Raw genomic sequence first — 60948 nt, 5'->3', positions numbered from 1 at the left:
GCAGGAGGCAGCCAATCAATAATTCTCTCTCATCATTGATGTTTCTCTCTCCCTCTCCCTTCCCCTCTGAAATCAATAAAAATATATTAAAAAAAAAAAAGAAGTGAGCCAAGGTGGGGCTTCTGTCAGCTCACTGCTGAGTCAGAGAAAGGGGGGCCTTGGGACAGGTTCACGGGTGAGCTCTGAATGAGCTACTGCTACTCATTACTTCCCTGGGGGCAAGTCTCATGGGGACCCTTAGAGTTTAGGAGATGCATACCCTTGGGGAAGGGAAAGGGAGAGCACCTGCTGGGTTCTTGGTTTTGGGGGTTTTAAAGGCTGGGAGTACAGATAGATCCTATATAATAAAAGGGTAATATGTAAATTGACCCTAACAGCGGAACGACCAGAAAAACCACTCCATCAGTCACTATGAGGCACACTGACCATCTCTCGGTCCCTTCCCCAGCCGTCAGACTCCCATCACCCCATGGCGAGCAAGGAACCAGGTGTGGGTGGCGGCAGGGGGCGGGGCCGGCTGCCGGCAGCTGGGGAAGATGGCCCTGATCACAGGCCAGGCCTAGGGACGATACCCATGCACGATTTTCATGCACTGGGCCTCTAGTATTGAAATAATAATTAATGTACAAAAATTTTGATATGTTATATTTTCCCTTTCATTTCAGTTCAAAATATTTTTAATGTCTCTTTGACCTATGGGTTATTTGAATTTTCAAATATTTACTAATTTCTTGATATTTTTCTATGATTGATTTCCAGCTTAAGCTTCACTTAAAATAAAAGGCTATAAAAGTGTTTGGGACAATGGGGAATTTGAAATGGACTATGTGAGGTGATATGATGGAATTATTCTCAGTGTGAAAATGATATGATGGTTATTCAGGAAAATGATACTGAAATGCACACTGAGCATTGAGGAGTGAAGTGTCATGATGTCTGCCACATATTTCCAAATGGTTCAGGGAGAGGAAACATGTACCTTTCAGATGAAGGTAGGGGTCAAGCCTCTATCGTAAGATCATTGTGAAGGGTAGAGGGAGTGATGAATGCAAAGGCTTCACACGGGGCTGGCAAGGCAAACTCTCACCAACACACCCTACTCAGTGCAGCACTTCCAGAGGCAGGTCCCAGGAGACAAAGACAGGGTGTCCTTAGTGGCCGGGTCTCCTCAGGCCCGTAACGAGGGCCACCATGAAGGAAAGGAGAGAATGACTGAGGGATGTCATCTCCTTCTAAAAGCAGCCCCTGCACCTCTCGGTCAGAGACAGCATGGGATAGGATTAAAAAGAATACTTACTGGTTGAATTCTGGACTCAGGTAAGGATTCCAACTAGCAATCTATAATAATAAAAGCGTAATATGCAAATCAACCCAACGGCCAAACAGCAGAACAACCATCTGGACGACCACACTATGATATGCACTGGCACCAGGCCAGCCAAGGTGGGTGCGATGTGATTGGTCGGTGGGCCCCCACGATCACCCCAAAGAGGGAGGCCCAGGCCACCGACCAGCAGGCTGCGGCAGGTGGGTGAGGCCTCCCTCTGCAGGGTGATTGATGGCGGACCCTTGGCTAGGTGGGCGGGGCCTACCTCTTTGGAGTGATCAATTTCAGAGCCCCACAATTGATTGCCTTGCAGAGGGAGACCCAGGCTACCTGGCTGGTGGCACTGTGGTGGGTGGGCAGGGCTTCCTTCTGTGGGGCGATCGATCACGGGACTCCCGGACTGCAAGAGGGCACAGGCCTGGCTAAGAGAGTCCCCCCACCCCCCGCCCACCACAAGTGGACAAATTTCGTGCACTGGGCCTCTAGTCTTATTATAACCAAAATAAAGGAATATTGCCCTGTGGTATTTAAATGACTCTCACAGACATTTTATTCTCACTCAGATGCTCCTTAATTTTCACTCACAGGGTCATTTTATTCCCACATATTTTAAAATTTTTAAATGTTTAACTTATTGTGAATGCCCTCCAATTGGAAGGCTGTATCCCAGGGTGGGATCCCTTTGATGTGCCTGAGCCCGAGGTGCCCTCCTTGCCCAAGCATTCACATCCTCCTGCCTCAGGGCCATCACAGGTTTGGGGTGAAGCTCTGCAGAGGGGGAGCCCCAGCTGGTCCAGTCTGGCCCCACATACGCGCAGCATCTTGAAACCTGGTGCCTGGAAGGAGGTTGTAAGAGCTCAGGAAAACAAGATTCAGGGGCTCACAGGTCAGTTCTGGTCCCTAAGAAATCTGATGTAAAATCCAACCTACTCAGATGATAACAGATACAAGACAGAGAAACGGGGAGGGGAAACCGGGATGATATAGTGTTCCCTTACCCAAACAAACCCAAATTTCCACAAACCAGGTTATTTATTTAAAAGGAAAAAAATTCCAGGCAACTGATGGGATACTAATCCATATCTGCAAAGCCCAAATAGGTTGTTAGATATATGTTTTATCAAACAACTGTTCAGCACAGAAGTGTTAAGCGAGTTAACCTGCAGTGCAAGTAAATTCAGGAAGATAATTTATGGCAGATTTGAGAGCATAAAGTTTGGAATTCTTTAATCATGCACAAGATTCCTGGCGGTCTAGCTCCAACCTCCTTCAAGGGCCAGCTCCGCCATTCCCTAACAAGAGCTCCTCGGAGTGCTGGGCAGCCCGTTGTCCGTCAGGGAACTGCTTTTCCCTGGTCCGAGATGAGTTATGTACAGAAATGGAACGTTATTTGTCCTTCTCGGACTGGCTTCTTTCACTTAGCACAATACTGTTCGGGTCCATCTATGCTGCACAAAAGGTAAGATTTCCTTCTTTTGTATGACCATGTAGTATCCCATGTACCATAGCGTCTTTACCCACTCATCTACTGATGGGCACTTGGGCTGCTTCCAGATCTTGGCTGTTGTAAACAATGCTGCAATGAACATAGGGGTGTACACAGTCTTCCCAATTAGTGCTTCAGGATTCGTAAGATGTACGCCCAGAAGTGGGATCGCTGGGTCAAAAAGCAGTTCCCTGCTTTTTAACTTTTTGAGGAAACTCCGTACTGTTTTCCACAGTGGCTGCAGGTGTCTGGTGGATGGAAATAGAGGTTGCTTGGGGCCATGGCTCGCGATGCAGTGAGCAGGTGATGTGTCATTGAATTGTACACTTGAATGCTGTAGGGTATTGCGAACCAATGTCATTCTAATAAATTCAATAAATAAATAAAAATAAACAGAAAGTTAGCATTTACATTCAATTAATAAAAAAAAGAAATAGAAAGTTAGCATTTACATTTTATGATTGAAAAAAATGAGTGGAATTTTGCAATCTGGAAAAGCAGAAAGCTGGTTGAGACAGGTCCAGATTTAATATACTAGGACAGTGATTTTCAACCTTTTCCACATCATGGCACACATAAACTAATTACTAAAATTCTGTGGCACAACAGAAAAATATATTTTTTGCTGATCAGACAAAAAAATAGGTATAATTTTTATATAACATGACTATTTTTCTAGTAATACATTGTTGTTGGATTTTATAAAAGTATTGGTCTCAGCAGATTGGAAATTGAAGAAAACAAAACAAAACAAAACATGTTCCTTTACCACAGGTGTCAGAGGCTTAAGAAGCACAGCCATAAACCACATGGGACCCCTGACCCACCTGGGACCCCTGACCCACCTGGGACCCTCTGGCCATTTTGTGGCTCCAAGCACGCTGTCCCCTTTCCCAGGGTTTCCTCCCATAGCACACCCGCCGATTACAGAGGTTGTCAACCAGTGGTGGTGCCGCAAGAATTTCCAAAACACCCAGCACCTGACTGTTTAGTCGGGGCACTGACCTCTTTTCCTTTAGATTGTCAAATAGATAAAATGACAGCAGCCAACACAATCGCCATCTGGTGTGAATGAATCAAACTTATACTTTTTTTTTTTTTGTCTGATGGGCAAAAAATATGTTTCTTTTTGTGCCACAGAATTTTAGTAATTAGTTTATGTGTGCCATGATGTGGAAAAGGTTGAAAATCACTGTCCTATTATAGTAAACCTGGACCTGTCTCAACCAGCTTTCTGCTTTTCCAGATCGCAAAATTCCACTCACTTTTTTCAATCATGAAATGTTCACAAGGGTCTCACTATAAATTTTATATAGATTTTTAAAGCATAAATATCATACTGTTACAGAATTTACCAGGCGACTGAAAAATATGCAGGAGTACCGGAGGCACAGGAAAAACCCATTTATTTTCAGACATTTCACATGTACCGGCACAGGACTCAGGGGAGACTGTTTCTCTCCAAATCCTGAGCAAAAACATGGAGGGAGCCTCCCCTTTTTATATCTTTCTAGCCCTTTGTCTCCCAAATAAGGAGTTTCCGGTCCCCTTTGCAAGAGCCCCATGTGCTGGGACCTTGAGACCACAACTAAAGGCCTGGCCTGGCCTGGCACCAGCACTGATAACTCTGTCTGGGGATAGCTTATGGCCTCTCTAAAATGGGAGTAACCAGGTCTTGCAGGAACAGACAATTAAAGGGGCAGTGGCTAGACTACAGGCTAATAAGAATGTGCAGTAGGTTACCGGTACAGATTCAGATTGCTAGCCCCCCAAAAATGTCTCATTTTCCCCATTAGTACAGTACTCAATCCCTCTTCATATGGCTATGTACATTTGCTAGTCAAATGTCATTTCTCTCAGATGATAATTTTCTGGATCAGTTGGATGCCAAACCTTAGTTTTTATGTTTAAGGCTGGCACCAAAATATAGGGACTGCCCTGGAAGGTGTAGTTTCATGGTTAGAGCTCGGCCCCAGGACTGGGTTCAATTCCTTGTCAAGGGAACGTACCTGGGTTGCAGGTTGAATCCCAGACTGCGGTGGGGGCCGGTGGGGGAAGACAACGAATCCATGTGTCTCTCTCACATCAATCTTTCTCTCTCTCCCTCCCTCCCTCTCTCTCTCTCCCTCTCTTCTTCCTCCCCCCTCTCTCCCTCACTCTCTCTAAAATATCAATGGAAAAATATCCTCCAGTGAGGATGAACAAATATTGATTTCACACCTTCCAGAAGTGTCCTACCAACTACTGCTAGCTTTTAGCCAAATTGGTATGGAATACGTTTCTGTTATATCAGACTGCAACCTCTAAATCAGACCTTCCATATAGAAGGGAAGGTTTGTCCAAACCTGGGGGCACACAGATACTTGATACCCAAGATGGAAATTTATAGGGCAACTCACAACACAACAGACGAAAGAACAAAGCAAAGGGCAAGGAGTCCAGCTAAGAAGGCTTTGGGGAGGAGGGGCAGGGAGAGAAAGGGCTGCGCACAGCAGATGGCTGTGCCGATGGTGAGGGCCAACAGCGATGATCGACGTTTTGGTAAAAGCCTGTGTGAGCTCTTTCAGATTCTTGGTTATTTCCATAGTTTTTGTTTAAAAGGAGACAACATTAGGCCAAAGCCCATACTATTTATTCTCACCAAAGCCAAAGAAAAAAACCAGCATCCCACAGAACTTGAATCCCTCCCTGTGTTCTAAAAATAAATAAATAAATAAAAATTCCAAAGTCATGCGATTCTCTTGACACACAGCTAAGCCCAGAATGGCCCCACGCTCCCAGCAGGAGCTGTGCTTCATATTCCATAGGTCGTGGAGAGTCATCGCATCCTCTGTTCTTTGTAGCAATTCTTGGTGCTAATAATATGAGGGAGGCGGTTCAGATAATACAGCCCCTCCCTCCACCCAACTCGATTCATAACCACAGCCCCCCTCCTTCAGTGACCCCCCTTCCCCTCCTCCCACCTCCTCTGTCTGGGATGGGAGGTGTGGGAGGAGACACACACACACACACACACACACACACACACGCACACACACACACACACACACACACACGCACACACACACACACACACACGCACACACACGCACAATTGGCCAAGGCCGATCTCCATGCGGACTAGGAACAGAAAGCAGCAGGATGTGACCCTAGGATCATTCGGGAAGCTGCATTCACTTTCACTTTCGTAGGGAATTCTCAAGTCCTAGCCCCGTGGCTGTGTTTCTAATCAAATGTAACAAATAGTCACCATTGATTTAACAGAATGTGCCAAGTGAGAATGCTGAGCACCTTCAAGACGCGATGTCATTTTTTTCCTTGCAAAAATCTCATATAAGTAGATACTATTTTTATTCCCTTTTTACAGGTCAAACTGGGAATAAAATTGAACTGGAGTCTGAATAGACCTGTTGTGGAAGCAGGATTCCTCGGTGACTATTTAACACGCGGGATTTTCCCTTCTTTGCTGAGCCCGCAGGTCCACCCCGTGCGGATCTGACCCAGGTGGTTACTGCTGCCAGCGTGTTTCACACACAGTTCCATGTGGCACCGACTTGAGCAGCTATAGTCCATGGCCAGTTCTCCCCCGCATGCTGCCTCTATCCACCCCTTTCCCAGGTGCCACCAAACATCCTCCCTGCATCCCTGCCAAGGTAAGTTCTAGGTTTCTGGGTGCTTAGAAAAAAGATTTCATTACAGCAGGTACCACTGACTAGCATTGCTCGGACCTGAAACTCGGTCTCAGCCTAGAAGTTCCTGGGCCACCATTCATTTATTCTCAGGTCATCAGCAGGAGGGTTCTCAACTGCTCTCAGGTAGGGCCCTGCAGGGGTCTGGTATGTCATGGACATGCCCACGTGGGCTGCTCTGCGCTTCCCTGCCCAGGATTTTGTGGGGTTTTCCATGAATACCAGGAAATGGGGTGATGTATATTTTGGACAATGCCCTCAGTGACACAAACAGGAAGACCCCTGGCTTACCACTGGCTCTGCCAGGCCGCTTGGCAGTGCCAGGAGCTGATAACCGCCACTCGAATGAGCAAAGACGTGGAAAAGCAAGAGGAGGAGAGGAGAAGAAAAAGACAGAGCTGGGGGGAGGGGGAAGAGGAGGAGGAGGAGAAGGAGGAGGAGGAGGAAGAGAGGAAGGAGGAGAAAGAGGAAGAGGACGAGGAGGAGGAGGAGAAGGAAGAGGGGAGGAGGAGAAGGAAAACGGGGAGGAGGGGGAGGAGGAAGAGAGGGAGGAGGAGGAGAAGGAGAAAGAGGGGGAGGAAGAGGGGGAAGAGGAGAAAGAGGAGGAAGAAGAGAGGGAGGAGGAAGAGGGGAAGGAGAAGAAGGAGGAGGAGGAGGAAGAGGGGGAAGAGGAGGAAGAGGGAGGGAGGAAGAGGGGGAGGAGGAGGAGAAGGAGGAAGAGGGGGAGGAGAAAGAGGAGGAGGAGGAGGAGGGGGAGGAGGAAGAGAAGACTAGGGGAGAAAGAGAAGTGTCACCCAGTCAGGGGAGGGAATAAGACCCTTCCCCCCGACAATTGCTGAGGTCTTCCCTTCCACACAGGAGGGGGAATGTTTCCAATAGTATAAACACAGATTTAAAAGATTCTTCCCCGTGTTTTTGTACAACAAGAAGAGCACTAAGGCACACAGTTTGCTTACCCAGGATTGACGGGGAATTTGAAATGACTCTAACCTCACGGGAATCCTGTGGTGAATGAAATGCACAGACATGCGCAGACAGGAGCACACTTAGGGGATGATGGGCTGCAGCAATAGGACCTAGGATATGATGCCACTGCACCTCTCTTTCCACCCTCAATGGGGGGACACTTAAGAATTCCCTTCAATTTGAAAATTATCTGTTTGCAGTGTACACAGACAAATAATTTACAACCCAAATCACATGTCAGGGCTCAGCTCACATGTGGTTCTCTCGCTGAGGCTCCCTGATCACCCCAACCAGACGCGATCTCTCCAAGCTCCGGACACCTCGGTCGCCTATTCATTTCTCTCTTACAGCTCTGAGCACAGGCGAGTTCCATAGCGTGGATTTGCCTTCTATTACCATGTCTTAGAAAACTCACTTCCTTACTGAATCGCAGTGTTTCTCATCCACAGAATAGGGTTGTTCATGTGGGAAGAACAGATTTTTTAAAGGGCCATTTTATGACTGTGGTAACTAAGATTTAGAGAAGTTAAATAGATTGTGTAGAGCTAAAAACCTAATAATCAAAATGTTTCTAAAAACGTTTGTCTTTATGCTTTCCATTGTATCAGACTTATCTCCTATAGCATTGAATCTGTGAGTTGTAGAAAAATGGTATTTCAATACACACCTGCTTCAAGGGTCTCTTTCTTTCCAGTATAAGAGGAAGTCACCCGCCTAGAGAACTGGTTCTGTTGGTCTTGAAAATTGTTTTGTAAGCAGTCCATCAGCATGATGTAAACAGACTGTTGCATTGGAAGAACTTTGCAGAAACAGCCAACTAAAAGGAAGATAATTTAACATATAATTGAACATTCCTGCTTCAAGGGCATCAGTAAACGCTTTAAAGCATATTCTGCTAGTAAAGCTTAGAAAATCATTCTTTTTAGATTCCTTCAAGTTACTTTATTTGTTGGCATTTCCGAGATGACCTGGCTTTCAGAGAGGATAACTGTAGCTTGGAAAACAATCCAGGTGGCCGTGGCCGTGCAGGGAGGCGAGGTCAACGAGCCACCATAAGTGTCACACTTGTCAGGGGAGTTTGGCAGGAGGTTCAGCCTGTTTCCCCAAAAGTAATAACATGCGTGTCAGCTGGAAGCCCAGCTCTGGACCTCAGCTGCTCAAACTTCCATAAACAGAGACCTCTGCTTTGTCATGTATTTCAGCAGAATTGACATGTTAAGAATGTTTTAGATATATTTTAAAAAGGGCAATAAAACTGGCATACTCCTAATTTTTTTACAGCTATCATTACATAGTGTTAGATGTTTCATCTTTACAACAGCAAGATGCTAGAGAGAGTGTTTGCATATGAAAAATACTCAGCAAACACACGACCAAATACAAAAAACTGATTTGATAACCGTCAGTACCAGTTAGTGGAAAATAAACCCTAAAATCTTATTCTGGTGATCACCTTTAAAAGCCCATAGTCAACATCATATTTAAGACTGAGTTCTTGAACTTTCCCGTAGAGGTCAAGAATGAGCCAAGGACGTCTTGCTTACACTGCTTCTAACATTGAACTGGAAGACAATACCAATGCAATAAAGTCAGATGATGAAAACAGACTCAATAGGAATAAATGATAACATCACAATTTGCAAATAACATGATTGTGCATGTAAAATATTGAAAAAATTACAACCTGTTGGCGATGTGATTGTGATGACTGAACAGGAACACCTGCCACGGCTCCTGCCACCCTCTTACAGACCCAAGGACCGTCGTCAGGAAGGCGTGGAGAGGCCTCCTTTGTGCGTTGCCACGGACACTCCCTGCCGACGTGGAACACAGGAGTGAGGAAGCTCATGTTCCAAGGCGACCTAAAGGGCGGCATGGAGAGGACCGTGAGCAGCATGCTGACTGTCTCCATTGCTGCTGCTGGACTGCATCCCAGGAGACGGGGTGCTGGCGACGGTAACACCCAGAAGCCTGGGACGCGCCATTGCAAGGCCTTCCTCCAGGGCTCCCACGTAGTTCTGATTTTACTTATCGTGGGGTAGATTTAAAATGTATTCATTAAAGTAATCTTTCTTAGCTTTTAGATAACATAGACATCTGTTATTTTATGTACCTTTGCTTTCCTTTTAATTCTAATCCCCATCTCCCAGTGTTATGTCTCTTTTTACTTTTCGATTAGTTTACATTCAATATTGTTTTGGGTTAGTTTCAGGTGTGCTGCAAAGTGTTCCCTCAATTTCAGGTACTCACCAGGCCCCATATGTACTTACCACAGTCTTAGTGACTGTACTCCCTACGCTATCATCTACTACCAATAGATTCTGTGCACACCCTTTGGGGTTGTGCTGATAAACTGAAAGGCAAGTGGTGTTTTAGGGTGCTTATACTGGTTATATATTTTCTCTGCATTAAGCATGCTTTTATATCACTCCTTTTGAATTTGTTCAACTAATTTGTTGAAAAAATTTTAACGAATTAGAATTGCTTGGGCTAAGGATATTCCAAATTTATATTTTGATTCAAAACCGGCTTTCCCCCCAATTGTTGATACTCATCAATGTTTTATGAGACTTCAAACTGTACAACACTGTTCAACACTGAAGAACAAAAGGTGTCAGTGTCTTTATTCTGTTCAGTGTCATATTGCAGAGAAATTATTCTTCGTCACTGCTCAGCGCAATCATCAATATGCTTAACGCTTAATCGTCATTTGTATTATTTCAGTTTATTTTTTTCCAGGTTCCTTGCATTACAGTGTCTCTGTTACTGGTTTCTAAGAGCTTGTTTATGACTAAAGATGTTAACCATTTCTCATGCCTTGCAAATGAAATACCATGTTTATTGTTATTATTTTACAGTGGTGCTTTGCTTTATGGTATACCGAAGTTGTGTATTAGATATAATCATGTTCTGTTAAAAAAGAAAAAATTACAGATTATTAGAATTATTAAGTGTCTTCAGTAAAGTCAATGAACACATGTCCTATATTCAAAAATTTATTCTATTTACATATAATAGTATCACACAATAGAAAGTAATTTTAAGGCAATATAACTTATAATAGCAACAAAAATCAAACAAGTAAATCTAACAATTAATGTGTACAACATCGATATTTAAAATTACAAAACTTTTTTGAGAGAATTAGATAAAACTTTCAAATAATGAGGAATACCATGTTCATGAGTAGGAAGGTTTAGTATTATGAAGGTGTTGATTTTCTCCAAATTAATTTATGGAGTCAATAAATCTTAATTGATGTCCCAGGAGTGTTTGTGTGTGTATGTGTGTGTGTGTCTCTCTCTATGTATGTGTACATGTGTGTGAACTGACATGCTGATTTTAAAATTTAATAGGAAACACAAAACAAAATTCACTGAAATTTTTTGAATATCCTTAGCCCAAGCAATTTCAACTCATTGAAGGGATTTAGAAGTATACATTGGCAGTTATAGGATAGTCATGGGGATATAAAGTACAGAATAGTGAATATAGTCAGTAATATTGTAATAAATATGTATGGTGCCAGTTGGCTATGAACTAGACTTATCAAGGGGATCACTTCCTAAGTTATATAAATGTGTAACCACCATGGTACACAGCTGAAACTAATACAATATTTAATGTCAACTGTAATTGAAAAAACGCCACAAAGAAAAGTTAAGATACTCTTGAACAACAACAAAGCTGGTAAACTTTCAGTACTAGATAGGAAGACCTATTATATAAAGCTATAGAAATCATAATAGTGAGATATTTTTATGACTACTAGACACCTGGTGCAAGAAATTAGTGCATGGGATGGGGGGTCCCTCAGCCCAGCCTGCACCCTCTTGCAACCCGGGACCCCTCGGGGGATGTCTGACTGCTGGTCTGACTGCGGGATCAGGCCTAAACCGGCAGTTGGACATCCCTCTCACAATCTGGGACCGCTGGCTCCTAACCGCTTGCCTGCCTGCCTGCCTGATCACACCTAACCACTCGCCTGCCTGCCTGCCTGATCGCCCCTAACCGCCTCTGCCTCAGTCCCCACCTTGGTGGCTTCATCTGGAAGGATGTCTGAAATGACGTCCGGAAGGTCATTCAGCTATCTGGTCTAATTAGCATATTATGCTTTTATTATTATAGATTGATTTTTAGAGAGAGAAGGAGAGAAACATCTATTGGCTGCCTCCTGCACGCCCCCTACTGGAGAGCGAGCTCACATCCAGGCAGCCAGGGACTGAACTGGAGACCGCTCGGTGCCTGGGGTGATGCTCACACACTGAGTAGCACTGGCCAGGGCATGGTAATGAGGTCTTTATGGAAAAGTAAACAAATGGAACATTGAAGAGAACAGAGAGTCCAGACCCACATACATGGTCACTTGATTTATGACATAAAAAATTACTCTTTGGATGGAATGAACATTTTCAATAAACAGTGCTGCCTCGATTGAATGTCTTTATGGGGAAAAAGTGCATCTTGATTCCCTTCTTCACACCAAATCAGTTCTAAATATATTGCACGAACAACTTCTAAATAGATTATAGATCTAAGTGTGAACAGAATTAAAAAAACTTTTAGAGGAAAACAGAAAATTATCATTATAACCTTATGGTTGGTTAAGATTTCTACAATGGCACACAAATAGTATTGCTCATCTATATATATAAAAGCCTAAGTGACCGTTACGACTGGACAACCGGACTACCGGACTACCAGCCAGTAGCTGTGATGCGCAGTGATCACCAGGGAGCAGAAGCTCAATGCAGGAGCTGCCTCCTGGTGATCAGTGTGCTCCCACAGCCAACCTCCCACTGTCCCTCCCGCTGGCCGGCCAGACCAAAGGACCTAACCAGTGCACAAATTCGTGCACTGGGCCTCTAGTAAAGGTAAATGATAAATTTTAATATGTGACAATCAAGATCTATTCATCAATAGTCACTACCTATAATAATAAAAGCGTAATATGCTAATTAGACTGGATGACCTTCTGGATGACCTTCCGGATAAAGCCAGGACTGTGAGGGAAGCCCGGGTCCTGGGTGCCTGCCAGCAGCTGGAGGGAAGCCCAAGTCCCAGGTGCCAGAGGGAAGCTGGTTCTGGCAGCCAGGGGAAGGAAGGTCTAGTCTTGCACGAATTTCGTGCATTGGGCCTCTAGTTAAGAGAATAAAAAGGCAAGACAAGTAGTGAAAAATATATTCTGGATTCTTTATATATATAAAAGGTTAATATGCAAAGTGTCCCCTCGGGAATTTGACCGGGAGACTGGGAGTGGGTGTTAAATCGCTTGCTATGATGTGCACTGACCACCAGGGGGTGGCATGGAACAAAGGAAGGCCCTGGCCGGCAGCTGGAAGGCTCCGATCAGCCCTGATCACCTGCCACGCCTAGGGAACATACCTGTGCATGAGTTTCATGCACTGGGCCTAATGTACATATATATTAATAAAAGAGTAATATGCTAATTAGACTGGGAGACCTTCCAGAGACCTTTCGGACAAAGCCATGGTGGCAGGGCTGAGGCAGAGGTGGTTAAGGGCAATCAGGCTAGCAGGGGAGAGCATTTAGGGGGATCAGGCCAGAAGGGGAGGGAAGTTGGGGGTGATCAGGCCAGCAGGGGAGGGCAGTCAGGGGTGATCAGGCAGGCAGGCAGAGGCAGTTAGGGGTGATCAGGCAGGCAGGCAGAGAGGTTAGGGCAATCAGGCAGTCAGGCAGAGGGGTTAGGGGCAATCAGGCAGGCAGGCAGAGGCAGTTAGGGGCAATCAGGCAGGCAGGCAGGTGAGCGGTTAGGAGCCAGTGGTCCCAGATTGTGAGAGGGATGTCCAACTGCTGGTTTAGGCCCCAGGAATCAGGCCTAAACCGGCAGTTGGACATCTCCCAAGGGGTCCCCGATTGGAGAGGGTGCAGGCTGGGCTGAGAGAACCCACACCCCGTGAATGAATTTCATGCACCGGGCCACTAGTATATATATAAAACACTGGTGGAGGTTTCCTAAGTGCTTCATCTGACCTTAGGATCCTGAAACAATCTGACTTCCCTGTCTCCTTGAATAGTCCCATTTTTGTTTTTCATCTTCCCAGTAGCACTGCCTTGGTCATTTAACTGTTTGTGTGCCAGCCCTCACTCCTGTGGGCAGCAATCTGCTTCCCAGCAAGATCTGTGTATAACTCCATCCCCTACCCTCCTAACTACCCAGCCCTGCTCATGTCCTCTGCTCCAGTGAGTGATTTAGGTCATTAAGAAATAGTACCCGAAGTCTATTTAATCTAGTCTAAATGAGGTGGCACAATGTAGAGCATCTAACTCACCCCTTATTCGCATCATCAGGGGAGCTTTGAAATATATACCAATGTCACAGGCCCCACACTCACCATTTAAATTCAAATCTCTAGTGGGGGGACTGGAGCATCTGATTTTTGAAAAGTGCCCCAGCTGATTCCAACATGCAGCCAGGGTTGAAAGCCCCAAGTTGGTTGAAGCCTTTGCAAGGTTTCAGTCCTTTGAACCCCACTTTACTCATTATGAAATGAAACGACGGAAAGAGATTATTGGGAGAGAAAGGCCTTTCTTTTTCTTTGCTGTGGCCTTCCACAATTACGAGAAGCACCTGTAATTAAACCCCAAGATAGTTAGCACCTCTGATTCAAACAGCCCCTCTGTTCAAACCCCAAGACAAGTTACTCTCAAGGCTACATTCTTGCATCCTTCACCCCCTGCTATTTTTACAGCTCAGGGACAGTTAATAGAAAGTTCCCTTCTCCCCTTCTCTTTAAACAAGACTCTTTTGAACTCTTCATAACTGTGACTCTATGCATATTTTTCAGGCTTTGGAAAAATACTGATAAGACACCTCCTTAGGACATCTGCCTGGACTGTCGCCTAAAAAAGACAAACTTTTCAAAGACAACCCCCTGATGTCTGCTGAATTTCAGCCCTGAAATCCCCTCCCTTCCTGGTCACCTGCCACAGCCGCCCAGGCTTTAAGAGGGGGAGCAGCTGTTTGCTGCTGGTCCTTGCACTGGTTAGCAATGCACCAGCCCTTTCCCTTCGGGAAAGTAAAGATAAACTCCCTCTCCCTGCATCTATCTCTTCTCTCAGTTGTGACTTCTTTCACAGCCCATGACACAGGCCAAAATCCTAACATAGATGATGTTAATAGTCTACCACAGCTCTAAATTCTAAGAAGAATGAACACATCTAGAAAGGTTAAAAAGAAAATTTCCATTTAAGAGTTAAATTATTATTTGCAGCAACCTGGATGGAACTGGAGAACATTATGCTAAGTGAAATAAGCCAGTCAATGAAAGAAAAATACCACATGATCTCACTCATTTGTGGATAATAAAGAACATTATAAACTGATGAACAAAAAGATAGATATAGAGGCAGTAAAGCATCAAACAGACTGTCAAATTATAGCAGGAAGTTTAGGGAGAGGTGGGGGAGATAAGAGATCAACTGAAGGACTTGTATGCATGCATATAAGCATAACCAATGGACGCAAAACACTGGGGGGTGAGGGCATGTATGGGAGTGGGGTGTGTGTGTGAGGGGGCAGCGGTAAGATATGTACACATATCGCCCTGACCGGTTTGGCTCAGTGGATAGAGCCTCGGCCTGCGGACTCAAGGGTCCCAGGTTTGATTCCAGTCAAGGGCATGTACCTTGGTTGCGGGCACATCCCCAGTAGGGGGTGTGCAGGAGGCAGCTGATTAATGTTTCTCTCTCATCAATGTTTCTAACTCTCTCTCCCTCTCCCTTCCTCTCTGTAAAAAAATCAATAAAACATATTTTAAAAAAAGATATGTACACATATAATACCTTAATTTAAAAAAATGGAAAAAATAAAAATGTTAAATTATTGAGTATTAATTGTTCTGCAATACAGAAAATTTTGAAGGAAGAAAAGGTGTTGTTAATAAATTTATCTATAACTGCTTCCAGGCTGAATTTAACACTGAATGTTAGAAATAAAAATCTATGTGGTGAAATTGATAGTGTTGCCTATATACAACCTAAATCTAGTTTTAGTCCATTAAAATATTCTACTGCTATTTGGTTTCATGGATTAATTAGCAACTTCTAGAAGTATGTCTTTCTTTCCTCCAAGGTCAAGATGAACATATCAAAATTTTGACACAGATCCAAATTCTCGGAAACTGAGGAAAATATTTAATATGCAAATATTTTCTACTTTCAGATTTATGTTTTTCATAGCTGAAAAAAATGTGTGATGAAATAATCTTCTTAATCAGTTGTTATAATGTTTCCTTTTTCTTTGAAGACAAAATTTGTCTACAAATGTTCTGTGGAAATGTGGATGTGGAGAATGATAACTGAGGAAGGAGCCAGAATTGACCCAATGCTAAATGAGGTGGAGAGAAAATGGGGCCAGGGGAGCTAGAGGCCAGGGGGAAAAGGAAAAAGAAAGAAGCAGAAGAGAGATCTGAATAGGGATGATATAATAGAGAGTTTCCTTGAAATTGGGGAAAAATTAAAGGGGAAATAAGAAAAGAAAGAATCAGAAGATAGTTTTTTATTTCTCCTTCCCTCACCCCAATATGGAATCTCTGCTTCCTGTCCTTGAGCCTCAGCAGCACTCATCTAGTCTCTCTTATGAATGTGTTAACTATTTCGTACCTTTTCTTGGTTTTTTATTTACATGCATGTCCGAAGTTTCTGTCTTGCATATCACAAGATTTTTCAATTGCAGTAATGCTTCACAATTACACCGCTGTCACAAGAGTAAATTGGATTAAGCTGCAGTTCTTTTGGGTTTGCAAAAATATGTGTTTTTCATCTGAATCAGGTCATTATTGCTAATATAAGAGAGAATCACGCCTGAGCCAAAAAGTTGCTCTATTTGTGAACAATCATTCATTTATTCAATCGCTATTCATTTGAACATATATGTATATTGGTGGTTAACCAACCAATCAGATCCCTCTCCCATAGGAGGATGGGAGTAGGAGGAGGAAAGACCAGGAGATTGAGAGGTAGAGAGATAAAGGCCACACCAGGGCCAACCACTAGTGAAGAACACTTAAAACTAAATACTTAAATCCAGCTCTTATTACTCAGGACAACGAGACTTAAGATGGAGCTACATTACACCGCCTGTGAGGACTTTTCAATAGAGACATTCCTGGCTGCATTTGTGGGGAAGAAAGCACCACAAGTCATGCTGATGAGAATTCCCATTTCAGAGTCACCGATGATGCTCTCTGAGGTGTGGCTCTTCCTCCCAATTTGAGGAAGTTCAACCGCAGTTCCCTATTTTACGGGCTCTGCTTGGGAATATTAATGCACCACCTTTGCATGGCTGCCACATCCCTCCCTCTCACCACACCGTGGGCCGGACAATGCCCGCACAGAGTAGGGAAGGAAGAGGAAGAGAAGGAAAGCAGGGGTGAGGGAAGGAAAGAGAAATGGGTTTGTCTCCTGGAGAGAAACAGGGAATGCGCAGCCAGCCCACATGACAATGAGACAGATTTATAATCTGGCTGAGGGCCGAGAAGTGCTGTTTTGGGTGATTCACGTTCTATGGAGAATATGGGGCAGGATTTGGCTGCAGTTCCAGAGTCACTGTTGAAGGACAACATGTCTTCAACCCTCCGGGTTCCCAGCAGCACTGTCTGGGGCCCACATGGGGAAGCCTTACGTCTATTGGGCATTGGGTGTTTTTGTTTTTGTTTCTAGACTCTAAAATACATGGAATCCAAGAACTCCCAAAATGGAAAAATGATTAACGTTAGGAGAACTTAACAAATTCAGTTCAAACAGATCATATTTAACAACCTTTCAAATAAAAGTAAGACATGTTCCGTGTGTGCTCTGAAACATGTAACTAATGGGAATCTCCAGTTTAGGGGAACAAACCTGGTGGACAGACTAGGCTCTACATTCTGGTCCTACCGCTTGCCACCTGTGCAGCCTTAGGTGTCCTTGCTGAGCACATTGAAACCTTAGGTACCTAGTGGTGAGCTGCTGGGCACGGAGGACTCTATTTTTGGGTAAAGAGGAGGGAGGAAGGTGGAGCACAAGAAGCAGGGCGGGGAGACGGAAGACAGGTGGGGAACGGAGGGCAGACGAGGCTGTGCCCCAGCCAGTGACAGAGATGGTTAGCGCTGCTTCCTAGGGAGGAGCCAGGACCCAGACAGAACAGCGCTCCCAGGGAATCCACGTCCTCGGGGAGGGCGTTACGTGGCACCAGTGGATCTGAGGGAGCAGCGCCCCCAGTGAGGGGCGTGTGATAGGCAGTTAGACAGACAGGAGCAGAGCCAGGACGATGGGCCATCTGGAGGAAAAATGGACAGGACCCTGAGACATGCATCTCACCACTCCACCTGCTCAGAAGCTGGCAGGGGTGAAGCCCTGGCTCCATCGCACCAGAGGGAAGAGGGCCCGGAGGGGAAGAATGGGTGACTGGGCCCCGGGAGCACCTCGAGGTCGTCTGTCGAAGGCAACAGTCACTGCAATAGGGCTCTTGGCCACTGTTGGTCTGGCTGAAGGAAACTAATTCCATCCAGAAGAGATGAAAATATCTGGGTGTATTCAGCAAAGAATGTTCTTAATATCTCCGACTTCTGTCTTTCAGGAGGAACCTCTGTAGAACAGGCCTTTGTATCTTGCCTAGTAGGAGTTGGGACATGCATTGCTAATATGTGGAATTATAGACAAAAATGATGGATAAGTTCTTCTTTTGTGTGCAATGTATCAATCATCAAGTGTGAACAGCGAGAGGTCGCTCCTTTCTTCTTTTGGAACAACTGATTTTTGTAATATTGTAACAATTCATATGCATCCAAATCTGGAAGGACATTTCTACAAATAGCTTGCTTACCAAAGCGACTAACATTCCCGACTCCATCAATGATTGCTTTGTAATCCAAAATTTCTTCTATTAACCTGTTAAAAAAGAATGAAATTTTAAAAATAAGGTAAAATATTCAATTAACTGTTCAATGAAATGTAAAGATTAGTGATTTCCACTTTAATCATTCAAAAGTAATGCCCTCCAAGTAATCACTTATTAAATTTTTAAAATTTCGCACTGAGACAAGGACATTTTAAATGTCCTGATTCACATCACTGCCGTGTCATTGTGACGCGTGGCAGATACAATGGGCAAACGGGTGCACTCAGAAGGGTTTGCTCCAGCTGGACGTGAGGTGCCCAGCAAACACATGAAGCGTCCCTTTCTGCTTCCCAGCCAAGGGCTTGTTCTCTTTGGAAACGACCACCAGTTACCTTCTACTTGTGAGCGCTTCTATTTGTTCCAAAGCTTGTTTCGGTATTTCACATCAATACTTCATGTGATTAAAAAGGAATGTAGTTGGTGTTTAAGCTATTTGTAATGATTACCTCAAATGGAACGGGTAGCTCTTATCTTCCCTTTTCCTTTAGCTGCTTCCTTAAACCTTGAGCATTGGTCCACATCAAAGCAGGAGATTTGCATCTATCAATGTAACAACGTTGGCTTTATTACACACAAAGTCTGCGCAAAAGTCGGCAAAGACAGTGAAGTAATTTACCAGTTCAATCAATTCTATCTGAAGAATTCGTTAAACTGTATAATTCTATATACTGCATATTTTAAAAATATTTTATCAATTACATGTATACACAACTGCATTTACTATCACTTATCATCCTGCAACGAGGAAGGAAACACGTGAGGCACACCTAGAGCAGAAATGACCACTGTGAGATTACCAGGTGACACTGAAGTAATTATAATTCACTAGAGCAATTATCAAATGTAATATCGATCAAATGTTATTTCAACCATTTTGCTGGTATTTCAAATATAGTTTCATTCTTTTTGAATTGACATGCCTCTCCCTGAGTTACTGTTTTTGGACATTGTCTTGCACTCTAGTAAGAGTAAGACTCTTAGGACTTTGCTGCTACCTAAAAGATACCAAGACTCCTGCAGCAATCCTGAGAAAGAAGAACAAAGTAGGTGGGATCTCAATACCAGATATCAAGCTGTATTACAAAGCCACAGTTCTCAAAACAGCCTGGTACTGGCACCAGAACAGACATATAGACCAATGGAATAGAATAGAGAACCCAGAAATTGACCCAAGCCACTATGCCCAATTAATATTTGACAAAGGAGGCATGAACATACAATGGAGTCAAGACAGTCTCTTCAATAAATGGTGTTTGGAAAATTGGACAGATACATGCAAAAAAAATGAAACTAGACCACCAATTTACAACATACAAAAAAATAAACTCAAAATGAATCAAGGACTTAAGCATAAGATGGGAAACCATAAAAATACTAGAGGGATCCACAGGCAGCAAAATCTCAGACATATGCTGAAGCAATTTCTTCACTGATACTGCTCCTAGGGCAATGGAAACTAAAGAGAAAATAAACAAATGGGACTACATCAAAATAAAAAGCTTTTGCACAGCAAAAGAAACCATCAACAAAACAACAAGAAAGCTTACTGCAGAGGAGAACATATTTGCCAATGTTATCACCAATAAGGGCTTATCTCCAACATTTACAGGGAACTCATACAACTTAACAAAAGGAAGATAAACAACTCAATCAAAAAATGGGCAACAGACCTAAATAGATACTTTTCGAAAGAAGAGAGAAGGAAGGCCAAGAGACATATGAAAACATGCTCAAAATCACTAATCATCCGAGAGATGCAAATCAAAACGACAATGAGGTACCACCTCACACCTGTCAGAATGGCTGGCAATAAAGGCTCCCTAAATTTTAATTTGGTCTCGACTCCAGTGGTCTTTGTTCACATTCGCACCACAACATTTGGAGGCCCCCGCGAGATAACCAGCCTTTGCCTGGTCCTGTGACCAGAGCTCACCGGGGTCCCCGGACTCTCCGACCCAGGGGGAGATCTCTGAGAGACGTTCATCAGCCCCAGGACTGGTAGAGGTCGGAGACCCCGTCTGCTAAATTTCCTGATTGACTCTGATCGGAGCCGCCTGGATCTGGTTCTTACCGGTAAGAACTTATTTCTGGTTCTGTTCTCTGGGCGCCCATCTAGGGTCTCTGGAAGGCTGGACGCAGTGCTACTTCTGAGACCAGATCCCGGCACACGATGGTGCCCGGCGATCCTCAGTTGGTTGTCTTTGTCTTTGTTATTCTGTGTTATTGTGGTCTAATTGTCTCTATCATTAGAATGGGGCAGTCTGCTTCTGTCTGTACTCCCCTGCAATGTTTTTTGAAAAAATTTCAGGAATTCAAGCGGTGAGCGGATGACTATGGAGCTTCCGTTAATGCTTTTGATTACAGAAATTTTGTGAGCGGGAATGGCCGACTTTCCCATATCCCAGTAAGTGGCCCCCAGAGGGGTCCACTGATCTAGGGCTGGCATATAACATCCAACGTGCCATTTTCGACAATCCTGACTACCCGGACCAAATTCCTTATATCCAAATTTGGATAGACATTTTTACTGATAATCCCAAGTGGCTCTGGGACTGCAAAAGACCTCCCCAGAATAAGGAAAAATTGGGACAGAGACGGAGAAGGACTATCCTCTTCACTAAACCTCCCATCACTAAACCTCCTCCCAGTGAGACCCAGGGGAAGCCGGCTGCGCCAGCACTGTGGGGAGGGCGGGAAAGAGTGAGGGGGTGGAGGGGTGGGATGGGAACAGGGAAGTGCTAACGCAGGAATGCCGCTGCGAGCTGGCCTGGAAATCCGAGCCGCCGCCCCGCCCCGAGACTGAGAAACAGCCTCCTGTCCTTCCATCACCCCAGGAGGACACCTTCTTGACGGAACCTCCCCCGTATCCATCTGCCCCAATTGCGGGTCCCCCTGAAGACCCAATGAGTCCACCCCACACCCACAGCGGGACTGAGTATAGACCCCATCATTCGGACCTTCCCCTGATTCCTCAGGAGTCCCGATGCTGCCCCTGCGTCAGGTAACTCCGGTAGCAGAGGATGGCAGGCCATTTATGGTTTATGTCCCTTTCACGACTAGTGACCTGTATAACTGGAAGAATCGGAACCCCTCGTTCCCTCAGAATCCTCAGGGACTCATCTCTCTTTTGGAGTCTGTATCTTTTACCCATCAGCCCACTTGGGACGACTGTCAGCAACTCCTCCAGACTCTGTTCACTTCGGAAGAGAGAGAAAGAGTGAAAGCAGAGGGGAGAAAACTGGTCCTCGGACCAGATGGTCAGTCAGTGTCGGACCCGGCACGGCTGGACGCCGTTTTTCCACTCTCCCGACCCCCGTGGGACCCCAACTCAGATCAAGGTAAGGAGGCACTCGATCAGTATTGCCAGACTCTGCTGAGGGGAATCCGAGCAGCTGCACGGAAGCCCACCAATCTGTCTAAGGTAACTGAAACTGTGCAGGGACCGAATGAATCTCTGGTCGCTTTTCTAGAGCGCTTGTGTGAAGTCTACAGGCTCTACACCCCCATAGATCCAGAGGCTCCAGAAAACAGGCGGGCAGTTAACATCGCTTTCGTGTCCCAGTTGGCCCCAGACATAAAAAAAAAAAACTTACAAAAGTTAGAAGGCTTTGAGGGAAAGATGCTGTCAGAATTGGTAGAGGTAGCACAGAAGACGTTCAACAATAGAGAAGACTCCGGTGAGCTAACCAAAAAGATGGCACAGGTTTTATTAACCATGAACAGGGAAAAAGGAGACGGGAGGAAAGGAAACCAGAAAGGAAGAGGAGCACGGCCTGGGGATAAGCGCCCTCGGCGATCGGGGCTGGGGAAGAACGAGTGTGCCTGCTGGAAAGGAGAAGGCCACTGGAAGAATGAAAGCCCCCAGCGCCCTCAGGGGCGCCCGGCCCCGGTGTTAGTCAAAGAAGTGGACTGAAGGGGCCGGGGATCCGTCTTTACTAGCCCCCCAGGAGCCCAGGGTCACTTTGCAAGTTGGGGGCAAACCAGTCGATTTCCTTATTGATACCAGAGCCACGTTCTCAGTCCTACAACAAGCGGAAGGTCCGGTGTCTAAGGAGCGAACCCCTATTCAAGGAGCTACCGGGAAGACAAAATCATATCCGTGGACTCAGGCCCGAATAACCAATTTAGGGGCTGGGACAGTGACCCACTCGTTCCTAGTGATGCCAGAATGTCCTTACCCCTTACTAGGATGGGACCTCCTCAGCGAATTACAAGCCACCATCTCATTCCAGGGGGAGGGAGCAAAAGTAGCCTTTAATGCCAGACCTGACACTGTGCTCCTGACGTGTCCGTTAAGCGAGGAATTCCTCCTCACCGAGGATCCCGGGGAAACTATGTTGGCCCAAAGCACCTCACTGCTCCAAGAACTACAGCAAAAGATACCAGGGGTATGGGCTGAAAGCAATCCCCCTGGGTTGGCGACTCACAGGCCCCCGATTGTAGTACAGCTCACTAGTACTGCTGTTCCAATACGGGTTAAGCAATACCCAATAAGCCAGAGGTCAGGAAGGGCATCGCAGTACATATAAAAAGACTGAAGGAGTCTGGGATCTTGGAGGCCCTGTCACTCCCCGTGGAATACACCTTTGCTCCCTGTACGAAAACCTGGGACGGAGGATTTCAGGCCAGTTCAGGATTTAAGAGAAGTCAACAAGAGGGTAGAGACTATACACCCAACAGTACCCAACCCTTATTATACCCTCTCGAGCCTGTTACCGCCGAGTCATCAAATATATACAGTCCTGGACTTAAAGGATGCCTTTTTCTCCTTGCCGCTGGCCCCGTCCAGCCAGCCCATTTTTGCATTTGAGTGGACGGACCCTGAAGAAGGGGAATCGGGACAGCTGACCTGGACCTGGTTGTCCCAGGAATTTAAAAACTCTCCTACTCTGTTTGATGAGGCTCTCAGCCAGGACTTAGGCACGTTCCAGAAAGAACATCCGGAGGTCATCCTACTCCAATATGTGGACGACCTCCTCCTTGCCGCGGCGACTCAGAGTAAGTGCCGGGAAGCCACTGAGACTCTGTTGAGGACTCTAGACAAATTGGGGTACCGGGTGTCCGCTAAGAAAGCCTAAGTTTGCACCCCGAAAGCCACTTACCTGGGGTATGAACTCAGTGAAGGAAAGAGAACTTTATCTGCTAGCCGAATACAGGCTATCTTGAAAATCCTGGTCCTCAAAACAAAGAAGCAGGTGCGGGAATTCCTAGGGGCAGTGGGATATTGCCGCCTTTGGATATTAGGTTTTGCAGAGATGGCAAAACCCCTTTACACCTGCACCGGGGGAAAGATTGGAGAACTAAACTGCACTGAGAATGAGACTAAGGCTTTTCAGGCCCTTAAACAAGCCTTAGTCAGTGCCCCAGCATTGGCGCTGCCAGACCTCACTAAGCCATTCCGGTTGCATGTGGCAGAGGCCCGGGGAATCGCGAAGGGGTTGCTAACCCAGCTCTTAGGGCCATGGAAAAGGCCTGTGGCATATTTATCCAAGAGACTAGATCCTGTAGCCGCAGGATGGCCAGGCTGCCTGAGGGCGGTAGCAGCCAAAGCCATTCTGGTCAGAGAAGCCTCAAAGCTTATCCTTGGGCAGGACTTACAGGTGGTGGCCCCCCAGGCCATGGAAACCCTTCTGCGAAGCCCACCTGAGCGGTGGCTTTCAAATGCCCGTATTACCCAGTACCAAGTGCTCCTGCTCGACCCTCCGCGGGTGAGCTTTCTTAAGACAGCAGCTCTAAACCCTGCAACCTTGCTGCCGGATGATGATCCTGAACAGCCCCTTCACAACTGCGTTGAAACCCTGTCCTTGTTGAAAAATCTTCGAGAGAACCTGACTGACCAACCCTTCCGAGACCCGGATGAGACTTTGTACACGGATGGGAGCAGCTTTGTGGACGGAGGGACCAGGTACGCAGGAGCAGTGGTCGTGACAGCCGATAAGGTAGTCTGGGTTCAGGCGTTGGGGCACGGGACACCGGCTCAGAAGGCAGAATTAATTGCCCTCACCCAAGCGTTGCGGTGGGCAAAAGGAAGAACAGTACACATATATACTGACAGCCGATACGCCTTTGCTACGGTTCATGTCCATGGGGCCCTATATCAGGAAAGGGGACTACTGACATGGGTGGGGGCGGGGGGTGGGGGAAGAGAGGAAATCAAAAACGTCCCGGAGATCCTCGCCCTCCTGGCAGCCCTCTGGCTGCCAAAGGCAGTAGCAGTCATACAGTGCAAGGGACACCAATCAGCTGACACTCTGGAGGCGTGAGGAAACGCATTTGCAGATAAAACAGCGAAAGAGGCAGCCAAAGACCAGTGGGGCCTCTACATATCCTGCCAGCTCTCCCGGCAAAGGTCTTCGAAGAGACCCCTGACTATTCAGAGACTGATAACGAACTGGGAAGGAGACTCCAGGTTAAGGAGGCATCTGGAAGATGGAGAGAATTACCCGACACCAGACTGTTCATTCCGGAGGCCCTGGGAAGGGAACTCATTTCTCAGGTCCATCAGAGCACCCATCTAGGGGGAACCAAGCTGGTAGAATTGCTTAAACGAGACTCTTATATCCCTAAGCTCTTCCAGGTCTTGAAGGACATTGCAAGGAGATGCCATGTCTGTGCACAGGTAAACCCTGGGAGACACTCCCCCTTGGCCCAAGGAACCAGACTCAGAGGAAGAAGTCCTGGAGAACATTGGGAAGTAGACTTTACGGAATTGCCTCCAGGGCAGGGAGGATATCGATACCTGCTGGTTTTTATTGACATGTTCTCCGGCTGGCCAGAAGCCTACCCTACCAAGTCTGAAGCAGCACAGATAGTAGTTAAGAAATTAGTCTCAGAAATTATCCTCAGGTTTGGCCTACCTGTTGCAATGGGGTCCGACAATGGCCCGTCATTCATTGCCCACATCACTCAACTATTGGCAAAAATGTTAGGCATAAGTTGGAAATTACACTGTATCTATAGACCTCAGAGTTCAGGGCAGGTAGAGAGGATGAATCGGACCCTAAAGGAAACCTTAACAAAATTAAAACTGGAGACTGGCGAGAACTGGGTAAGCCTCCTTCCTTTTGCCCTTCTCCGGGCCCATTGTACCCCTTAAGTAAAGGGCCTTACCCCCTTTGAGATTCTGTTTGGCCGACCCCCACCTGCTTCCCAAGCTAGGGGAAGAAGTGTTGGCATCCCTTTCTAATCACAACCTCCCACAGTCCCTACAGGCCTTACAGTTGAGTTCCAGACTTAACCACCGGCTGGTCCGAGAGGCTCACCGAGACCCATCCCCTGGGACTACACCTGCACCACCTGCATTTCAACCAGGAGACCTAGTGTGGGTGCGGAAGAACGAGCCATCATCCTTGGAGGCCAGGTGGACTGGACCCTTCACTGTTGTCCTCAGCACCCCATCAGCGGTGAAGGTTGTGGGAAAAAAGCACTGGATACATCGAACTCAAATCAAGAAGGCGGAAGCAGAGGACCATCTGGAGGGACGGACCATCCAGTGCACCAAGGACCCCCTGAAAATCCGACTCCAAAGGCAGTCCTAATCCTGATGTGCCTGTGGCCCGTCACGGCGAGTAATCCCCACCTGAGTGGTAATTACACATGGGAACTGACCCGGACTGTGGATGGGACTGTTATAGGTCATACCACGACCCCAGGGCCCCCCTCCATAGAGACTGACTTATGCCGATTATTTGGGGAAACTTGGAGAAAGCCGCCAGAAAGCAATACCCACTACATTTCCCCAGAAGCCCATGGGGCATGTCATATAGGGACGAGTTATGGGTGTGGCACCCTCATCTTAGAACGAGGACTTTGGCGAACTCAGCATTACATCTGGCCAGCCGAAGGTAGCCCTGAATGTGGAACTGACGGGGACTATTATTGTGCCCGGTGGGGTTGTGAGACTATGGCACTGTGGACTAACAGAGATCCCGCCATCCAGTTCAAGAGAATAGTCCGCCCGGGGGCCCCTTCCAATAACTGTATGATAGGAGACTGCAATCCCGTTGTTATCACGCCCCCAAACTGGTGGAAGAAATACTGGGATGCGGGAAAAACTTGGGGACTGAGACTGTATGTAGCTGGAAGAGATCCCGGGGTCCTCTTCACCCTCCAGAGAACCCAGAAAACCCAAAGGAAGAACCCCATCGGGCCTTTAAGACCCTTAGACCACGGGTTGCCTCCAATACAGCCACTTAGGCCCTGTCCCACACCACTACCTCCTACCCAGAATAATACTGAATTAACTCCTCTGACCAAGGTGACAGTGACCCTTGTTCCTAAAACTCACACTACCAAACCAGGCCGGAGACCTATCCTGGACACTCTGGATGCAGTTTTTAACTTTTTAAATCAGACCTCCCCAAATGCCACCAGAGACTGTTGGTTGTGTTTAAACCCAGAACCCCCCTACTACGTTGGGATAGGGGCAAATGCTACTGTTGGTTCAGATTCATCAGACATTAGAAATGTTTCAATTACGAACCCCCCATAAGGGGTGTGCAGATGGGGACAAACCCCAAAATTAACCCTTGGGGATTTCCAGGAACAAGGTTCTTGTGTTATGTCCTCAGAGTTTGATTTATCAAAATCCCCCTACGGTGAATCCTGTTCCTCAGTACTGAGGTTTGGTCAGGACAATGAAGAGGAGACAGACTGGTACCTAGTGGCTCCTGAAGGTACCTGGTTCGCGTGCACCACAGGAATCACCCCTTGTGTCTCTCCTCTGACACTGATGCACCCACGCAAGCCTTCCTTATGCATCTTAGCTCATATCCTACCCCAGGTGTATTACTATTCTGGGGAGGGAGGGTGCGAGCACCTGGGCCTAGCCCCTGGGCGAGTTCTTAGAGCCCCAGTAATTGTCCCCTTGCTTGTCGGTCTGGGAATAGCCGGATCCGCTGCAGTAGGCACTGCAGCACTGGTCACGGGGGACAAAAACTTTAAGGAACTTAGCAGCCAAGTAGATCTAGACTTAAGCACCCTAGAGGAGAATGTAAACCGCCTAGAGGATTCTCTCAGTTCGTTAGCAGAAGTAGTCTTACAAAATAGAAGGGGTTTAGACTTATTAAGGAGGACTCTGTATGTCCTTAGGAGAAACTTGCTGTTTTTATACCAACCATTCCGGGGTCATTAGAGAAAGCCTAAGTCAACTCAGAAAAAGACTCCAAGATAGAGAGGAAAGGCAAAGAACTGAGGGAAACTGGTATGAAAATCTATTCTCTTGGTCCCCATGGCTAACAACACTCTTAACATCTTTAGCAGGACCTTTGATCTTATTGCTAATAGCAGCAACATTTGGACCCTGTCTTATAAATAGTCTCACCAACTATGTACAAAGGTGAATACAGGCAGTAAAGCTAATGGTCCTGCGTACTCACTATCATCATGTCTGCACTGATGATGGACAATGATTTGATTCTCCCATAAAACCAGTGGGGAATGTTAGAGAGTGGGAATTTTTGAGCACTCCAGAGAGGCTGTGGACTATGCCCCAGATAGGGTTGTCAGTGCTAACACCAGGCCAGGCCTTGAGATATGGTCTCATGGCCCCTTCCCCTTGCAACTCACAAAATAGCCTTGCAAGATAGAACACTGTCAGCTTTCTAAAGAACAGGATAACCCTGTAAATAACATGGTCGTCAATAGCATAGCCCTGACATTATTTGGGAAAAACTGTTTTGTCTTGGGTTAAAAAGTGTTTAAAAAGTGGTCTTGCACAAAGGGTCGGGGCTGCTCTCTGGCCTCCATGCGTGGAAAGGCAGAAGAGCCGCCGGCCGGCAATAAAGGCTCCCTAAATTTTAATTTGGTCTGGACTCCAGTGGTCTTTACTCTCATTCGCACAACAACACAATCAGAAAGGATATATGCACCCCTATGTTCATAGCAGCACAATTCACCATAGCTAAGATTTGGAAACAGCTTAAATGCCCATCAGCAGACGAGTGGATTAGAAAACTGTGGTACATCTACACAATGCAATACTATGCTGCAGTAAAAAAAGAAGGGATTCTTACCACTTGCAACAGCATGAATGGAACTGGAGAGCATTATGCTAAGTTAAATAAGCCAGGCAGAGAAAGATAAATATCACATGATCTCACTCATTTATGGAATATGATGAACAACATAAACTGATGAACAAAAATAGATCCAGAGAGAGAGAAACATCTATCAGACCATTAAACCTCAGAGGGAAGGTAGGGGACGGTGGGGGTAAGAGGGAGAGATCAACCAAAGGACTTGTATGCATGCATATAAGCCTAACCAATGGACACAGACAACAGGGGGGTGAGGGCATGGGGGGGGAGGTTAATGGGGGAATAATGACACATATGTAACATCGTAATCAATAAAGAAATTAAAAAAAAAGATACCAAGACTTTTCAGTTCCTTATGTTGTCTCCTCTCTAGTTTGTTCATTTCCACTTTAGTCTGTGCATCTGTCGATAACGGCTTTTACTCTCACCTATAATTGGTGCTCCTCACATCGTGCTTGGAAATGAAGTAGCTCAGCTGGTTTGGGAGTATAATTAGGGGAAGAGCAGACAGCCTCCGAGAGACTAATGTGCAGTCAGGGCTGTGATCCGAGGGACAGCGGGTGTGAAGCAGCGGGTGGCAGTCAGTGGCTCCTGCCTTGGGTGATCAGCAAAGCCTCTCAAAGAAGATGTCTAAGCTGAGCCCCAAAGGATGAGCAGCTTAAAAGCTCACGGGTGAAAAGGCAGAGGAGATGAGTGTGTTCAAGGCAGAGGTCCCTCTTGGGAGAGGCCAGTGAGCAAGCAAATGTGAGAAATGTAGGCAACGGGAAGGAGTGTGTGCTGTGATTTCAGCTGAGCGTGTGTGAAGCTGGAGAAGCAGGCGGGACCACACCAGGAAGGTCTGGGAGGCAGTCCCTGCCTGCAGTTTGGGCTCCGGAGCAATGCCAAGTCTTGATGCATTTTAGCTAAGAGGTATGGAGAGGATGGGATGGGGGACAAAGGGGTGACATGGGAGAGATGAAGACTAGAGAGGAGGAGACCAGTTCAGAAACATTCAGTGAGCCAAGTAAGAGACACAGGTGGTTGAATTTCCCTCTGACCTCCCACAGCATCTGGGGACAGCCTGGGAAACCTGACTGTGGAATGTGAAGACCAGAAAAAGGGAGCACGTGGAGGTGCCCCTCAGGCCCCTGCTGGCACAATGACAGGAGAGAGTTTACACAGACAACGACAGACAGACAAAGGCACCGAGAGAAGGCTGAGGGCCTTTTAAATAAGAAAATGCACGAGGTTGAGTGCAGATCCTCTGCCATTTATTTTGCTGGTTCAGGGCTTATGTTGCCAGGGTTTTTCTTGATTTTCATCTTTGTTCTAAATTAGTGATATTGTGAGAGAGCTAAACTCTCAGAAGTGAGAATGTAATGTGCTTAATGAACTGACTTTTATTTCCTTGACAAACAAAATTTGATACATGTGTTTTCTTTAAGGATACTTAATATATTAAAAAATAAATTATAAGCTATAAATATGAATGTGCTCACCCACATTAAAAATTTAGTCTTTTAAGGGGACATTTTTTATTATCAATATCTATTTTGGATTATAAAAGAATAGTTTCAATATAGGTGATTTAGAAAATATGGGAATTTTAAAGGAGAAAGTCATCTGTGTGCCAACACAAAGAGAAACATAATTGTTAATGTTTTCTTGATTTCCCTCAATATTTTTATCTTAGTAATAACTCATTCTCTCATTTAGTCCTCATAACAACTTCATAAGCAGGTGCTACTAATATTATGTCAATTTTACAGAAGAAAAATGGAAACTTAAGTAAATTAAATAATTTGTAGAATGTCATGTCTTTTTAAAATCTATATTAATAAAAGAGTAATATGCTAATTAGACCAGGAGACCTTCCAGAGACCTTCCGGATGTCCTTCCGGATAAAGTCGGGGGCTTGGCTGGCCTGCAAACTGCCCCCAAACGGCCCTCAGCCCCTTGCTCAGGCCGGCCATGCCCCCCAGCGGGGACCCTCACCCTGAAGGGGGCGTGGCCAACCTGCAAACAGCCCTCAGCCCCTCACCCAGGCTGGCCACCCCCCCCAGAAGGGACCCCTCTCCCCCACTCCGATGGGGGCATGCCCAGCCTGCAAATCGCCCCAGGCCCCTTGCCCAGGCCAGCCCCGCCCCCCAAGGGGACCCCCACCCTGATCCAGGACCCTCTTCAAGGCAGACCAGCCAGCCCCCACCCGTGCACCAGGCCTCTATTCTATACTAATAATCTATACTAATAAAAGGGTAATATGCTAATTAGACTGGAGACCTTCTGGGAGGCCTTCCAGACGTCCTTCCTGATAAAGCCATGGTGGCGGGGCCAAGGCAGAGGTGGTTAGGGGCAATCAGGCCAGGAGGGGAGGGCAGTTGGGAGTGATTAGGCCAGCGGGGGGGGAGGGGGGCAGTTGGGGGTGATCAGGCAGGCAGGCAGGTGAGCGGTTAGGAACCAGTGGTGCTGGATTGCAAGAGGGATGTCTGACTGCCGGTTTAGGCTCGGACATCCCCCGAGGGGTCCCCAAATTGGAGAGTGTGCAGGCCGGGCTGAGGGACAACCCCCTCCTCTCCCCCCCCACTCCGTGCATGAATTTCGTGCACTAGGCCAACAATATATATATTGATTTCAGAAAGGAAGGGAGAGGGAGAGAGAGAGAGATAGAAACATCAATGATGAGAGAGAATCAATGATCTGCTGCCTCCTGCATGCCCCCCACTGGGGATTGAACCCACAACCTGGGCATGTGCCCTTGACCGGAATCGAACCCAGGACCCTTCAGTCGACACTCTATCCACTGAGCCAAACCATGCAGGGCCAATGTCATGTCTTTAACTCACAACTAAATGGCATAGACACTATTCAAACCTGGTCCATTTGACTCAACTCTGTACTCTCAGTCTCTAATTAATTTTATAAAGTTGAAATTATAATATCATGTATACTGTTTCATATTGTTTTTTAAACTATTCATATCTTTAAAAAATTAAGAAGCATTAATTTCTAATGTTGAACTATTTTATCTAAATCATTCAAAAACATTAATTTTACAAGATATATAATAGCCCATACTCTATCTAATCATTTCCTTTTGTTTCAACTTAATATTAATGTAAATAAATCTTTCCACATTTTTCAGCATGTCTTTAATTATGTTTTGGACTAAATTGCTACAAATTAAAATGGTGGGTACTGAGAATGAAATATTTAAAGTTCTTGATAAAAAAAACAAGCAAGCTGCTTCCCAGAAAGTCTACCATTTATACTCTCTCCAGAAATGTTTGAAAGTGTTTATTTTACCCCACACTCATTATTTATTACTAGAGGCCCAGTGCACAACATTTGTGCACTGGAGGGGGGGTCCCTCAGCCTGGCCTGTGCCCCCTCACAGTCCACGACCCCTCGCTCCTTACTGCCTGCCTGCTCACTGCTCCTTACTACTCGGCTCGCTGCTCCTTAGAGCCTCTCCCGCCACTGCTGCTGCGCTCCCCAGCCGTGAGCCCCTGGTGGTCAATGTGCATCATAGCAACCAGTCATTCTGGTTATTCTGCCATAACAGTTGCTTAGGCTTTTATTATATAGATATTTATTTTGAAAAATTTCAAGCTGAAAATTTTTCTCATATTTTTTATTTCTTTCATTCTCTAGTATATTGATAAAAATCCTGCCCCCCTTTTTTCCTACTGGGATATGGAAAAAATTTCATTCATTCGTTTTTTCATCAACATTAATTGATCATCTGTAGTGTAGCATTCTCAGTTACCAGTAAGTGAAAAATTAAATTTGGGTGCTACTAAGCTTAGTCAATGAGAAAGGCAGATATTAATAAAGTAAACAAAATATAAGTGTATAAATTATAACATTTGATAACAAATTGATAAAATTATATGCTAAATAGAATCTCAATGATTTATACAATGAAGCAGTAACCAGTGGAACTCATGACTTATCTCAAGTGGAGTTTTGTCCTTCTGAACAATGTTCTGATCCATCAGATGATGAAGTTCATTTTCTCCAGTGAAAGGTTTTCTTGTTTGCTTTGAACACCATTTCTGAAACTCCTGCACTGAGACCATAGTCATTAGTGAAATTAATTTCCACTGAAAACACACGCAGGCAATAAAATTGCATCTAAATTTCTAAAAGTCAGAATTACAGATTTCAACTAAATTCTCTCTTTTTAAAGGTACATTAAGAAAATAATTTATTTGATAAACTTTAAAAAATAAGTTGCCAATTTGGAAGCTGAAATTATGACTGCACAATACTAGCACACTTAATGTACCTTCCTGCCACAAATGTAAAGTGACCCGAGGACCTTAGATGCTGTGGGGCCATCATAGCAGAAGACAGCCAGCCAGCGCCCCTGCCCTGTCGTTTGGTTCCCCCTGAGCTCTGCTTCCCGAAGGCCTGTGATGACAGTGAGGGGACAGAGTGAGGAGGAGGACCAGAGTGGAGAGAAGAAAAGTCTTCTCCTGGGAGTGCCCCCCACCCTCTCACTTTCAGCTCTTTTCTACTCCTTATCAGGCTGCTGCTCCTCCCCCCCATCCCCTTATCCCTCCACACATCACCCCAGGCTTCATCGAGCTCAGGACCGCTACCCCAGGCTGCGGCATGGCATCCGGAAACCCATTCTGAAGGGGTTTTAGCCCTCTCGTGTTTGAACCCTGAGAGACAACTTTCAGATTCTTAAATTCTCCTAATTTGAGTTCCAAGGCAGATATTATCTGTATTTCAAGAGTCATTTGGAGATTAATGATTCTCTTGAGAGCCTAATGCAAGATTTTAATCTCACTCAATCAGGCATAAATGGTTTTTGTTGCTTGAGGCAGAAACCACTGTGGGCATTAGAGGCTGCAAATAACATACTGGCCAGACAACTAGAAATATAAACTTCCACTAATAATAAAAATAATAATAACAACAACATCAACAACACACTAACAATACCAGTAATGGTCAACACTTATTTATCACTTACAGTGTGGCATGCATTACACTAAGAGATTTCATGTATGAAACATTTGATCCTCACACAGTCCTAGGAAGGAGACATCGTTATACCTGTTGTTTGGATGAGGAGATTGAGCCACAGAGAGTAACCTGCTCGAGGCCTCACTGCACTGCCTAAGGCCGCGGTGAGCTCAGAGGTGAGCCTCTGCAGGCCCAGTGCTGGCCTCCCTCCGCTGAGAACTGCACGGAGGACACGCCCCGCTGCCTGGTAACAGCCTTCAAAGCCGGGACAGGAAATGTCAAGATTGGGACAATATGCTTTAATGAATCTAATGAATATATTACAATGAATTAAAGTCTTCATGTTTCATTCAACATATATTTATTGGGTACTTAATATGTATCAGGCAGTGATGTAGAAAAATTCCTACCCTAATGGGATTTAAACCTAAATTGCCACATTCAAATAATTGTATTACCCAATATGGAATATAGAGAAATATTCACTAATAATCAACCACCTCAACATAGCTACTACTATAATTTTTAATATGTTTTTCCAATCTTTTACCCATGGGTATAATTGTTTTTACCTAACTTACTGGTATACATACAATTTTTTTAAAAACATATTAGAAAAGCAAAGCTGTTCATTTTTAAAAACTATTTTATTTATCATTTATTAGATTTTTTATGGTATTATATTTTACATGTTTTTTTTTTAAAAGATAGTCTCAAGGCAAAACACTTGGAGAGTGCTTCCTAAGGATCATGTATATACAGTAATTTTCAACTTTTATAAACAAGGGCTAGTACTCCCTTTTCTTAAAATTTAATTATAGTCTATTGCTTTTTTTATATCCAATTACTGAATATAATACGAGGCTGGCAGACAAGATCAAAGTATAATGCCCAATAAAAGAAAATCCTGATTGAGTAAGTGATTAACTAGTGATGGAATCATTAGATTACATTAACTATATATTACATTGTATTTATCACATCTTCTAGTGGAGGCATCATTATTGTTATCATTGGAGAACATGACATTACAACTTTAATCATTTAATTTTTTGTACACATTTTCAAAATGTCTAAACTTCCAATTTTCTATGTTCTATTTGGTTTCTTTTGCATCAAGTTTCTATCTAGTTCGTAGTACATTATTCAAAGGAAAAACATATGAAAGTAATCCAGATATACTCTAGGTCCAATAAGCCTATTAAAGTCCCAACAAAATGCAGACATTTTACCTGTTTTCCAACCAGTGTTATGAATGAATGTGTTTTCCAAAGGCGTTGTATCCCAGCTCTGGAATTTGAGTTTCTTCTGATTCACGTTTACTTTTCCAAGATCTTCATCAGTGTTGACAGGTGATTGTTTGGGGCTGTAACATGTTGGCTATTTCTTTCTCCAATTTCCTTGATTTAGTGCTCCCAAAAAAGGAAAGGGTAAGGAGTTAGTTTCATGAATTACCATGCAAAAGCTTAATGTTATATTAGAGTCAATCCATTACATTAAAATATGTACAATTGTAGGAAAAATGAACACATCTTTGAACCAATTCATAGAACAACTCTGCCTAGATTTAGGTTCTGGTTTTACTATGAGACACTGTAAAAAGAGGCCTATTGAACTGAAACCAAAATGCAGGTTCAGCTGCCTGCCCCAGGGAAAGCCAAACTTCTGAGACAGATGTTGGTGCAAAAGGAAAGAGGTTTATTCTGGTGCCACGTGCTGTGAGAAGGTGGACTTCTGTCTCAAAGACCATCCCTCCTTCCTGCTCAAGGCTGGGGGTCTTATAGAGATACAGAGGGGAGGGCTTTTTTCTATCCAGTTATCTTTCTAGCTTTTGGTGCCCTGGGCCCACTCCATTCATCTTTCTATTCATCTTTTATGCTCAGTGTAAGAATCTCCACCCGCCATCTTGGCCAGTGGAGGAGACTCTCCCATGCTCCCTGACTGTCTGCAGTAACAGAGCAACCACATCAAGCGCAGAGATCAACAAGCTTTCTTTAGCCATCACACACATCTAAATCAACAAAGAGTCCGTCTTAGCCCGCCCAGGGTTCCAGATTGAAAGGTGTGCAGGTGATAATGCGGACTTCCTTCAGACCTCTCCTCCCTGTCATTAAATGATGTGGCTTAATTTCCATCTGCCCAGAGTCTTATTCATAAAAATATAATCACCAGCACATCCTTGAACTATCTCTTTCATCCCCCTCACCCCATTTTATGTGGTCACAAGACCTACCAAGTTTGATTGTTAAGAAAAATAAAACAGGGCTTTCTATAAAGATTGTGGCTTATAGTGAAGTGCATGCCCCTCACCGGTTCCACAGAATGAATAGTCCTCTAACCCAATAGTGTGCTGTGCTGACTTCATTGCACCCCTATCTGAAACCATGAACCATCTCTCATAACCTATGTCACTGGACCTTATGTAGCTAGCACCCTGGTATCAAATATTTAGTAATCATGTCAGAAAACCACATATGAAATTGATCAAGCTTCCTAAACCATGAAGAGGTCTTGTTGCTCTCCCCACCCACCCCATGACAGGCCTCCCCTTCTAAAAAGGAGGAAAAGGCTCTGGGATTAGGTAACTCTGTGATTAATGTCATGACCTTTTAATTTGTGTGATTCCAAATGAGTCCGCTGTGATTGAAGAGTCAGGGTTCAGACTGAAGGCAATGCAGGCAGATGAACTGCAGAACGTTTCTGTAGTGTTTGCTGTTAAGTAACCTCACTGAAAGGCAGGAAACTACCTGTGGAACGATGAGAGGGAAACAGAGTGAGATTCTTTACTTTGTTGCTGCAGGCTGGCTATCACCGATGATATAGCAAATACAGAACCAAAAAAGCCCTGGAAGTGACTCCGTGGTTTGAGGAGAGGAACCTGTCGTAGAATAGCTCTGAACGTGCCTTAGAGGCCCTGTGAACTCCCCTGTGCTCATCAACTTCCCTCTTCTCCAATAACTGAGGAGCCAGGCTCTCACAGGAAGGAAGCAATGGCACAGAGGTGATGCGGGTTTTCTGACAGTCACACCAGCATCGCGTATGCCCCCAAGGTTTCCTGTCCACACACTTATTATTGACTAGAGGCCCAGTGCATGATTGAATCATGCACGTGTAGGGTCCCCTACACGCTTTCGCTTTTGATCGCGGGGGAGCTGGGTGCCTGTCCGCTGGTGCACCAAGCCTTTCGGAAGCCTCCGGCGCGGTGGAGGCTTCCAAAAGGCCTGGTGCCGGAGCAGACAGGCACCCAGCTCCCCAGCTTTTGATGGTGTGCAGCGGGATGTGAGCTCACTGCCCCAGAGGCCCCTTCTGTTCCGCAGCACAGCCATGGCGCAGACGCTGAGCTCCCGCCGCCACTGGCGACGCGAGCTCAGCGTCCTGCCGGCCCAATCAGCTACCCCGGCCACCCCGAGTCCCGCCCCCTGTGCCTCCCTCTAGTCCAATCATGGGCGTAGCGGAGTGATGGTAATTTACATATTACCTTTTTATTAGGTAGGATATGGGGCTGACTCTTGGCTCTGTTTCCTACTTTTGATAAAAGGACCAGACATTCAGAGTTGACGTCTGAGACACAGATATCACCTTATATCGTTCTATCTGTGATAGGACTTGTGATAAAATTTCCTACAGTATTGTTTTATTTCTTCGGTTATAGAGCATGCTGCCTATAAGACCAAAGATTCTGGTTTAATCCCCGTATGGAACCACCAGTTCCTCCTTTCCGTATACACGTATGATGGGATTGTTTCTTAAACCAGATCTCCTCCATGCATGCTACTGCTCACATGCAGGGACTAAGAAAAAGATATGGGCCCAGCCAGTGTGTCTCAGTAGATGAACCAGGATGTAACAGTTTGATTCTCGGTCAGGGCACATGTTCGGGATGCAGGCTTGATTCTGGGTGGGGGGTGAGCAGGAGGCAACCGATCAATCATTGATGTTTCTATCTCTCTTACCCTCTCCCATCCTCTATGAAATAATAAAAAATATATTTTAAAAAGAAAAAGCTGTGGGAAGATACCATAAATCTATTGCTTCAGCTGGGAAGCTTATATTTTGCATTATCTCTGGATCCCATCAAAACTTAATTCTAATGAATGCAGCTTTCATTTATTCATTTGTTCATACATGCATCAACTATTTAATGAAGTGCCTAGTGTGAGATAGAAAATAAATCTGTTGCAAAAGATTCAAAGATGAATAAAACAGCATCCATCATCAAAGACCACATGTTCTAGCGAGAACCCAAGATGTATCAAGTGTGAATTATAATACAATCTGATAAGTATGACAGCAGAGATGTGCTTGAGGTATTCCAAGGATATAAAAGAGTTGTACCTAATCCCGATGGGACAAGAGACAACGAAGACTTTTGAATGACAAGATATCTGAGAAAAGTCTTAAATGATGGGCATGGGATATCAAATTGAAGGTGGGGAAGGAAGTCAGGGTCTGAGGAATCTAGGAGAGAAGAGCATGAGCACAGAATGGCTATTTGGGAACACAGCAGGAAGTTCCATGTGCTGATACTGAAAATGCAAGGCAGGGAGGAGAGAGGAGTGGGTAGGGCGAGCAGATCTTGAGGTTTCTCATGCCAGAACAAGGGGTTCGAACTTCTGGTGGGCTATTGAAGAGATTTAAGTTGCAGTTAGTTCTCAACTGGGCTCATTTGTCCCTCACCCTCAAATGCCACCTGCCCCCCACACACAGACCCCTGAGGTGTGGCCCTCTGACCTGATGTAGGACCAGCAGGTTAAGTTCACCTGAAGAGGCTAAGCCTCTTCCCAGCGGAGCAAAGTCCATGGTTACACAGTTTGTGGAGGAAGGTGTCCTAATTTGCTGAGATTTGAGATAGAATTGGTTGGTGGCTCTTATGAATCCCTGGGCAGATGCCCCAGCTGCCCGAGCACAGGCACCGTTGCTCTGAGCAGGCGCCTCCACACACAGTCCTGGCTCCTCCAAAGTGAGAGGGGCCCCCACCTTGGGGGATGGAGGCAGGTGTTTGACTGAGAGTAGACATTTCTCTGTAAAAATGTCTGGTGCTGCTGAAACCGGTTTGGCTCAGTGGATAGAGCGTCAGCCTGCGGAATGAAAGGTCCCAGGTTCGATTCTGGTCAAGGGCATGTACCTTGGTTGCGGGCACATCCCCAGTAGGGGGTGTGCAGGAGGCAGCTGATCAATGTTTCTCTCTCATCGATGTTTCTAACTCTCTATCTCTCTCCCTTCCTCTCTGTAAAAAATCAATAAAATATATTTTAAAAAAATGTCTGGTCCCCCAGAACACTACTGTTTGGGTCCGGGGGTGCCCAAGGACTCAGTGTGAAGGGGGGCCCGTAAGCCTATCCAGCCATTGCAGTGTGTGCTGTCCCCATCACTGGATAGCTGGGCTGCTAGTGATCTGATGGCATGTGGTGACACGGTGGCCTCTCGTCACAGGTGAGACATTTCCCTGTGAGGGCCCCCCTGTGTGTGGGCCAGGCGGGCCCAGTTGTACTGATGGAAAGTGGGAATAGCAGGCCCTCCCGTCAGGGGAGGGATGTTGGACCCGCCCATAGCATCACCCGCATTCTGCACAGGTGGTCCCGGGGCTTGGAAAGAAAGCGCAGCTACAAGTGGGACCTGCATGGATAACGGAGGCCGCGCAGCCAGGAAAGCCGCTGTGGTCTGAGGAAAGGTGGAGACAGACGTGTCTCGGGACATACCTTCATTCTCCACGGTGGCGGCTGCTGCAAGTGCAGGAGGTTTCCCATGTCCAGGAGGGCCGCAGGGGCACTGATGGCCAGTGTCAACACTAGCGCCTCCATCTGGGACTGGGGTACCCTCCCCGTCACCACACCGCCTGTGTAATCACAGGTGGGCTCCGGGGGTCGGAGTTCAGGTGGAACCAGCAGTGTATGCGTGCACTGGGTGATGCCTGCTCCTCCTCCTCAGCAGCCAGGCTGCGGCCAGATGGTCCCTGGTCTTATGGCCAAAGGGAGATGGAGAAGCCGTGCTGCGCGCCTTCCTCGGTCCATCTCTAACGTGGGTGCTCTGGATGCTGGGGATGAGTGGGCCTGGGGTGGACATACGGACCCCAGGGCTCCCACCATCCACGGAGCCGCAGGACCCATAACCACAGTGGGCCTGCCGGGGTACCAGTGGTAAGCATCTCGGTGGCAATGCGCACGCCATGAGAGAGGGCCCCTTCTGGGGCCAGGAGGAGTCCCTCAGGGGGCTGAGGGTGGTTGGGGCCAGTGGGACGGCCTGCGGAGGGCAGCAGGCCTTCAGGGCAGGTGGGCGGGTGGGGGGGCCGCAGGGGCCCTGTGCCCCACACTGTACTGGATTTGGTAAACTGGCGGGAATCTCCCGCTGGAGTCCGGGTAAGTTATGATGGTGCAAGCATAGCAAGGGGGAGTGGTGTCCATTTCAATGTCCTCATCATCCGAGGCCGGCTGCGAGGTGACACCTTCATCCCCCCCCGCTGTGATGGGAGCGGCCACCTGCCCGGTGGTGTGAGTGGCCGGGGGCAGGGGGTCTGCCGTCGCTGGGCCAGGAGGGGAGGACGCAGGAGCAGACTGAGTGGCACCGCAGGCAGCCCCGGCCTCTGTGTCAGCGCCCAGGATTGACTCACCTGCAAGGCAGGGCAACTTGGGCGGCGGGGGCAGCTCCCCTCGGTCCCACCGCAGCGGGGGCAGCGGGAGCTGGAGAGGCAGGGGCCGGGGTCTCTTGCAGGGCTTCCTGGCGGCAGAGGCCGGAGGAGGGTCGCTCCTTGCTGGCTTTGGAGCCTCCATCTCCTCGCACAAAGGTAGTGACGCGGGGCCGCTGGGCGGGCGGTCTCCCCGCAGCACTCCCTCTGCGGGCCTCTGCGGCCGCAGGAGGCAGCCTGGGCTTGGGCCGGGCTGCAGAGCAGGCGGGGCGTCGCCCGCAGGGCCGCCTGAGCTGGCGACCACCGGGCCTCCGCGGGAGCAGCGCCTGGGAGACAGCGGGGCGCTCCCGCTCCGGCCGCCCTGTGGGCGCTGGGCCCTGAGGGCCAGAGGCCCGGGGCTGCTCCGGCCGGAAGGGAGGACGCCCGTGGTCTCCGGGGTCCTGGATGTGAGCGGGGGGTCCCCAGCGCTGTAGGGGCTGTCCTGGGCACCCTGTCCCTCCCTCGGTACCGGATGGTCTGGGTTCTGTGCCCTCCCTTCTGGGCACTCTTCTTGGACCTTCACCTCCGGGTCCTGTGGGCAAGGAGGTGGGACGGTACCGCCTGGTCTGGGCTTCACAGCCTGGACTTCCTGCCCGGGGAGAGCAGGCCTGCCCCGTGGAGGAGGGATGTAGACGGTCCTGGGGTCACGGAAACACAGCCGGGGCCTCCTTGGGGGGTCCTTCCACCTCACCAAGGGGAGGACCCCCGGAGCGGAGCGCCTGGTCTGGGGGGGAGGGCACGGCCTTCTCCCCGCGGTGTGGCAGCCGGATGCTGCAGGGGCAGGGCCCCGGGGGAGGAGCCGGTGCCCAGGGCCCCGGGCGGGTGCAGGAGCCGCGGGGTGGGCGCGGCCAGGCGGGGCGTCCTCCCTGCGCACCGGGAAAGCCGCCGGGCGGCGGCGGCGGATTAAAGGACGAAACCTAGAAAGCAAGTTGCCCATCGAGAGCCAGCTGTGCGCCCAGCGAGCCGAGGTCAGAGCAGAAACGGGGAGAGCTTCTCCTGCGCTTCCTACGCCTCCGGGCTCTCGCACGCACTGAGCCAGCTTCATCCAGGAGCTCTGATGTCTCCATGGAAACGTCAACGGAGAGAGGTGCACGTGCCAGTGCAGCACGGGAGGAGAGGTCAAAGGGCAAGGGGCGGGGCCTCAACACTGGCCAATCCCCTTCTGACTCTCAGCACCTGGGCCTCCAGCTGCGGGGCAGGTGCTGGGCACCTGCTGGCCCTCCAGGGGGAGCCTGTTCCAGACACCGCGGCCCCGAACCTGCCTGGGGGCCGCACCCCCACATCCAGAGCACCCGCAGCCAGCAGGGACCGCACCCAAACACGCTGCCTCGTGAGTGAGGGAAGTGAGTCTGTCCCAGGAGCCTCCTTTGCAGGGAATCCCTGTCCTTGTCGGGCAACGGAGGGGCCGCAGGGGAGCATCTCCCGGGCCTCCTGTGTCCTTTGAAGCCAGCACAGCGCTCAGAGCCTTTGAAGTGGCCAGAGGACACCATCAGATGCTCTACCGCCTGGTCCTTTCATTTCACCTTTCAATGGACTGGCTCTGAAAGCAATGGTTGAGCCTGGAGGTGTGGCTCAGTGGATTGGAGATCATCCCATCAGCTGAAGGTGGCCGGTTCCCTTCCCATCACAGCATGCACTTGGGCTGCCGGTGGATGCAGGCTCCCAGTCAGAGTGCAGGCAGGATGCAAACAATTGATCTCTCTCTCTCTCTTTTTTCTCTCCCTCTCTCTCTACCTCCCTCTGTTCCACTCTCTCAGAAATCAATAGGAAGAAATATCCTCGGGTAAGCATAAAAAAAGAAAAGTTGAAGTGACCTTTGCTTCGGAGACTTAAAAACCTTTCCGAGTACCTGGACTGCTTTGATCTCAGCCCTGCAATGCATATTTGAACATGTCTGACATTAATTTACTAGTCATCTTCTTTTGAAGATTAGGCATTAAAGCGGCATGTTTTAATGTGATATTTGAGAGCATTGTTTACCCTTTAACCTCCCCCAACACACAAAAAAAATAGAGCACAAGACAGCAGTGTTGAATACTTGCCTTTAAGGTTATGTTAAATTTCCAATTACATTGCCCCAAAGTGAGGAAGTTTAATTATATTTCTACCAATGACACTAAATACTATAACATCCTGTCTGATACATACTAGACATTGATTAAAAAAGAAACTGGCTATGCTGTCGGCGGTGGGAACAGCACCAGGTGTCTGACCCGTGGCGTCGAACAGGGCCTGGGTTCCGCAACCTCCGTGCTTGAGTTCTGGCTAAGAAAAGAATTCATAGCCAAGACTCGGAGTCGCTAGAGATTTATCAGGCAGCAAAAGGGAAGTGCACTTAAAGAGAAATGTGGAGTTGGTGGCTCAAAGAACTGTCCTGGGGAGTGAGTGGGCTAAGCCTCCTCTTAACCTCTCACAGTACTAGTATGTGCGTGGGGGTGGGGTGGGGGGTGGTGTTGTAATTGCTTTCCCCATCAAACTGATCAATCGGGGTCTGTCCAGTTGTCTTCTGTCCTTGTATGGACGTCAGATGGGGCTTGCCTCCAGCCCCCTTGTTCTCCAAGGGTTCTACCACATGGCTTAACCACATGCCAAGGAAGAAAAGGTAAGAGAATCTGATCTGTGACCAGAGGCATTCTAGGGTGGAGAGGGGGTCTTAGGGGCGAGGTTCTGATTAACAATACTTATCTCTAACTAGAAGCCCGGTGCATGGATTCGTGCACGGGTGGGGTCCGGCCAGCCTGTCCTGATCAGGGCTGATCGGGCTGGGCTGGTGGGGGGAACAGGATGCAGGACGTTGGCCGGCTGGCCCCACCCCCTGGTCAAACTCCAGGTTGAGGGGACAATTTGCATATTAGCCTTTTATTATATAGGATACTTTCTCTACCAGTTTTTTTCCTTTGTAGGTGTCTGGACATTCTGCCCTGGTGACCTTCTCTAATTGGCCCATAGTCCTTGCTCTGCTTATGTCTGTCTAACTGCCTACCACACATCTACCTCTTTTCTTTTCCAACTTTTTCCTTCCATCGGGCTACCTTTATCTACTGAGACCCCTTAACTGATTTCACTGCCTCCAAGCTTAGCTTCCCAATCCATTTTCTCCCAAACAACCAGTAAGATCTTCCAAATGTACAGGTCTAACCAAGTCACTCTACTGCTAACAATTCTTCAGTGGCTCCTCAATACCAAAAATGTCTCTATGGACAAAATCCATATGCCTCAGCATAATTATAAGGTCTTCATAAATTTATTGGCGGTCCCACATTTTGCTGCACCTTGAAATCTGAGAAGCTTTATAATCCCCAATGCTTTGGCACACCCATACCAATTAAGTCACAAAAAGCAAACTATGGTACTACCAGTAATTTAGGAAGTGACTAAGTAACCAGAACTAGCTAATGGCAAAAAACAAACAAACAAAAAACCCCCCAAAAAACAAAAACAAAACAAAACAAAAAAAAACCTTTGGGAAACTGGATTTAGCCATCTTCCTTTCTAAAATACAAATGACTAAATAAAAAATTAAATAAATATGGTTCTTTTTTTGTCGTGTATTTTTATCAGTTCTGTTTTATTAAAACCCGTCCAAACCATTTGCCACTGCATGGTGGGCCTTTTAGTCCTAACTAGTCTCCATGCGTTCTCTCCCCAGCCCCCTTCCTGCGGTCACACTGAACTCTCTGAGGCCCCTGCAGAGGGCAGACCGCATCTCCCAAGTTGCACTGATCCAGGCTCTTTCCTGTCCATGGCATATCCTTCCCTGCTGTCTGCACTCATTGGACTCCTCATTCTTTAAGACTCAAGTAGATCATCGCACCCACTGGAGACCCGCTCTGACTCCACCTCAATCCTCCCCAAGTCTGGCTCTGGCCGGGGCACAGGATGGTGCCCTGTGGAGGCTCTGTACCCACCGAATACAAGGTAAATGATGTGCATCTGAAGTCGTGTGATGTGCCCAGGTGTGCCTATATTCTGTGCATCCAAAACTCCTAGCAGTTGGCATAGAATGATAACTGTCTGGTTACTCATTTGTCTCTGCCACCTGACTCTGAGCTCCATGAAGGAAGGAACTAAGTCTCACCTCTTTACCTCTATTGCTGAGCTAACGTGCAGCTCTCCTTCACCAGACATTTACCAAATGACTAAGAGAATCCATTTCCATGTAACGGGAAAAGGGCAGGTTCCACTTAGTGGCTGTCTACTGCACCATGCAATGTCTGCCCACATGCCCTTCTGATTTAATGTGGGCATTGTTGTTTCCACAGCTAAGTGATGAAGTCCAAAAGTAATCATAACAAAAATAGTAATAGCTACTGTGTCTGTGTGAGCCAGTGTGTTTAATCATGGATTGGCCTTATTTTCCTCATGTTACAGTTTGGAAAGGGATATTAAGTGGTTTGCCCAAGTTCACAGACCTTTAAAAGGACTGAGCCAGTATTTGAACCCAGGTCTTCTCGATTGATTTTAAAGACTTGCAAAGTGTTCTTCTTTTAGGCTTGAGTTTGGAAGGTAGCAGGGAAGCAGTGAGGAGGAGAAGCAGGAGGGGAGGCTGCTGGTCCACAGCACAGGCGCGAATTTAGGGCATGGTGCGGAAGATCCGCGAGGACAACCAGGTCTTGGCCCAGATGCCACTCTCAAAGATCATGGACCCGTGAGGCCGCTGGTGTGCGAGTGCTCCCATGTGGCCCGGCCTGAGCTTGCTGGCTGGGCGCCCAGCCTGTTCCATCCCAAAGCCCTGGCCCTTAGAGGGTAGGACAGGGTCACCCCCTCCGCAGAAGGTGGGGGCGCCAATGGGACTGTGGCCTGTCTGTGCTGGCAGCCCGAGCCAGGCTTCAGCACAAGCTCTCGGGCTGCGACCATGCATGGGCCTTTCAGGAAGTGGCCCGCGACCAGGTGCCACTCCTGGCAGGATCTGGTGCCTCCAGGCCCGGGAGCCGCCAAGTCAGAGGTCGCCACCAAGTCAGAGGTCGCCACCCCGTGGCTGGACGGCAGAGGCTGGCGGAGTGGGGAGGCTGCTGCTGGCCCAGGACTATGCTGGCAGAAGCGCTAGGTACCTGATTTTTTTAAAAAGGCGAGGAGGTGGGTGGAGACTCTGTGCAGAGGGACCAAGGGGAGAAATGGAAAATGGGGGACATCTGTAATAGCGTCAATGATTAAAAAAAAAACAACAAATAAAAAAAGTTACGTTGGAGCAAAAAGAGTTGGTAACTACTACTATTTTTTTTTTTTTTGTAAATCAATCACAATTATATCTTTTTTTTTTAATTCCTCACCTGAGGATATGTTTTAATTGATTTTTAGAGAGAGAGGAAGGGGGTGACAAGAGAGAGAAATACTGATGTGAGAGAGAACATTAATTGGTTGCCTCCTGACAGGAGATCGAACTGCAATGCAACCCAGGCACGTGCCCTGACCTGGAATCAGCCTGCAACCTTTCCGTGTATGGGCGGATGCTCCAACCAACCGAGCCCCTGGCCAACGCATGCCTATATTTTGGGTCAGATTGGCAAAAATATATTTTTTTTATGTGCCACAGAATTTTAGTAATTCGTTTTTATGTGGCATGAGATGAAAAAGGTTGAAAATTGCTGCTTTAGATGACAATGTTATTTCTTCCAATTCATGAACATGTAATAATGCTTCATTTCTTTGTGTCTTCTTCAATTTCTTTCAACAATGTTGTGTCATTTCTTAGTGTGCAGCTCCTTCACTTCCTTGCTAAGTTTATTTCTATGTATTTTATACTTTTGATTGCAATTGTAAATGGGATTGTTTCCTTCATTTCTCTTTCTAGTATTTCATTGTTAGTATATAGGAATGCAAATGATTTTTGTATATTGATTCTGTATCCTGTGACTTTACTGTATTTATTTATTGTTTCTAAGAATCTTTTGGTGGAGTCTTTGGGGTTTTCTATATATAGAATCATGTCATCTGCAAATAGTGACAATTTACTTCTCATTCCCAATTTAAATACCTTTTATTTCTTTTTCTTGCCTGATTGCTCTGGCTAGAACTTCTAGTTTTCTGTTAATAATAGTTGTGATAGTGAGCATACTTGTCTTGTTCCTGATCTTAGAGAAAAAGCTTTCAGCTTTTTATTGCTGGGTATAATGTTAGCTGTTGGCTTGTCATATATAGTATATATATATATATATATATATATATATATATATATATATATTTGTGTGTGTGTGTGTGTGTGTGTGTGTCTACAGTGTTATTTTTAAGGAAAAATATTTATTTGGATCAGAATAGTCAAATATTAGCTGCCAGCCTTGTCCTTTAAAAGGAGGAAGAAACCACTCATTCCTAAGTGTGGTGCTGAACCAGACCATCCCTCGGATACCCTTCTAGTTGGATATTTCAAATTTCTCCAAAAGCTGTCTATGTGAAGATGTATGCAGTTACCTGCTCTCTTTTGTTTTTCTCTTGGGAGAATATAGCAACCAACCATGTTTCAGTTGTTGGAATCAGGAAGCACTTGTATGTAGCTGGAAAATGACATATTGCAAGGAGACCAGATATTACTGAGACTAAAAAATGCAAATCTTAAAAACACTACTCTATAGACTAGGAAATATTTCTTTAGGACAATTCTTGAGAGGGGAAAAATTCTTGATTTGTAATAGGCAAAGTTGTTAATATTGACAGTAGTAATGATTACTTTAACAATAATGGTGTTTTCCCCCCTGGGTTGTTATGTTTTTAACAGATCTGAAAATTTTTAGCATTCACAAGATATTAATATTATACATATATTAATATATAGATATCATATATAGATAATAATATATAGATATTAATATTAACATCATGGTAACCATTAACATCATGTATTATACTCATATTCCAAAATTTAAAAAAATTCAACAAATGTGTATTGAGCAGCTACAACACATTAGGTATGATATTATGCTGGATAGGGTAAGTCCTCCTTGCTCATGAATTTCCGCACAATGACAATAACCACTCTGATACTTGTGGTCATTACTTATAATGGAATAATGTTAAAGGACTTAATATGTGCCTTGACCAAGAATCGAATCATGACCTCCTGGTTCATAGGTTGATGCTCAACCACTGAGCCACACTGGCCGGGCATATATGGTACCTTATATACTCATTATATTGAGAGGTTTTATCATAAAAGGGTATTTTATCTTGTCAAATGCTTTTTCTGCATTTATTGAGTTCATCATGGTTTCTATCTTTCATTTTGATAATGAATTGACCTGCATACGGTGAACCATCCTTGCATCCCTGGAATGACTCCCACTTGATCGTGATGTGTTATCTTTTTAACATATTGTTGTATTCTATTTGCTACTATTTTATTGAGGACTTTTGCACTTATGTTCATCAGAAACATTGGCCTGCAATTTTCTTTTGTTGTGATGTCCTTGCCTGACTTTGGCATGAGGGTAATGTTGACCTTTGTGAAATGAATTAGGAAGCATTCCCTCTTCATCCACTTTTTAAAAGTGTTTGAGGAGGATAGGTATTAAATCCCCTTTGGTAAAATTCACCATGAAGCCTTCTGGTCCAGAACTTTTGTTTTTGGGGAGGTTTCTGATTACTGTTTCAATTTCCTTACCAATGATCACTCTATTTAGGTTTTACAGTTCATCATGACTCAACTAGGAAGGTGTATGGCTTAAGAATTTTCCCACTTCTTCTAGGTTGTCCAATTTGGTGGTGTATTCTTTTACTGTATTCTTTTATTCAAAGAAATCATTGATGAGAACTTCTCCAACCTAGAAAAGGAACTGGACATTTGGGTATAAGAAGTTCACAGAACACCTAATTATCTCAGCACAAAAAGACCTTACCTAAGACACATTATAATAAAGCTGTCAAAAGTTATTAGTATTTCTGTAGCATTTATCATAACTCTCATCTTTCATTCTGATTTTTTTAGTCTTCTCTCTTTTATCTAATGAGTCTAGTGAGCTGTTTGTCAATTTTGTTTATCTTTTCAAAGAATCAGTTCTTTGTTTTATTATTTTTTTGTATTTTATTCTGTATTTCCATTATAATTTATATTATTTTCTTTCTTTTCTTTTTTTTTTTTTTAAACTGACTTTGGGCTTAGTTTGTTCTTCATTTTATAGTTTCTTAAGGTAAAATGATTTATTTTTAATTGGAGATTTTTCTTGTTTCTTGAGGTAGTCCCAAGCATTGTGGTGGAACCTGGTGGCAGCAACAAGATGCATCTAGCAGCACAGGGGTACCAATGGCCAACAGGACCAAGAGCCAGTACAGTGGGCTCATGAACCCAACTCCCCCCACTCACCACATTCCTTTCACCACAGTGCTGGTGCCCCAAGACCAGCAGAAACACCCACCACCATAGTCACCAAAGGTATTAATTTCTGGGACCATGGCAATGCCCCACCACCATGAGCCTGAAGGTGCAAGTAATGCCAGTAAGAGAAAATAAAAGTTGTCCTATATCACCATCTACTGGTAAACAAAAGAAAGACCTCAAATTATCAACCTGTTGAATTAAGATAAAAACAATACCTACTGCAGATATGTTGGCAGAGGAAAAACGTATCAGATGTCATAAACAACCAAGGCAATCTGGTAACACAAAAAGGTGGCAAGTCTCCAGAAACCAAGCGCAAAGTCATGGAAGATTGACTTAAGTGACAGAGAATTCAAGATTGCAGTCCTGAAAAAATTCAACAAGACACAAGAAAATTCAGAAAAGCAGTTCATTGATTCAGGAATAAAATTAATAGACAAAAGGAGTACTTTACCAAAGAGATTGAAACTATAAAAAAGAACAAGACAAATTCTGGAGCTGAATAACTCAATAGATAAGATGAATAATGCTCTAGAAAGCATTGGAAATACTAGTGAAGCAGGCCAGATGGAAGAGAGAATTAGTGAGCTCAAAGGTAGAAATCTGGAAATGATTCAGGTGGAAGAAGAGAGAGAACTAAGAGGTGTTTGTGTGTGTGCGCGTGTTTTCAATGAAAGAACTCTATGAGAATTATCAGACTCCATTAGAAAGAGCAACGTAAGGATAATGGTTATCCCAAAAGGAGCTGAGAGGGAGAAGAAAATAGTGAGCTTATTCAAAGAAATCATTGATGAGAACTTCTCCAACCTAGAAAAGGAACTGGACATTTGGGTATAAGAAGTTCACAGAACACCTAATTATCTCAGCACAAAAAGACCTTACCTAAGACACATTATAATAAAGCTGTCAAAAGTTAATGATAAAAAAAGAATTCTCAAGGCAACCAGAGAAAAAATAATAATTTACAAAAGAAATCCCAGCATACCATCATCAGATTTCTCAGAAGAAACCCTACAAACAGAAGAGTGGCATGATATAGTCAAAATATTGAAAGAGAAAAACCACCAGTCAAGAATAATATATCCAGCAAAGTTATCCTTCAGATATGAAGGAGAAATAAAGGCTTTTCCAGAAAACAAAAGCTGAGGGAATTTACCACCATAAGACCTGCACTATAAGAAATGTTGAAAAGAGCTTTTCTACCTTAAAAATAAAGTATACAAGCCGAAACCGGTTTGGCTCAATGGATAGAGCATCGGTCTGCGGACTGAAAGGTCCCGGGTTCGATTCCGGTCAAGGGCATGTACATTGGCTGTGGGCACATCCCTGGCAGGGGGTGTGCAGGAGGCAGCTGGTTGATGATTCTCTCTCATCGATGTTTCTAGCTCTCTATCCCTCTCCCTTCCTCTCTGTAAAAAATCAATAAAATATATTAAAAAAATAAATAAAGTATACAAAACTTTGAGAAAGGTTACAAACAAGCAGAAAATTGCAACTCTATTTCAGAATAGGGTATTAAACAATTATAAAGGTTAAAGAAAAAAAATAATAACTATTGCTACTAGAATTTGTTAATGAACACACAACAGAAAAAGGGATAATCTGTGAAGACAAAAACAAAGGGGGAGAAGGAAAAGGACTGAATTTGTATAGGAAAATGAAAATCAGATGCAATAAGGAAAAAAAAAAAGACTAGTTTATCTATGGGACATTTTGTGCCTCATGGTAACCACAAAACAAAAACCCAGAGCTGTGAGAAAAATATGTACTCTGCTATTGTTTGGTGGTGTGTTATGTATATACCTGTTACTTCTAATTGGTGTATCTAAGTTGTTCAAATCATCTATATCCTCACTAATCCTCTATCCACCATTGATAGTGAGGTCTCCAACTATTATTGTGGAATTATCTATTTCTCCTTTCAATGTTGTCACTATATGAAGTCATATTTTGGAGGTCTGATGTTCAGTTTATATATATATTAATGTATATGTATATATTTCTGTGAATTGAACATTTTATTAATAATATATTGTCTTTGTCTCTTATAACAAATTCTGACTTAAAGTCTATTTTATCTGATATTAGTATAGCCACCCCAGCTCTCTTTTAGTTACTGTTTGCATGGAATATCTTTTTCATCTCTTCACTTTCAATATATTTGTGTCCTTAGACTTAAAGTCTTTTGTAAACAACATATACTTGGATCATTTTAAAATTCATTCTGCTAGCCCTGGCCAGGTAGCTCAGTTGGTTAGAGCATCCTCCTGATACGCCAAGGTTGTGGGTTTGATCCCGGGTCAGGGCATATATAAGAATCAACCAATGAATGCATAAATAAGTATAATAACATATTGATGTTTCTCTCTCTCTCCCTTTTTTTCCCTTTCCCCTCTCTCTCTTCCTTCCTATCTCTTCTAAGTCAATAAATTAATTAAAAAAATTTTTAATTCATTCTGCTAGTCTCTATCATTTCATTGGAAAGTTTAATCCATTTACAGTGAAAATAATTACTAATAAACGAGAACTTACTATCGGTACTTGGCTATTTGTTTTCTGTATATCATTATTTTTTTGTTTCTCATTTCTTCCATTACTTTTTTCTTTGTATTTACTTGATTTTTATAGTGACACATTTTCATTCTTTTTTTCATTTTATCTTGTAGATATTTTAATTGTGATTATCATGGCAATTACATATAATATCCTAAAGTTGTAATAATCTAATTTGATTTGATAGCAACTTAACTTCAATCACATAGAAAAATGCTACTCCCATATAGCTCCTTTATGCTATTGTACAAGTTACATCTTTGCATATTGTATATACAGTAGCTTAAACTTATAGTTGTTTTTTATGCATTTGTCTTTTTAAAATACCATAAAATTAAAAAAGGATTATAAACCAAAATTACAATAATACTAGCTTACATATTTGTACACATACTTACTGAGGATCTTTATTTCTTCATATAGCTTTTGTTACTGTCTACCTTTTTTCATTTCAACCTGAAGAACTTCCTTTAGCATTTGTTGTAGGGCAGGTGTAGCAGTAATAAACTCCCTCATTGGTAAACTGTATCTACCAATGACCTTGCTATGTAGTACTTGGTGTTCTTGTGTACCTTTTAGGACCTGCGAGTAATAACTCTTGTTTTTTCAAAGTTCTCTGATGGTTGTTGCTGAGCTACATCTTACCATCATAATAAGAACCATAAGGTCTGGTCCAGCTACAACACTAACTCTGGTTGGAGAAATGCCTCTGGGGGCTCCCCACAAGTAGTCTGAGCCGAAGTGAGTGCCTCAGGCACCCCTAGCCACTAACTATTGGTAGGCTGATAATGACATAAAGCAGGAAGGAACTGCTTCTCTCTTGCAGTGTTGACAGTCTCGTTGTCTTTTGATAGTGTGATTGTAATATACCTCAGGGTGAGTTTCTTTGAGTTTTTCAACTTGAAATTTGTTTATCTTATTTGATATGTAGATTTAGGTATTTCAGGAAATTTGGGAAATTTTCAGCCATTATTTCTTAAAATAATCTTTCTGCCCATTTTCTCTCTCTTTCTTATCCTTCTCCTTCTTCTGGAACTACCATATGTGTATGATTGTTCACTTGGCAGTGTGCTAAAAGTCCCCTAGTCTCCTATTCACTTTTCTTCATTCTTTTTCCTTTTTGCTCCTCAGAATCAATGATTTTAATCACCATATCTTGGAATCATGGATTCTTTCTATTGCCTGCTCAAATTTGCTTTGGAATCCCTCCAGTGGACATTTCATTTCAGTTACAGTACTTCCCACCTCCAAAATTTGTTTGGTACCTTTTATTTTTATTTATTTATTTTTAAAAATATATTTTATTGATTTCAGAGAGGAAGGGAGAGAGACAGAAACATCAATGATGAGAGAGAACCATTGACTAGCTGTGTCCTGCAGGCCCCACACTGAGGATCGAGCCTACAACCCAGGCATGTGCCCTGACCCAGAATCGAACTGTGACCTCCTGGTTCATGGGTCAACACTCAACCACTTAGCCATACCAGGGCTGCTTTAAAAATACTGTATATATATTCCTGTGGGGAAACAAAAGCCTGTAGCTTTCTATTCTACAATGCTGCTCAAACATCTGAACAAACAAATGTTTAATGGTTTTGTTCATATTATTTGCAATTTCTAGTTTTATTAAACTATAATATTTGTACTCTGTGGAAATTATTTGAGGTGTTTTTTTTTAAGTTTTACTATACTTTTAAACATTTTCTAAATGTATCATCAACATTGGTTTATTCTTTATTTCCAGAGAACACAGTTTAAAAGACATCCTATATAATAAAAGCGCAATATGCTAAGTGTCTGGTGGTCCCATCAGCTGTTCAATCAATCAAAGAGTAACATGCTAATGATATGCTAAGGCTGCTCAACTGCTTGCTATGACAAGCACTGACCACCAGGGGCAGACGCTCCAACCGGTAGGTTAGCTTGCTGCTGGGGTCCAGCCGATGGGGACTGAGTGAGACGGATCAGACATACCTTGGAGCCCTCCTATGGTCCCTCCCCAACTGGCCAACCTCTCATGTCCTGGCCCTGATCGTGCACCAGTGGGGTCCTTCAGCCTGGCCTGTGCCCTCTCGCAATCTGGGAGCCCTCGGGGGATGTCAGAGAGCTGGTTTTGGCTCGATCCCACTCAATGCAGGAACTGCCCCTGGTGGTCAGTGCGCTCCCACAGGGGGAGCGCCGCTCAGCCAGAAGCGAGTGTAGTGGTTGTGGTGGGAGCCTCTCTTACCTCCGTAGCAGCGCTAAGGATGTCCGACTGAAGGCTTAGGCCCGCTCCCCGCAGGCTCCCGGACTGTGAAGCACAGGCTGGGCTGAGGGATCCCCCCTCTTCCTAGTGCAAGAATTTTGTGTATTTAGATATTTATTAGATTCACTTTATAAAATATGCTATGTATATATTCTAGAGCATAGTTTCTCAAATTTATCACCATTAACATTTTGTATTATCATTCTTGCTTGCGTGTGTTTGGTGGTAGAGGGGGTGGTGTATGTGGTTGGCCTGTGCATTATGGGATGTTTGGTGGCATCCCTAGGTTCTACATGAAATACTAGTAGCATCTCCCCCCTCAGTTGCAACAAACAAAAATATCCGCAGACATTGCCAAATGTTCCATAGTGGGAAAAATCACCTTCTGTTGAAAATCATTCTTCTGGAGTTTGGATTGGCAACCTTTTCTTTTTTTTTTTTGGTAAAAGGCTGGGTAATAGGACCAATATTTGGAAACAGGGCCTTTATGGAGGTAATTAAGGTAAAATGAGGTCATTTGTGTTGGGCTCTAAACAGGACTAGTTTCTCTGTAAGAGGAAGAGCCCCTAGAGATCTTTCTTTCTGTGAGTCCACAGAGGGCGCATGTGAGCACACGGTGAAGTGGCCATCTGAAAGCCAGCAGGAGAGTCCTCACAAGAATCCAACACTGATGACAACTTGATCTTGGGCCTCCAGCCTCCAGAACTGTGTGTGTGCGTGTGTGTGTGTGTGTGTGTGTGTGTGTGTGTGTGTGGTGGGTGTTTGTTATTTAAGCCACCCAGTCCAGTCTGTGGTATTCTACTGCGGCAGGCCGACTAGACTAATACACTTATAAAAGAAAAAAATTGAAAAAAAAATGAAAATGTGATAAATTTAAAACTGCTGATCTTTGAAAGATACTATTAAGAATATTAAAACACACAGAGCCCAGCAGTGGTGGCTGAGGGGTTGAGCATTGACCTATGAACTAGGAGGTCATGGTTCGATTCCCCGTCAGGGCACATGCCTGGGTTACAGGCTTGGTCCCCAGTGTGGGGGTGCAGGAGGCAGCCGACCAATGATTCTCTTTCATCATGGATGTTTCTATCTCTCTCTCTCTCTCCCTCTCCCTTCCTCTCTGAGATCAATTTAAAAAAAGAAAAACACAGAAAAATATCTACAAATCACTTACCTGAGGAAAGATTTTTATAGAATCCTACATAATAAAAAGGCAATATGCAAATTGCATCACTCCGCTACGCCCACGATTGGGCCGGCTGGAGGCGCGGGGGGCGGGACTCAGGGTGGCCGATTGGCTGGCGGTAGGAGCGGGAATCGGGGACTCACGGTAGGAGTGGGGGGCGGGGACTCGTGAGTCCCCGATTCCCGCTCCTCCCACCGGCCGTTAGGCCAACGCTGCGGAAGGACCCATGGGGCCGGCGGAAGACTCTGGTGGTGGCCGATTGCGTGGCTGCTGGCAGCAGTTTTCCGCCAGCACCAGTTTTCCTCTGGCCACCCGCCGATCGGAGCGCCTCCCGGATCGGAGTTCCTCTCGGGGTAGCCGATCACGCTGGCGGGAGGCGCTCTGATCGGTGGGTGGCCAGAGGTAAACTGCTGCTGGCGGATAACTGGTGCCGGCAGCCAGGTGAAAATCTATTGCACGAAACTTCGTGCAACGGGTTTCTAGTATGTATATAACTATGTCAATCAATAAGAAACAAATTTTTAAAATGGGAAAAAAGAATCAAACAGGTGTTTTACCAAACAGGCAGAGATGGCAAACAAACTAAAGACCTCATTATTAGACATTAGAAAAATTTGAATTCAAACTAAAATGAAATACCATTACAAACCTAATATGATGGCTCAAATAAAATACCTGGCATCAAATGCTGGTGGAGATGCATTTATCACTGAAATTATATTTGTTAATTCACTTACAAGATTTCAGCAAAAACTAACACAGCAATGTGGTAAAGGTTAAGGTTTCTTAACTCGAGAGCATGCTCATATTGTCATATTCTACTTTTCTATGTTTCTCGACTTTTTGTAATACAAAGAAAAAAGAATTCCCTCTCCATAATGTGCCGTTTCAACTCCGCTGCCCAGAGAAGTCAGGTACAAATAACTCGTGGGAATAAGGCTGGGAAATGTAAATAAGACACTTTGAACATGGAGCACAACAGTACTAGAAAAGAATATCTGTTACCAACAGAGTTTATCTCAGGAAAGGGGGAAAAAAAGGCAAATTAAAAAACACATAATATATGAAAATACATACAATGCAAAATAAGAGAATGGCTTTCAAGCAAATCACATTTCCCTGCTCAAAGCTTATGTGAGCATCTTTTTAAAAAAACAACAACAAACATTTTTATTGATTTCAGAGAGGGAGAGAGAGATTGAAACATCAATGATGAGAGAGAATCATTGATCGGCTGCCTCCTGCACAACCCATACTGGGGATCACGCCCACAACCCATGCCCTGACTGGGAATCAGACGGTGACCTCCTGGTTCATAGGTCGAAGCTCAACCACCGAGCCCCGCCGCTGGGCTATGTGAGCAACTTGTTGGATTTTTCTTTTACACCAAGTTAGGGACATATGGGCATAATGTTACATATAGGAACAGCTTTTTCTCTAAATTACAGGTATTGAGCATGTGTCTGATTAATATTATTTCACAGCAATCCTTTCTTCCATGACAATGATTTTTAAAATTGAATCCTATTGATGGGGGTGATGTGGGAGGTGGGGGCGGGGGGGAGTGAATAGAGTCATCAAGGAGGTAGCGCAATCTATGTGAACAGACGCATAAAGCTTGACTCTTCAGCAGCTTTCCTAGGAAGCCTCATCCCGCCCAGCTGGACACCCGACACTGGCGTGGTTTTCCTGGGGCCTGCGGAGGCTGCCGGCGGCTGCCTGCTTGGGTGCACTGCGTTTGGGGGAGTCCCCCGCAGTCCTGCGTCTGGGCGCCTCCTCTGGCCTCGCTCGCTAGGCCTGGTCTTGGCGCGTCTCTCATGGTTCAAGGTCTGAGACGACCCCCACCTCCCTGGCCAGGTCTCCAGCCAAAGCGAAAGGAGCCTGCGTTCACCGCAGCCGGGAAAGGAGGTCTGTGTGTTAGTCAGTTCCCGATGATCATGTGAATGTCCCCGTCATCAGGCTGAATTGTCCATCTTTGCAAAAATGGACCCTAGGGAGGCCCGTGTCATGTGGGCTCTTTACCCAAAGGATAAAAAAACTATTTTCCATAAATAACATAATTGGTTTATTAGTAATCAATAACCCTTCTTTTTCATTCAATGCAGCTTTCTATATAGAAGTACTTTTGAGCTTGCAATGCAAAAGATACATTCAACTTTGATAAACGATCACTCCAACTATGTTTATTCGTGTTGTAATTAGCTTTGCAACTTGATATTGTATTGCCCTAAGTTCTGTGCTGAGCAAAGCTGTTTAACAAACCTTGTCATTTTTTAAACACTTGAGTTGTCCCTGTTTATTTCTTAATGAAAATATATTTAAATGTTTCCTTTAAAACTTTAAATAAGTGCTCAATTTGGTCAAAATACAGCCGTGCCTCCCTCTTATTCATCCCACCATCCTCCGAATAAACTAATAATGACAGCTGACGCTTAACTCTAGAGTCTAGAGTCATAGAGTCATAGAGTCTAGACTATGCTAGAGCTAACAATGCAGTTATCAAAAAGCATCGTTACTACTTATTTACAACTTGTTTTTACACTTAAAGTGTCTCTTGATCCAGTTACCTGGTCAGGCTACATAGAACTAAGTCATGCTTTTCCTTAGCTGCATTGTAGGAATATCTAATGTTTAATAAATCTCTCTTTTTTAAAAAATATATTTTTATTGATTTCAGAGAGGAAGGAGAGGGAGAGAGAGACAGAAACATCAATGATGAGAGAGAATCACTGATAGGCTGCCTCCTGCATGCCCCTCACGGGGGACCGAGCCCGAAACCTGGGCATGTGCCCCTGACTGGAATCGAACCTGGGACCCTTCAGTCTGCAGGCCGACGCTCTATACACCGAGCCAAACCAGCCAGGGCTAATAAATCTCTTTGTGATTGATGTTCAGTTGGTTTCTGGTGTTCACTATTATAAATAATATGAAGCAAACATCATTGCCTATACATCTTTTGCATATGTGTCATTTTATCTTTGGTACAAATGCCTAAATGATATACTTGTTCAGTAAAAATGTGTACATATTAAATATTTGATAGATGCTAACAAGTAGACCTCAGAAAGGCTATCCCAGTTTATGCTGTTTCTTCACATCCATTCCAACACCAGATAGCATGCATTGTTGATAAATGATTATTAGTGATGGTTAAGGAATTACTATTCATATTCTAAAGGAGAGAAAGTGGAGCATACCTACATGTATTCATTCAATAAACTTACTGAAAACCTGCTGTATCACAGACATCATTCTAGATGCTACAATAGCAGCAAGCAATAAAAGAGATTAAAATACCCATTTCTGCCTAGCTGATGTGCCTCAGTGGTTGAGTATCTACCTATGAACCCAAGCACATGCCCGGGTTGCTGGCTTGATCTTCAGTAGGGAGCATGCAGGAGGCAACTAATCAATGATCCTCATTGATGTTTCTATCGCTCTTTCCCTCTCCCTTCCTCTCTGAAATCAATTTAAAAATATACACATATATATACATATATATGTGTATATTTTTTTAAGAAAGAGAAAAACGTTCATGGACGTGGACAACATTGTGGTGATTGCTAAGAGGACAGGGAGCGGAGGGGAGGTGGAGGAGGGTATAGGGCGTATATATGGTGATGGAAGGAGACTTGACCTGGGGTGGTGAACACACAATTTGTGTACAGATGATGTGTTGTGGAATTGTGCACCTGAAACTGTTGCTGGTGGAAATGGGGTTCTTTCACAGAATCCAAGGAAAGCATTCTGGGAGACCCACATATGGGAGGATGTGGTCTAGTTGTAGGATTTATTGGGTCAAAAATAAAAGGCCGCCTCCAGGTTCTCAATGCCTCATTTCCATTTGTCTCATTGTGAAAGAAGTTCAGCCTTGTTTTCTTCAGGCCTAGAAATAGGACCCCTAATAGAACGGGTGACTCAGTTGGTTAGAGCACTGACCCATACATAAAAAGGTTGTGGGTTCCATTCCCAGTCAGGGCACATACCTAGGTTGGGGGTTCAATCCCCAGTCAGGGCATGTATGGGAGGCAACCAATCCATGTTTCTCTCTCACATCAATGTTTCTCTCTCTCTCTCTCTCTCTTTCTCTCTCTCTCTCTCCCTCTCTTTTTCTCTTTCTCTCCCCCCCCCCCCATCTCTGTTTAAAACCAATAAAAACATATCCTCAGGTGAGGATAAAAAAATATATAATAAAAATAAAATAATAAAAAATAATACACAATTTTTAATTAAAAAAAAGAAAAGAATTGGGCCAGTGTCCAGACAGTTTGCTTCATTGGTTCAGATCATGTCTCTGTGCCCATCCAGCTAGCTTAGCCTGTGTTTCTGGCTGCATTCCGTCTGGCACTGTGCCCAGGCCCACATGGTCTGCCTCACGCCCCAGGTGGCTATTAAGCTGGCATGGCTGCCTTGGAGAGAGAATGCATGAGTGAATGGAGCAAGCACATATTACAGAGACAGAGAGAGAGAGACAGAGAGAGAGAGAGAGAGAGAGAGAGAGAGAGAGAGAGAGAGAGAGAGAGGGAGAGATGGATAGCTCCTTTGTTAGGCTGATTATCAATAAAAATATACTTTACAAAACTAAAATAAAAACATCCCCACTCCTGTGTGGTTTATGATCAAGGTTGCGGTGGTCCGTTGTTAAGAAACAATGGGATGCCCTAGCCGGTTTGGCTCAATGGAGATCGTCGGCCTGTGGACTGAAGGGTATCAGGTTTGATTCCCATCAAAGGCATATGCCTGAGCTGGGGGCTCGATCCCCAGTAGGGGGCGTGCAGGAGGCAGCCAATCTCTCATCATTGATGTTTCTCTCTCTCTCCCTCTCCCTTCCTCTCTGAGATCAATAATATATATATATATCTTTAAAAAGAAACAATGGGACACCTGAGGAGATCTAATAAAGCATGGGCAGGGTGCGAGGCACCCAGTGACCAGTGGTAGTAGGGAGTCATTAGCACCACTAGACTGCCATGGGGCAGGGAGTCCTACTGCAGCCGGGCAGAAAAGACTGCCCTAACCCGAACTGTGGCCTGAAGAGGAGAAACCTTATAGCTGCCATCTCATGGATCAGTACAGCGAGCCAAAGCAACCAATACCCAAACCTCCCTTATTTTCCAGCCTCTCGAGCCCTGTGCCCAGTGAGCATTTACAGAGTCCCCTCTGCCCCGACCTAGGAGAGCACCCACATCGCCTCCTCCAGAGCTGCCTTTAGTTTTCCAGTTGCATTCTTTTCTAGCCCTTCCAGGTAATCCACTGAGCCGCTGGTCATAAATCAATATGGCTCTAAGTCTCAGCACATCTCCTTCCACACAAAGTGGACAATCACATATACCTCCCCAAACGTGGCCCACTAGGGGGGATTTCTCTTCACCACAGCCTTTTAGGGCCACCCGGAGTGGGGTTTGATGCAGCAGCCATTCACTTCCAGAAGATTCCACCAGACCTTGCAGACGTATCTGTAACCCAAGGAGTGTGCTTTTTTCTACTGTTAAATGTTTATGGTGGCCTCCCCATGGGCTGAAAGGTGCATTGAGGGTCATGTGTTGTTGAGGAGTAGGAGTAAGTACCATTGAATGCGAACCACTAACTATACAGTTTGCTCGTGCCTTCTGGTCCTGTTTTGATCGGATTTTGTATTTATCATTCCATTTCAAAAGGAATAGCCTTGTACACACAATATTTTGATTCAGTAAAACAGACTGCACTAGTCATGATAGATATTTTGGTTCACATAGTTACTTGCTATCCCATGTTCAGGAGTTTAGTCTGTCAGTAACAATAGCAAATGAGAAGTTGCTTTTCAAATGAAGAACAGTTGTTATGAGTTAAAGGCATACCTCTCAATCCTTAGGAACCTATATATATATATACTATATATATATACTAGACAAAAAATTTATTGTCTTCCAATCTATAAACATGGCACGTCTCTCCATTTACTTGGTTTTCTTTGATTTTTGAATCAGCATTTTCTTTTCATTATACAGATCCTACATATTTTGTTAGGCTTGCTTTGACTTTTTTGGAGGGATTTTCAATAGGATTGTGTTTCTATTTCAGTCTCCAATGTTCTTTGCTAATTTATAGAAATGTGATTGATATCTGTGCACAGCTTTTATTGGATGATCTTGCTAAACTCACTAGTAGTTTTATGAATTCTTTGGGATTATTCTACATAGACAGTAATGCAGTCTACAAATAGGGTGAATTTATGTCTTTCCTTTTTTGGTAAGTTTTACACTACACATTCAATATATCTAATATAAGACTATTTAAATTGTCTTTCATATTGGGTAAATTTTGTGTTTGTGGTTTTCAAAGAATTGAACCATTTGTTTAAGTTGTTGAATTTTTATGTATAGACTTCTTCATATTATTCTTTTATTATCCTTTTAATGTTTGTGGGTTCTGTAGTTAGAATTCCTCTTTCATTCCTAATATTGGTAATTTGCATCTTTCCTTTATCATTGTCAATCTTACTAGAAGTTATCAAAAATCTTTTTGTTCATCCTCACTTGAGGATATTTTTTCCATTGATTTCTAGAGAGAGTAGAAGGGAGGAAGGGAAAGAGAGAGAGAGATAGGGGTAGGGAGAAAAAAAAAGAGAGAGAGAGAGAGAGAGAGAGAGAGAGAG

The 60948-nt window shown here is 45.0% G+C and overlaps 2 long non-coding RNA genes across 2 annotated transcripts; both read right to left on the bottom strand.

Moving 5' to 3' along the window:
• Positions 1–2149: 2149 nt before the first annotated feature.
• On the bottom strand, positions 2150–30508 carry LOC307110460. Its single transcript, XR_013814443.1, has 6 exons — positions 18818–30508; positions 18297–18361; positions 9153–9330; positions 8922–9030; positions 8136–8285; positions 2150–3175 (listed from the first exon to the last, which is right to left on the bottom strand). It is a non-coding gene; the product is annotated as an uncharacterized lncRNA (long non-coding RNA).
• Positions 30509–30518: 10 nt separating this feature from the next.
• Positions 30519–39288, bottom strand: LOC307110461. The gene is made up of 3 exons (XR_013814444.1): positions 39064–39288; positions 34597–36111; positions 30519–32456 (listed from the first exon to the last, which is right to left on the bottom strand). It is a non-coding gene; the product is annotated as an uncharacterized lncRNA (long non-coding RNA).
• Positions 39289–60948: the final 21660 nt, after the last annotated feature.

Source organism: Cnephaeus nilssonii (genome assembly GCF_951640355.1).
Source record: "Cnephaeus nilssonii genome assembly, chromosome: 14".
Classification (NCBI taxonomy): domain Eukaryota; kingdom Metazoa; phylum Chordata; class Mammalia; order Chiroptera; family Vespertilionidae; genus Cnephaeus; species Cnephaeus nilssonii.
This window is presented reverse-complemented; position numbering and strand designations above follow the sequence as displayed.